Source organism: Apium graveolens, chromosome 9, assembly GCF_009905375.1.
Source record: "Apium graveolens cultivar Ventura chromosome 9, ASM990537v1, whole genome shotgun sequence".
NCBI classification, from domain to species: domain Eukaryota; kingdom Viridiplantae; phylum Streptophyta; class Magnoliopsida; order Apiales; family Apiaceae; genus Apium; species Apium graveolens.
Window position 1 is genome coordinate 182162601 of NC_133655.1, and position 72089 is coordinate 182234689.

The following is a 72089-nucleotide window of genomic DNA, read 5'->3' on the forward strand; positions in this document are numbered from 1 at the left end:
TGGGGTCTTCAGCTTTTGGTGGAACCGGCTTTTCTTCACTTACTTTCTTCTTCTTGGAAGGGTTCCTCTTCCTTTTCTTAGGATTGGAACCTTCACCAATTAGAAGAACAGAACTCTTCTTAGGGGGAAAATTCGATTCCGCAGTCTTCAACATGTTGTGGAGTTCAAGCAGGCTGACATCCAACTTATTCATGTGAAAGTTCACAACAAACTGCGAGAACGAACTCGGAAGCGATTGCAAGACCAAGTCTTGGCTCAGCTCCCCATCCATGGCAAAACCAAGTTGTCCAAGACGTTCAATCAAATTGATCATTTTAAGTACATGGTCATTCACAGATGATCCCTCAGACATCCTACAACCGAACAGTTCCTTCGATATCTCATATCGAGTTGTCCTCCCCTCCACATCATACAACTCTTGTAGATGCATTAGGATAGTGCGAGCATCCATATGCTCATATTGCTTCTGTAGCTCAATGTTCATGGAAGCTAGCATGATGCATTGAGCAATATTTGCATCATCTATCCACTTACGATACACAACATGTTCATCATTATGTGCATCGCTAGCAGGTTCAGTAGGCTTAGGTGAGTCAAGCACATATTCCAGCTTCTCAACCCTGAGAACAATTCTCAAGTTTCGAAGCCAGTCAGCATAATTAGGACCAGTCAACTTGTGAGCATCTAGTATGCTCCTGAGTGATAGTGCAGAAGACATAATATAGTGAATCTGTAAATGATAAACACATAACAACACTTAGCAAATATTCAATTTCATTTCAAAACACTATATGAATCGGGTCTTTATTCATAAGTGGCTCCCACTAGTTTATCTAATTTATTCAACCCCCTACGTGAAAAATTAAGCATTCATAATGCTAGTGGGAATAGGGATCCTACATTCCATCACACAACCTCGGCTGTGGCACGAACTGCCATGTAATGTTCAATAGGCAGACAACTCTTGTCAATTACATCTTATGTTATTCCCTAATCAAACTTTAGCCTCTTGAATACTTGAGTCACGGCTGTGGCACGACAAACTCAATATTCTAAGTCAAGTCTAACCTAACATTCCGTACAATTGAATCAGTCTCCAACGGCCCACGGCTGTGGCACGTACCGACCTTTAGATTCTAATTTAATGTACACATCTCTATGTAATAGACAAGTATTTCTTATTTCGAAATCAAAGCCCTCGGCTGTAGCACGAACCGACAATGATTTAAAAATAAGAACTACTTTCTATCATGTTGGAAGGCTATGACCGACACAAGCCCGTTGTATCATTGGCCAATTACTACTTGATATTATTTAATTTTAGAGGGATTATATTACGTTACAATCATAATCATATTATAAAGAGATTCTTCCTTTTAAATTAAATATTTCAAATCAATAATCAATAATCAGATGATTCCCAGATCGGGTGGAGCATTGTCAAGAGGCGTCACTTAATAACCCTTTCTTACAGATAGAAATCTGTTGTTGACAGAATCATCCTTTCTCTCATATTGAAAATTCATATTCAATTACGTGTTTCATAAACACAAGAATCTCATGATTGTATTCATAATATTATTATTAAGGTTATGAAACAATTTTACTATACTAGGTTGTCTAACAAACGCCTTATGTTCATTTAAGTGCACCTAAATCTATCATCGCATGATAAACTAAGCATATATCACATATATAAACATGAATAAACGTTAAGGTAGGCATGTTACATCATCTAGTATATTGGTCTAAGCATTATACATCTCTATGTATCACATGAAGCATTTAAAAGCAATTAAAAAATAGTCAAAAAAAGCTTTAAAACACTTATGTTAGCTATAAACAGTTCGAAACAATTTCTTAAAATATCATATAATATACCATTAGAAGCGTCTCGAAAAGACGAATCCAACGGCACCAGGCACGCCCAATTCTGAGCTCCCACGCGCCCTCACGCGCCCCGAGAAGGTGACTCACGCGCCTCCACGCGCACACGCGCTGTCAGGCGCGTGTAAGGATCTCGTCCACGCACCCCCACGCGCACACGCGCCCCACGCGCCCAAACCCCTGTGCTGACGCCAGCATGACGTCATCTGATGACGTCAGCATGACGTCAGACCGTTGACCAGCGCGTGTCTGACACGCGCCGCGCGTGGCCCACCAGCGCGTGAGCCCCACGCGCGCATGGCAGACGCGCGGTCCTCCCCTCTTCTGTTTCGAACGTCGCCACTAACTATTCTCGCACGGAATTCCGTGCGCCGTACCTGTCATTTGTTCTTTCATACTTTTCCGTGCCTCCATCATACAACATTCAACACAGCAGATATATATATACATACTAACAATTTATATATATATATATATGATTATTTAATTACGAATTTAATTACAACAACTTCAAAAATTCATAATAAATAATCTATACATCATAAAATTATAAGAAAAATACCCAGACGATCTACAACACTTGTAGAACCCAGATCAACATTCAAAATTCTTCTGAGAAACGATTTCTCATCAGTCATAATTAATCCATAATATAACTTGTAAAAATCATAATTAATTCATACAAGCACATAAAATTCTGAAATTTTTACCACAGATCTATATGCATACGACCTATGCTCTGATACCAATGTTGGATTTTAATCGCAGCGTAAGCATGGTAAAACACTTTTACACATATAAAATCCAAATAAAAGCATATAAATCATGATTAAAACATATGAATCGATTACTAACCTTTAATAGCGATCCAAAAGCAACGATCAGAGATCCTTAACAGCTGCTCCTCAAACGTGAAGTACTCCACCGGTATCCACCAAGAAAACGATGCTAAGGAGGAGGAGGTGGAGAGAATTAGGTTTTTCTAAAAATTTTGGGTTAGAATAAAAATAGGGTTTATAATAGTATATTTATAGGCAAAATTTTCAGCTGAAATTTTCCCATAAAATATTATTATTATTAACCCTTTATTATTCACATTAATAATTAAAACATCTTTTAATTATTAATCCTTTTTCTAAACACTTTAGAAATAATTCTCTCTCTTGATTTAATTTCCAAAAATTAAATTCTTAATTAATAATATTAAGAACTTTTCTTAATTAATTTATAATCAATTAAATCTCATTTAATCAATTATTAAATTTGCCAATTAATTATTTATTTCATAAATAAATAATTATTAGCCATTATTAATTAATTCCTCCACCATTAAATCATTCTCTTTTATGGTGTGACCCTGTAGGTTCAATATTAAGCAGGTAGTATAAATAAATAATAATAAAACTATTTTATCATTATTTATATAAATTCTCTAATTTATTAAATATGATTAATTAATTAATCATATTTATTCTACATCTTGAGGGATACTTCTCGGCATATCGCGACTATCCGGATAATACGAATTCACTGCTTAGAATACCAAGAACCTATTCAGTGAATAGTTACCGTACAATTAACTCCTTCTACCCTCCAATGTCCTGATTAAATACAAGGCATGGATCTTGTGTCAAGACTATCTAATTTAATCATTTGCTTTCCCATTCAATATGCTCAGTTCTATGTAAATTAGAAACTCCTTTCTAATTTCATTCACTCTGGCCAGAGATTCCTGAACTAGCATAAGTGGATCAGCCTTGAACATTCTCTTCCTTCAGTGGAAGGGGTAGATCCTTTATTGATCATACACTATCTTCATGTACAAATTCTTATACCCAGTAGAGCCCTAATAATTATCCCTGGAGACTAAGAACTAAACCAAAGCATAGTTCAGTGTACACAAGATGACTATGATGACCTCAAGTCTAAGGATACTTGTACAACTATCACTATGTGAATAACTGCTGACACGTGAGTGAACTCCATCAGTTGTTCAGCTGTGCGAGTCATGTTCAGTGAACTTATTCTATAATAAGCACCTACATACTAGCTATAGTGTCACCAAACAAATATCTATGAGAACAGACATCCTTCATAATGAAGCAAACATAGTATGTACCGATCTTTGCGGATTATTAATTACCAGTTAGTAATCCTATGACCAAGAACTGTTTAAGTCTAGAGTTATCATCTTTTAGGTCTCACTATTATGATTTCATCATAATCTATAAAAAGCTTTACCCTAAACTATGGTATATCTTATTTAAACACTTAAATAGATAGAACCCGTAATAAAAACAAAACAAGTCTCTTATTAATATCAATGAAATCAAAACAGATTACATATAAAGTTATTCCTAAATCCTCATAAATGATTGGACTTAGGATATATCTCTTTCATATATAATATACTCGGGAACATCTCCTCCCGGTTTAGAAAAATGTTCAACTCTAGGTCCCCTATACTAAAGTATACGCAGCTACTCCTTATCTCTAGCATAGGTATTATGCAGTTTATAAGTATTTGAATTGATAATAAAATATCAAGATTTCACAACATGCATATATATACTATATCAACATGCTCCAATATATCGCAAGATTTACTAATAACAACCATGCACTTATCTCAAGATAATGCATCAATATATTTACATCACAACAATAATATAACGGGTAGAAAACTTTCCTGAGTGTTCTGGGATAGATTTAAGCTTAGAGTGGGTCCGGTAACCTATGAACAACAACATAATCCGGAATTAGATCACGGTCGCTTAAGAAACTAGTCAAAACTCACTCATACCCTAACGGTCGCTTACACGCTTAACGATTTGCGTTAATCGCTCGAGTACCCTCGGCTCCACCAATTTTAATAAATTAACCGTTACGAATTTTAAGGCGACTCTTTCACGAATACTCTACCAACTGCCTAATCCCCCCTTATAATTGTTTCATAATCCAATTAGTCTTTTAAGGGCCTTAAACAAGGTCTCAAAGTAAAGCGAGGGGTACGGTTTGTTCACAAAATGCCATAACTTAAAACGGCTGTTTCTCCTAAATCGTAAATCGGATCTAACTGAACAACATATGAAAACGAAGCTTACGACACGATCTAGCTAAATATGGCAAAGTTATAGATTAGTCAGTTGGCTTTCTGTCCCGAACACTAAAACAAGAAGTTGAATGAAAACGGGCATTACGATGGCTATGTTTACGCGATTACCCATGTTCATACCATTCCAATTAACCACCAACCAACTCATAACCATCAATACAACAAAACTTCACCTAAACCATACCACATCAGTCCATACCCTCCGAGTTTTTCAACTCAAACAACCACAATCAAGACCTATGAACTATAATCAAGCTTCAATTACCAAAACACTTCCAAATCAAACCAAAGTACTAATAATCACAATCCATGCTTCTCATTTCACAAAACCAACCATTAAACTTACTAAAAAATAAAGTAAAGTCTAGGGTTTGAAGTTTATACCTTCCTTGGTAGGTGTTAAGTTGTTAGGAAGCCTTAGGGAGCCTTAATCTAACCTCCTACAAGCTTGATCTTTCCAAAGAAATCAAGAACAAAAATTAGGTTTTGAAGTTTTCAAAAGTCCGATTTAAAAAACTGTACAAATGAGGCTCTTACCATGCTTATTTGAACGAGACTTGTGAACAAGAGTTGTAGACCATCTCAATACCTTTCCAACGAGCTATAGAACACAACATTTGAGTGAGTATTGAAGGAGATATGGCAGTTTGAAGTTGTTGGTATTGTTTTGGCTGAGAGCTTTTGTTCTTGGAAGCAAAAGTCAACTTCTAATTTTTGTGTTTTATGATTTATGTTGGTTTCTTCTCTTTCTTTTAGCTTGGAAAATCCATTAGCTTTTTACCATGGTAAATTTTACATGGCCCATAATCAACCACCAAAACAAAACCCCTTGTCATGCTTATGTCATCATGCTTGTGTCATCTTTTTAACACATGTCTTCTCCTTGTGGTTTGATGACATCATCATCCCCTTACCTCTGTGATTAAACCTTAATTACTTGGCTAATGACTGTTTATCTGTTATACGGTTCTCTTAACTTTCGTTTTCGTTCGTCGTTTGAGGGATCATATCTGGGATCTTATTACTTGGGTTCCCCTAAACCTTTCTCAATATTTTATATTTATTTTATGATCCTTTCTTATAATCCTTGAATTTAAATCCTTTTAATCATGTTGCCTTATACTCAATTCTTTCAGTATCTGGTGAATTTTCGGGAAAAATCAAAGTGTTCGAATTTTGATTATGACGATCTTTACATAAACTCATTTATTTTATGGAATACTAATACGATTTTAGAATTTCCATAACAGTACTCCTATATAGCGTGGTCTGATAATTTTCCTAAATCAGCATAGTCAGCAAAAGTTACTATTCATCAGGGTTTAAAAAATTTCCAAAAATTGGGGTTATTACAGTCTCCCCTCCTTAAAAGGATTCCGTCCCAGAATCAGATAGAAAATGAATAGGGATACTTTCTTAGAATTGCACTTTCTAACTCTCAAGTCAATTTTCCCACATTGTGGTTCTTCCACAAAACCCTGACTAGCATGATAACCCTTCTCCTAAGCACTTGTTCCTTTTCGATCTATAACCCTTCCTGGTTGCTTCATATAGTTTACATCTCGTTGCATGTCTATGCGCTCATATGCCCCTATTTGTCTGGCATGTGGATTATACATCCTTAACATGGATACGTGGAACATATTATGAACTTGCTACAGGTTCGGGGGTAGGGCTAGCTCATATGCTAGCTTTCCAATGTGTCTTAATATCTCCAAGGGTCTAACAAATCGTGGACTTAGCTTTCCTTTATTTTTGAACCTCATCAATCCTTTCCAAGGCTTTCTAAGGGGATACCTTTCATAATACTAGGTCCCCTACTTCATACTCTTTGTCCTTTCATGGTCAAAGCAACATACTTCTTATGTCCATCTTGGGCTACTACCAGCCGTCCTCTGATTAGATCTATTATATCCTTGGTCCTTTGGACCACTGCTGGTCCGAGCGTCTTGCGCTCTAAAACTTCATCCTAACATATGGGAGATCGACATTGTCTTCCCTCAAGGATCTCATAAGGCGACATCTCGATACTGACATACGATCTATTGTCATAAGAAAACTCAATCCGCGTTAAGTGATCATTCCAAATTCTTTCAAGTCTATCGCACAGACTCTCATCATAGCTTCTAGCGCTATAGCTTTTGCTTCTCAATACTTATTCTTTTGCAGTTCGTAATCGATACTACCTTCCGTACCTAATATTATACTGGTTACACTTTTGGTCGTTAGCGTTCTATAACCTTTTAATAACCGCGTCAACCTTAGTATTACGAACGCGTTAGATTCGGAATACCACTGTAGCGATACCACTTCATCTCTAGCCGCTTCCATCTTCGAAAGCTTGGTCCTTCTTATAGAAGTAAAAGAATTTATTGAGAGATCACTATGATCATGAACACTTGTTATATTGCATAGCTAGTACAGAAGGTGGTCAGCCTTTAGTACTGGACAAACAATTAAACAACATGTGGTATCCTACTAGGCTTCTATCATACAGATAGATAGTCATTCGGAAATACCCCCTTCTGGAAGGGTTCTTCTCAGTTTACGCGAAATGAAAAGAAGAAAGAAAAGAACAAATTTAAGAGCATTATAAAAGAAATACTACCACAAAATGTTAGGCTTGGAATCTACCTCTGAACTACAAAGGTTTATCAAAGGAGAATGAAACATATGTACATATATCAACATCAAGTATTATCGCATCTCAATTCACGTGCCTGAATATCTACTATTCCGTCCATCGTTCTATGGACCCATGCTCTTGCTTGAGCTTATAAAAAATCATCTTTGAAACTCCCTCGTTATTGAAAAATCGAATATGGGATTTCATTCTAGACGTCGTTACTAGAATTCTGCATTTTCCCCACAACCTTCCTCGTATAGTAATACGACTCTCTGTCGATAAGAAAGAATAAATATATCATAGGTAAATGATCGCCTTAGTTAGTCTAACGATGATTACTTATACATCACCATGAACCGATTATTGGTACTTAATCTCAACGCTCATTAAAATACAACTCTCACAGTTGTCATTGTCTAAATTCATAGATCGTTGATGCATTACTAAAGTCTACCATGGACCTACGGTAGTCATTTGTTTTCCTTGGAATCTTAATAGCTAATCATACGGAGTCCATACCTGTCGTATCAAATTCTTCTAAGGAGGCAACATAATCACCATTTCCTGATTCATGAAGAACACTCCTGAACTTGGCATACATACGACATGAAGCAGATAAAATTACAGAAGAGTTATAATACCATTTTTTGGTTTGTTTCTCCACTTCATACTTATACTTTTTGAACTTTTCAAAGGCTTCAGACTTGTGTTTCATCAAATATACATATCCGAATCTAGATCTATCATCTATGAAAGTAATGAAGTACGAAAATCCACCCATGGCTTGCGTAGACATTGGTCCACATACATCTGTGTGTACCAATCCTAGCAAATCTGCAGCCCTCTCTCCATGTCCACTAAATGGAGATTTGGTCATTTTACCCAATAGACAAGACTCGCATGTAGGATATGATACAAAATCAAAAGGGGTCAAATAACCCTTCCTTATGCAATGTCCGCAGTCTATTTTCACTAATATGACCAAGTCTACAGTGCCAAAAGAAAGTGAGATTTTCATCATCCCTTTTCTTTTATTAGTTTGTTCAATCTAAAGTAAATTATGTCACATACATACAGACCATTATTTAATGTACCACGTCCATAAAGAATATTATCTCTAAGAATAAAACATTCATTATTCTCAATAATAAACGAAAATTCAGCCAAGTCTAACATGGGAATAATATTCCTCACAATCGAGGGACAAAATAACAATTATTTAAAAAATAATAGTCTTACCCGGAGGCATATGTAAATGAAATGATCATACATCTTCAGCAGCAACTCTTGCTCCATTTCCCATCAGTAGAATCACCTCCTCTTCCTTAAGAGTCCTACTTCTCCTTAGTCCCTGCAACGAATTGCAGATATGAGAACCACAGGCGGTATCTAATACCCAAGTAGAAATTTGATTTAATGACATATTCACTTCTATCATGAACATACCTGAATCAGAAGCGGTAGTCTCACTACCCTTCTTCTTCTTCTTCAATTCTGCAAGGTAAACCTTGCAGTTCCTCTTCTAGTGCCCCACCTTGTTACAGTGAAAGCAAACAACTTTGCTCTTGGGGTCTTCAGCTTTTGGTGGAACCGGCTTTTCTTCACTTACTTTCTTCTTCTTGGAAGGGTTCCTCTTCCTTTTCTTAGGATTGGAACCTTCACCAATTAGAAGAACAGAACTCTTCTTAGGGGGAAAATTCGATTCCGCAGTCTTCAACATGTTGTGGAGTACAAGCAGGCTGACATCCAACTTATTCATGTGAAAGTTCACAACAAACTGCGAGAACGAACTCGGAAGCGATTGCAAGACCAAGTCTTGGCTCAGCTCCCCATCCATGGCAAAACCAAGTTGTCCAAGACGTTCAATCAAATTGATCATTTTAAGTACATGGTCATTCACAGATGATCCCTCAGACATCCTACAACCGAACAGTTCCTTCGATATCTCATATCGAGTTGTCATCCCCTCCACATCATACAACTCTTGTAGATGCATTAGGATAGTGCGAGCATCCATATGCTCATATTGCTTCTGTAGCTCAATGTTCATGGAAGCTAGCATGATGCATTGAGCAATATTTGCATCATCTATCCACTTACGATACACAACATGTTCATCATTATGTGCATCGCTAGCAGGTTCAGTAGGCTTAGGTGAGTCAAGCACATATTCCAGCTTCTCAACCCTGAGAACAATTCTCAAGTTTCGAAGCCAGTCAGCATAATTAGGACCAGTCAACTTGTGAGCATCTAGTATGCTCCTGAGTGATAGTGCAGAAGACATAATATAGTGAATCTGTAAATGATAAACACATAACAACACTTAGCAAATATTCAATTTCATTTCAAAACACTATATGAATCGGGTCTTTATTCATAAGTGGCTCCCACTAGTTTATCTAATTTATTCAACCCCCTACGTGAAAAATTAAGCATTCATAATGCTAGTGGGAATAGGGATCCTACATTCCATCACACAACCTCGGCTGTGGCACGAACTGCCATGTAATGTTCAATAGGCAGACAACTCTTGTCAATTACATCTTATGTTATTCCCTAATCAAACTTTAGCCTCTTGAATACTTGAGTCACGGCTGTGGCATGACAAACTCAATATTCTAAGTCAAGTCTAACCTAACATTCCGTACAATTGAATCAGTCTCCAACGGCCCACGGCTGTGGCACGTACCGACCTTTAGATTCTAATTTAATGTACACATCTCTATGTAATAGACAAGTATTTCTTATTTCAAAATCAAAGCCCTCGGCTGTAGCACGAACCGACAATGATTTAAAAATAAGAACTACTTTCTATCATGTTGGAAGGCTATGACCGACACAAGCCCGTTGTATCATTGGCCAATTACTACTTGATATTATTTAATTTTAGAGGGATTATATTACGTTACAATCATAATCATATTATAAAGAGATTCTTCCTTTTAAATTAAATATTTCAAATCAATAATCAATAATCAGATGATTCCCAGATCGGGTGGAGCATTGTCAAGAGGCGTCACTTAATAACCCTTTCTTACAGATAGAAATCTGTTGTTGACAGAATCATCCTTTCTCTCATATTGAAAATTCATATTCAATTACGTGTTTCATAAACACAAGAATCTCATGATTGTATTCATAATATTATTATTAAGGTTATGAAACAATTTTACTATACTAGGTTGTCTAACAAACGCCTTATGTTCATTTAAGTGCACCTAAATCTATCATCGCATGATAAACTAAGCATATATCACATATATAAACATGAATAAACGTTAAGGTAGGCATGTTACATCATCTAGTATATTGGTCTAAGCATTATACATCTCTATGTATCACATGAAGCATTAAAAAGCAATTAAAAAATAGTCAAAAAAAGCTTTAAAACACTTATGTTAGCTATAAACAGTTCGAAACAATTTCTTAAAATATCATATAATATACCATTAGAAGCGTCTCGAAAAGACGAATCCAACGGCACCAGGCACGCCCAATTCTGAGCTCCCACGCGCCCTCACGCGCCCCGAGAAGGTGACTCACGCGCCTCCACGCGCACACGCGCTGTCAGGCGCGTGTAAGGATCTCGTCCACGCACCCCCACGCGCACACGCACCCCACGAGCCCAAACCCCTGTGCTGACGCCAGCATGACGTCATCTGATGACGTCAGCATGACGTCAGACCGTTGACCAGCGCGTGTCTGACACGCGCCGCGCGTGGCCCACCAGCGCGTGAGCCCCACGCGCGCATGGCAGACGCGCGGTCCTCCCCTCTTCTGTTTCGAACGTCGCCACTAACTATTCTCGCACGGAATTCCGTGCGCCGTACCTGACATTTGTTCTTTCATACTTTTCCGTGCCTCCATCATACAACATTCAACACAGCAGATATATATATACATACTAACAATTTATATATATATATATATGATTATTTAATTACGAATTTAATTGCAACAACTTCAAAAATTCATAATAAATAATCTATACATCATAAAATTATAAGAAAAATACCTAGACGATCTACAACACTTGTAGAACCCAGATCAACATTCAAAATTCTTCTGAGAAACGATTTCTCATCAGTCATAATTAATCCATAATATAACTTGTAAAAATCATAATTAATTCATACAAGCACATAAAATTCTGAAATTTTTACCACAGATCTATATGCATACGACCTATGCTCTGATACCAATGTTGGATTTTAATCGCAGCGTAAGCATGGTAAAACACTTTTACACATATAAAATCCAAATAAAAGCATATAAATCGTGATTAAAACATATGAATCGATTACTAACCTTTAATAGCGATCCAAAAGCAACGATCAGAGATCCTTAACAGCTGCTCCTCAAACGTGAAGCACTCCACCGGTATCCACCAAGAAAACGATGCTAAGGAGGAGGAGGTGGAGAGAATTAGGTTTTTCTAAAAATTTTGGGTTAGAATAAAAATAGGGTTTATAATAGTATATTTATAGGCAAAATTTTCAGCTGAAATTTTCCCATAAAATATTATTATTATTAACCCTTTATTATTCACATTAATAATTAAAACATCTTTTAATTATTAATCCTTTTTCTAAACACTTTAGAAATAATTCTCTCTCTTGATTTAATTTCCAAAAATTAAATTCTTAATTAATAATATTAAGAACTTTTCTTAATTAATTTATAATCAATTAAATCTCATTTAATCAATTATTAAATTTGCCAATTAATTATTTATTTCATAAATAAATAATTATTAGCCATTATTAATTAATTCCTCCACCATTAAATCATTCTCTTTTATGGTGTGACCCTGTAGGTTCAATATTAAGCAGGTAGTATAAATAAATAATAATAAAACTATTTTATCATTATTTATATAAATTCTCTAATTTATTAAATATGATTAATTAATTAATCATATTTATTCTACATCTTGAGGGATACTTCTCGGCATATCGCGACTATCCGGATAATACGAATTCACTGCTTAGAATACCAAGAACCTATTCAGTGAATAGTTACCGTACAATTAACTCCTACCCTCCAATGTCCTGATTAAATACAAGGCATGGATCTTGTGTCAAGACTATCTAATTTAATCATTTGCTTTCCCATTCAATATGCTCAGTTCTATGTAAATTAGAAACTCCTTTCTAATTTCATTCACTCTGGCCAGAGATTCCTGAACTAGCATAAGTGGATCAGCCTTGAACATTCTCTTCCTTCAGTGGAAGGGGTAGATCCTTTATTGATCATACACTATCTTTATGTACAAATTCCTATACCCAGTAGAGCCCTAATAATTATCCCTGGAGACTAAGAACTAAACCAAAGCATAGTTCAGTGTACACAAGATGACTATGATGACCTCAAGTCTAAGGATACTTGTACAACTATCACTATGTGAATAACTGCTGACACGTGAGTGAACTCCATCAGTTGTTCAGCTGTGCGAGTCATGTTCAGTGAACTTATTCTATAATAAGCACCTACATACTAGCTATAGTGTCACCAAACAAATATCTATGAGAACAGACATCCTTCATAATGAAGCAAACATAGTATGTACCGATCTTTGCGGATTATTAATTACCAGTTAGTAATCCTATGACCAAGAACTGTTTAAGTCTAGAGTTATCATCTTTTAGGTCTCACTATTATGATCTCATCATAATCTATAAAAAGCTTTACCCTAAACTATGGTATATCTTATTTAAACACTTAAATAGATAGAACCCGTAATAAAAACAAAACAAGTCTCTTATTAATATCAATGAAATCAAAACAGATTACATATAAAGTTATTCCTAAATCCTCATAAATGATTGGACTTAGGACATATCTCTTTCATATATAATATACTCGGGAACATCTCCTCCCGGTTTAGAAAAATGTTCAACTCTAGGTCCCCTATACTAAAGTATACGCAGCTACTCCTTATCTCTAGCATAGGTATTATGCAGTTTATAAGTATTTGAATTGATAATAAAATATCAAGATTTCACAACATGCATATATATACCATATCAACATGCTCCAATATATCGCAAGATTTACTAATAACAACCATGCACTTATCTCAAGATAATGCATCAATATATTTACATCACAACAATAATATAACGGGTAGAAAACTTTCCTGAGTGTTCCGGGATAGATTTAAGCTTAGAGTGGGTCCGGTAACCTATGAACAACAACATAATCTGGAATTAGATCACGGTCGCTTAAGAAACTAGTCAAAACTCACTCATACCCTAACGGTCGCTTACACGCTTAACGATTTGCGTTAATCGCTCGAGTACCCTCGGCTCCACCAATTTTAATAAATTAACCGTTACGAATTTTAAGGCGACTCTTTCACGAATACTCTACCAACTGCCTAATCCCCCCTTACAATTGTTTCATAATCCAATTAGTCTTTTAAGGGCCTTAAACAAGGTCTCAAAGTAAAGCGAGGGGTACGGTTTGTTCACAAAATGCCATAACTTAAAACGGCTGTTTCTCCTAAATCGTAAATCGGATCTAACTGAACAACATATGAAAACGAAGCTTACGACACGATCTAGCTAAACATGGCAAAGTTATAGATTAGTCAGTTGGCTTTCTGTCCCGAACACTAAAACAAGAAGTTGAATGAAAACGGGCATTACGATGGCTATGTTTACGCGATTACCCATGTTCATACCATTCCAATTAACCACCAACCAACTCATAACCATCAATACAACAAAACTTCACCTAAACCATACCACATCAGTCCATAACCTCCGAGTTTTTCAACTCAAACAACCACAATCAAGACCTATGAACTATAATCAAGCTTCAATTACCAAAACACTTCCAAATCAAACCAAAGTACTAATAATCACAATCCATGCTTCTCATTTCACAAAACCAACCATTAAACTTACTAAAAAATAAAGTAAAGTCTAGGGTTTGAAGTTTATACCTTCCTTGGTAGGTGTTAAGTTGTTAGGAAGCCTTAGGGAGCCTTAATCTAACCTCCTACAAGCTTGATCTTTCCAAAGAAATCAAGAACACAAATTAGGTTTTGAAGTTTTCAAAAGTCCGATTTAAAAAACTGTACAAATGAGGCTCTTACCATGCTTATTTGAACGAGACTTGTGAACAAGAGTTGTAGACCATCTCAATACCTTTCCAACGAGCTATAGAACATAACATTTGAGTGAGTATTGAAGGAGATATGGCAGTTTGAAGTTGTTGGTATTGTTTTGGCTGAGAGCTTTTGTTCTTGGAAGCAAAAGTCAACTTCTAATTTTTGTGTTTTATGATTTATGTTGGTTTCTTCTCTTTCTTTTAGCTTGGAAAATCCATTAGCTTTTTACCATGGTAAATTTTACATGGCCCATAATCAACCACCAAAACAAAACCCATTGTCATGCTTATGTCATCATGCTTGTATCATCTTTTTAACACATGTCTTCTCCTTGTGGTTTGATGACATCATCATCCCCTTACCTCTGTGATTAAACCTTAATTACTTGGCTAATGACTGTTTATCTGTTATACGGTTCTCTTAACTTTCGTTTTCGTTCGTCGTTTGAGGGATCATATCTGGGATCTTATTACTTGGGTTCCCCTAAACCTTTCTCAATATTTTATATTTATTTTATGATCCTTTCTTATAATCCTTGAATTTAAATCCTTTTAATCATGTTGCCTTATACTCAATTCTTTCAGTATCTGGTGAATTTTCGGGAAAAATCAAAGTGTTCGAATTTTGATTATGACGATCTTTACATAAACTCATTTATTTTATGGAATACTAATACGATTTTAGAATTTCCATAACAGTACTCCTATATAGCGTGGTCTGATAATTTTCCTAAATCAGCATAGTCAGCAAAAGTTACTATTCATCAGGGTTTAAAAAATTTCCAAAAATTGGGGTTATTACAGTCTCCCCTCCTTAAAAGGATTCCGTCCCAGAATCAGATAGAAAATGAATAGGGATACTTTCTTAGAATTGCACTTTCTAACTCTCAAGTCAATTTTCCCACATTGTGGTTCTTCCACAAAACCCTGACTAGCATGATAACCCTTCTCCTAAGCACTTGTTCCTTTTCGATCTATAACCCTTCCTGGTTGCTTCATATAGTTTACATCTCGTTGCATGTCTATGCGCTCATATGCCCCTATTTGTCTGGCATGTGGATTATACATCCTTAACATGGATACGTGGAACATATTATGAACTTGCTACAGGTTCGGGGGTAGGGCTAGCTCATATGCTAGCTTTCCAATGTGTCTTAATATCTCCAAGGGTCTAACAAATCGTGGACTTAGCTTTCCTTTATTTTTGAACCTCATCAATCCTTTCCAAGGCTTTCTAAGGGGATACCTTTCATAATACTAGGTCCCCTACTTCATACTCTTTGTCCTTTCATGGTCAAAGCAACATACTTCTTATGTCCATCTTGGGCTACTACCAGCCGTCCTCTGATTAGATCTATTATATCCTTGGTCCTTTGGACCACTGCTGGTCCGAGCGTCTTGCGCTCTAAAACTTCATCCTAACATATGGGAGATCGACATTGTCTTCCCTCAAGGATCTCATAAGGCGACATCACGATACTGACATACGATATATTGTCGTAAGAAAACTCAATCCGCGTTAAGTGATCATTCCAAATTCTTTCAAGTCTATCGCACAGACTCTCATCATAGCTTCTAGCGCTATAGCTTTTGCTTCTCAATACTTATTCTTTTGCAGTTCGTAATCGATACTACCTTCCGTACCTAATATTATACTGGTTACACTTTTGGTCGTTAGCGTTCTATAACCTTTTAATAACCGCGTCAACCTTAGTATTACGAACGCGTTAGATTCGGAATACCACTGTAGCGATACCACTTCATCTCTAGCCGCTTCCATCTTCGAAAGCTTGGTCCTTCTTATAGAAGTAAAAGAATTTATTGAGAGATCACTATGATCATGAACACTTGTTATATTGCATAGCTAGTACAGAAGGTGGTCAGCCTTTAGTACTGGACAAACAATTAAACAACATGTGGTATCCTACTAGGCTTCTATCATACAGATAGATAGTCATTCGGAAATACCCCCTTCTGGAAGGGTTCTTCTCAGTTTACGCGAAATGAAAAGAAGAAAGAAAAGAACGAATTTAAGAGCATTATAAAAGAAATACTACCACAAAATGTTAGGCTTGGAATCTACCTCTGAACTACAAAGGTTTATCAAAGGAGAATGAAACATATGTACATATATCAACATCAAGTATTATCGCATCTCAATTCACGTGCCTGAATATCTACTATTCCGTCCATCGTTCTATGGACCCATGCTCTTGCTTGAGCTTATAAAAAATCATCTTTGAAACTCCCTCGTTATTGAAAAATCGAATATGGGATTTCATTCTAGACGTCGTTACTAGAATTCTGCATTTTCCCCACAACCTTCCTCGTATAGTAATACGACTCTCTGTCGATAAGAAAGAATAAATATATCATAGGTAAATGATCGCCTTAGTTAGTCTAACGATGATTACTTATACATCACCATGAACCGATTATTGGTATTTAATCTCAACGCTCATTAAAATACAACTCTCACAGTTGTCATTGTCTAAATTCATAGATCGTTGATGCATTACTATAGTCTACCATGGACCTACGGTAGTCATTTGTTTTCCTTGGAATCTTAATAGCTAATCATACGGAGTCCATACCTGTCGTATCAAATTCTTCTAAGGAGGCAACATAATCACCATTTCCTGATTCATGAAGAACACTCCTGAACTTGGCATACATACGACATGAAGCAGATAAAATTACAGAAGAGTTTCAATGAAAGCAACGATAGCAGGTTAATACCATTATTAACCATATGTCTTTATTAGGAGACATGAAGCTCAAAGGTTCATTTAGTCCTTTCATAACATGGTCATGGCTTATCTCAAGATAGGACCTTCTAAGATAGATAGCCCACTCACAGAGCTAACATGAATTAAATCTTTACCAAACTACTATTACGATTGAGTATCGTACAATCATCAGAAGAAATGTCAATCTTTCAAAACATAATACAACCTTCATGGCCTTAACCATCATCACTGTATTCCTCTGGCACGAGCGCCTATAATTGTCCTCTTACCCTTAAAGTGTCGGCCACCTCTTTGGCCTTTCCTGATAGTAAAATTTTCTTACAATCAATGTCATTTTAACCACCTCCAACTAAATTTTCTACCTCATTTCAATCATTGCTTATGTGAAAATGCTTTTCTTAAGTCCTGGTGAGAAAAAAAACACCATTTTTCCATAAGTCATTGTCTTAGTCTTTAGATGTGAACATTGTCACGACTGACTCTCTATCATGCTTAGGACGTCTCTTATCTTGGGTCCTTCTTGTTTTCACCAATCTCGACCCTCATTGGGTCGATCTATACTTTCTTATGGTTCAACACGTGCCCCACCTGGCATTATTATAATTACGTCATATTTCCTTTATCAAAATTTCTATTCTTGAGAACTTTGAATATTACCTTTCTCCTTGTAAAACCTCTAAGGTTATCCTTAAATCCTTCATCGGGGACACCCTAGGTACAGGGCATATCAAGATACCATTTACTAATACCAGAATCATTGTCTATATAGTTCTAAAAACTTTTTCCACTGATTTTTAAAGGTTGTTGTTGCCTTAGTCCTTCATTTCGTACTACCCAAACCCATAATGTCCCTATTAAGGGTGAAATGCCAACCTTTATGCATTCTCGCATGGTTCATCTCAAGTTATCGAGGTTTTATCCTTAATTCCACCTTTAAAAGGTACTTACATCCTTCCATGGATAAATCAAGTCATACATCCCTGATAAGGGTATCTTATTCAATCATTCCTACCTCGATAGTCTAAACCTAATTTCACAATAGCATCCTTATTCAAACTGCGGTCAATTCATATAGCCTCCAAAAGATAACAACGGTTATCCGCTTTTCTTGCCTGATTTGGTAATATTAACATGGATGTTCTGGAAGATATTGGTCGTGTTCAACGTGAACTTTTTACTAAATCCTCATTTACTTTTGTTGTTTATCTTAACAGTCATCTCAATATGGAAATATCTTCTATACATGGTGTCTCCCTTTTGGGCATCAAGTCACAGGCCTTACATACACTTCACATTCTTCAAAGTCACTTCATTCATCCCATTTTCCTAATTTCTTGTTATCCTATCTCCTCAGTCCATCCATTTTTCCTTATTAATCCAATAGTCTATCTCAAAGTTTCATCAAATGCTCTCAACTTAAAGGGGATTAATTATATGTATCGCTTACGCCTTCAACCCTTGACTTTATCTCATGATCAGTCTCCATCGCGCTGATGATGACACACTTCTCTATATTTATTCCTAGAGTTTCTTAGGGTTTCACATACCTAACTTCCTTATTGATTCTCAACTCTATTTCCTTTATATCCCTTTATACTCCTTCCCCTTTCAGTCTTTTATTTTCATTTCTGTTACAACAATTTCATGAACCAACACAACATAAGCATTGATTTCAAACATCCCGTCAATCTGGATTCGTGTCCTTCATACGAACCTTGACGACTTTCATAACCTAAATTCATGATTCATCATACTTGTCCTCCTCTGGCTTGGTTTTCAAACTTTTACACTATCTCTCTATCTTCCTCAGCCTTCCACCAGCAGGTGGCCTCTCTCTTAGGAAAGTAAGTGGCAAAAAAGTCTTTTTAGCTTCGTCAATCATTTAGAATCTCAAATGATTCCTCTATTTCCTTTAGCCAGGTTCTTGCCTCGAATGGGTCAACTTGTTCCTTGGAACTCTGAGAGCTTAGCGACTTAAAGGTCCTGAAAGAATTTCCCACCGCATTATTTCCTCAAGGTGGTGGTTGGGGATAAAAGTATAAGTTTTGTTTAGGCAGGTCCATAAATTTCCCGATAGGAGTACCATCCTGGTTCTCCCTATCTTGCTCGACTTCTGTTTTCTCAGGATTAAATGTTTCATCCTTCTCCCATAATTAGGGTTATCTTATACGTTAAAATCCTTGTTTCCCACTTCATTAAGTTATGGGTTCCTTCTTTCCTGATAGCGACCCCTCTGACTATCACATTCAGGGTTTGCCCTAAATCTTATTCCTCGAACTATGGATTTCATCTAAGATCTAGTCCTTAAGCTCTTAAACGTTTGAAACCCAAATTCTGTAGGAATACCTCGTTATTCCCTTATCATCTTTCCCGGTATTAATCTCTTCTCCAGTCATCACTTTTTCCTGGCACCATATGATCTTTTCCAATAATTCGGGTTGCATTACAATCTCAAACAGCTTTTCAGTACCGGCTTTGGTTACCTTCACTTCTATTTCCATTTTCTCAAAATCTCTTATCAACTCTCCCAAAGACATTATCATCTTGAGTCTCTCCTTTTTACTAAGGTGTTAGCCATCATATTGGCTTTCCCTGGATGACAAAGAATCTAATAATCGTAATCCTCGATTAGCTCTAACCACCTCCTCTGGCGCATGTTGAGCTCTTTCTCGTGTAAAAATATACTTGAGCTCTTGGGGTTTGCGTAAACCTCACACTTCTCTCCATAAAAGTAGTACCTCCAATATTTAGGGAAAAACTATTGCCGTGAGCCCAAGATCATGGGTGGGATATCGAATTTCATATTCCCTTAATTGTCTTGACGCGTACACGATTACCTTACCGTGCTGCTTCAGCACGCACCCTAAGCCCCTGTGTGAAGCGTCACTACAAATCACAAAATCCCATTTTTCATCTGGCAACGCCAACCTAGGGGTCGTCACCAATCTTTGCCTCAGTTCTTGAAAGCTATTCTCGCATTTCTCTGTCCACTCGAACTTCTCAGTCTTACGAGTAAGTCGTGTTAAAGGGGCTACTATCTTTGCAAACTTGAACGAACCTCCAGTAGTAACCGTCCAATCCTACCTCTAGTAGTCGCCCTGGCCATGGTGATCAATTCCTCGGTGGTCCTTTCTTCATTCTTGTCAGGATCCTCCACGGGATCCTCCTCAGCAACAATCTTTTCTGGGACAACATCCTCAACCGCTACATCCTCAATATGAACATCATCCGCTCCCTCATTAGGGTACTCCATCGGATCCACGATCTGATCTCCAATATGTAATAAAACAACATCGCGCTGTTTCTCCTCAACCTCAGGGTTCGGTGCCCCGCTACATCGATCTATGTTACTATCATGATATTTATAAGGGTTCCCATAAGGGTTTTAATTGTCAATACTACGTTAGGTAGTCCGACTAAGAACTTGGCAAGAGTTCTTATTATCTTAGTGAATTTATCATTTTAACGACGCATCATCTCTGAGGTTTATAACACTTAGCTCTGATACCATTTCTGTAACACCCCCGAATCCGGGGTCGGGGATCCGGGTTATCACGAGTTCCATTTCCCTTAATAACACATAATCTTAATAAACCACCAACTACTGCGTACTGTGACCCCATAATATACACACACACCACAAGTTATAGTCTCAGAGATGAATACCAAAAATAACACAAGTCATTTTATTCCACAATTATAAGTCATTACCCTCAAAAGGGTTTCTGAATAAATTTACATATTCTTTGCCATTATTACAATTCATAATATACATAAGTCTGGTACGTCAATAGTTGAAAACCTAGCCTATTGGTAGTTCCTACCTCAGCTACAGTGGCATCAACGCCTATAGGAAACTGCGGAACGTTTCCTATCCGCTCGCGAATTGGGAGCTTGATCATGTTCATCTTGTCTATCTGTTGTTGTATGATGAAAGAAGAAAGCAAGGGTGAGCAACAAGCCCACCAAAATAACATGTATAATAATTAATAATATATGAGCATTCTCATAGTACTCATGAAAGTCTTGGTCAAGAGGAAATATACCAAGTTTGATATCTTAATGCGACGAAGTCGCAAAATATTTAGTATATATACACATATATACTTTTCAAAATCTTTGAAATCCTCTGGCATGTATAATATACACAGAGTTCCATTTTATAACTGTATGAAAATATCGTTGCAAGGTGATCTCATATATCTAACCTTGTCTCAACGTTTTTCTGAAAATCTTTGTCATGCATAAGATAATCATTAATTAGATATAAGTTGAAAAGATGAAGTTACGAGATACTCCAATATACTTATATCTTTTTCAAATACTACTTGAACTACCATCGTTCAAGGTATAAATAGTTCATCCCACAGATGAAGTTACAAGACATAACTTGTATATTTCAATCTTTGAAATATCATCAAAAGGAAATGAAGTTACGAGATACTTTATTTGATGAAAACGTCATTTTGAAAACTCGACCCTACCAACAATCAACAATCTCCCAACCGTAGCCTTTCTATCGAAGTGCTCTGGGTAGTGTTGCAGAAACATCCAACTGGATGATGAACTCATTACGGGAGTTTGCCGTGTCAGGAAGACCACTCACGATGATCAGTCACAGTAGTGCAACCCCACCATTTTCTACATGTAGAGGATAACAATCGGATTTACTTGTCAACGGAACGCTGGACTCCTAAGGAATGGACCGTCTTAGCGGAGCTTCCGGGCCATTTGGGCCAATAAATAAGGCTGGGCCGACGCTACTCGGCCACTTACACCACTCCTAGTTCAGATGAAATCCATGACTCTGAAACGTAAAGCTCGTCTCCCCATTCCCCAAGTAGAAAGTTGTTGATACGGCTCCACCAAGAAGTCGTATCTAGTTGGAAAAGAAAACTCACCGATATTTTCCAGGCGATGCATGTTAATGGATAAACTTGTTCCAAGAATTTTACTTCCCGAGGGTTGGGTAAGTAATCAAAAACTCTTTTATCAAAACAACAACCTTGTTGCGAATATAAAAATACATCACGGAGCCGGATCCCTCAGATTTTTGAGAGAGTATTTAAATCCCCTTTGAAAGGAATATCTTAAATTTGAAAACGAGTTTTGGGATCCGCTCTAACCTTCCAACACTAGTTTTGATAAAGTTTGGAAATAATCTCTAGAAATATTTAAAGTAAGAATGATTTGATGGTATCAATTATTTTCCAAATACTTGGAAAATATCTAAACATTATTCTTTAATAAAATAAAAAATATTATTTAATAAAATAAGCGGAGTCATAAGTCTTCGAATGAATATTCAAAATAATATTTGTTGTGGATATGTTGTAAACTTGATGATTTCATTAACAAAACGCCTTAGTAGATTTTACTTAGTGAAAAATGTAGCACTCGACGGATAAGGAATATAGTCCTGACGGATGGCTCTATATAGTCCCAACGGATGATGATTTATTATACATCGAGTGAGTAGCTTGTGTAATAATGAGTCTGTAGCACATTTCTGCATACACCTTATTTAGATTCTGTATTAGCACTCAAGTCATGTTGACTTTAATTAAATATGCAGAATAGATTGATTAATTATACATAGATGATGTCTTGTAATTCTGCATAAATAAAATGAAGTCAAGTGCCAGATAGCTACCCGACAGATAACCAACAATGCCACTCGACGGATGATCAACAAGGCAACCCGACGGATGATCATGTACCCGACGGATAATCAATTCAAACATCTGTTGACCGTGACAACACAGTCACATGAATCGAGTTTATGCAAAAGGAATGTGGAAGCCTATTCAACTGGGTTTTATAGAACAAAGAAGCATTGTCGTTTTCATGCTATTATGAAGATATTCAAAGATGCTGGAATAGAGTAATGAAGCAGCATAGTATTAGACTTGATAGGTTTTGTTTTATTATCTTGTCTTATTACTTTGTAATCTTGGTGATATATATAAACCAAGAAGTAGCAAATAAAAAAAAGAACAAGACTAAGAACATTATCTCAAAGAAACAATTGTAAGCCGCATCCTTAGCATTTCTCTATAAACTTAGTTGTTCATATTTGTAAGCAGCTGTGAGCTAATCTTGATACACACAGTTCTCTTGATATAATATATATCTCTGGTGGATACATTCAAATCCACCAGAAAATTTTTAAAGACTTGTGTTTTTAATTACTTGTGTTTTGATTTTACTAACTTCTTATTTCGCACTTTGCAAATCAAACACTTATGTATTATTAAGATAAAACATTTTATATTGTTTTTGAAAAAGTTTCAAGAATTCCATTCAACCCCCCTTCTGTAATTCTTGTTGCATTGTTAGGGACTAACAATTGGTATCAGAGCAAGCTCTTGAAGAACAAAGAGTTTAAAGATCACAACAAACAGCAAGATGAACAAGAAGGATGTAGGAGTCAAGATTCCTTTTCTGGACAAAGATAATTACCATCACTGGAAGGTAAAAATGCATCTTCACTTACTTTCACAAGATGAGGCTTATGTAGATTGTATAGAGAGAGGCCCTCATGTACCAATGAGAGCTGCAACTGTAAATGAGCCATTAGTTCCCAAGCCAAGGCAAGAATGGTCAGATCCCGATATTGAACAAGTCAGGAAGGATAAGAAGGCCATGAATATTCTATTCAATGGGGTTGATGGTGACATGTTTGACAACATCATCAATTGCAAAACTGCCAAGGAAGTTTGGGATAAAATACAGATTATCTTTGATGGCACTGAACAAGTCAGGGAAAATAAGATGCAGCTGCTAATTCAGAAATATGAGCACTTTCATAGTGAAGATAGTGAGTCTCTCGCTGACATTTTTAGTAGATTTCAAAACTACTAAATGCTCTGAAGTTGCATGGAAGGGTCTATCAGACAAAAGACTCCAATCTTAAGTTCCTTAGATCTCTTCCAAAGGAATGGAAACCTATGATAGTCTCATTGAGAAACTCTCAAGATTACAAGGAGTTTAATTTGGAGAGACTGTATGGCATCCTGAAAACTTATGAGCTTGAAATAGAGCAAGATGAGAGGATGGAGAGAGGAAAGAAGAAAGGAGGATCCATTGCACTAGTTGCTGAGTTAGAGAAAGAGAAGGAGATGAAGATAGAAGCTGTTAAATCAACTTCAAAGGTCTGTGAAAACAAGGGCAAGAGGCTGGTAGCAGAAAATGAAGATTCTTTGAGCCAAGATGATATAGAGGATATTGATTAACATCTTTCATTTTGAAAGGAATATGTCCTAAGTCCAATCATGTATTAGGATTTAGGAATAACTTTTATATAATCTGTTTTGATTTCATTGATATTAATAAAATACTTGTTTTGTTTTTATTACGGGCTCTATCTATTTAAGTGTTAAAATAAGATATACCATAGTTTAGAGTAAAGCTTTTTATGGATTATGATGAGATCATAATAGTGAGATCTAAAAAGATGATAACTCTAAACTTAAATAGTTCCTGGTCATAGGATTACTAACTGGTAATTAATAATCCGCAAAGATCGGTACATACTATGCTTGCTTCATTATGAAGGATGTCTGTTCTCATAGACATTTGTGTGGTGACACTATAGCTAGTATGTAGGTGCTTATTATAGAATAAGTTCACTGAACAAGACTCGCACAGCTGAACAACTGATGGAGTTCACTCACATGTCAGCAGTTGTTCACATAGTGATAGTTGTACAAGTATCCTTAGACTTGAGGTCATCATATTCATCTTGTGTACACTGAACTATGCCTTGGTTTAGTTCTTAGTCTCCAGGGACAATTATTAGGGCTCTTCTGGGTATAGGAATTTGTACACGAAGATAGTGTATGATCAATAAAGGATCTACCCCTTCCAGTGAAGGAAGCGAATGTTCAAGGCTGATCCACTTATGCCAGTTCGGGAATCTCTGGCCAGAGTGAATGAAATTAGAAAGGAGTTTCTAATTTGCATAGAACTACGCATAGTAAATGGTAAGCAAGTGATTGAATTAGATAGGCTTGACACGAGATCCATGCCTTGTATTTAATCGGAACACTGTAGGGTAGAAGGAGTTTATTGTACGGTAACTATTCACTGAATAGGTTCTTGGTATTCTAAGCAGTGAATTCATATTATCCGGATAGTCGCGATATGCTGAGAAGTATCCCTCACGATGTAGAATAAATGTGATTAATTAATTAATCATATTTAATAAATTAGAGAATTTATATAAATAATGATAAAATAGTTTTATTATTATTTGTTTCTACTACCGGCTTAATATTGAACCTACAGGGTCACACCATAAAAAGAGAATGATTTAATGGTGGAGGAATTAATTAATAATGGCTAATAATTATTTATTTATGAAATAAATAATTAATTGGCAAATTTAATAATTGATTAAATGAGATTTAATTGATTATAAATTAATTAAGAAAAGTTCTTAATATTATTAATTAAAGGATTTAATTTTTGGAAATTAAATCAAGAGAGAGAATTATTTCTAAAAGTGTTTAGAAAAAGGATTAATGATTAAAAGGTGTTTTAATTATTAATGAGAATAATAATTGGGATAATAATAATAATATTTATGGAAAAATTTCAGCTGAAAATTTTGCCTATAAATACACTATTATAGACCCTAATTTTATTCCAACCTCGAAACACAAAACCCAAAAAGTTTGGAAAACCCAATTCTCTCCACCTCCTTCCTCCTCCTTAACATCGTTTTCTTGGTGGATACCGGTGGAGTGCTTCACACTTGAGGAGCAACTGTTAAGGATCTCTGATCGTTGTCTTCGAATTATTTTTAAAGGTTAGATTCGATCCCTCAAATTTTTATTCATGATCTGTATGCTTTTATTTGGATTTTATATGTGTAAAAGTGTTTTGCCATGCCCCCGCTGCATTTAAAATCCAACACATTTCTTTCCAAAAGATTTGTCAAGCTCAAGTTCAAGAAGAACTTTGGAGCAGCTAAGCCAAATAGAAACATGGTGGATAAATTAAAATTCAAATGTTTCAAATGTGGCTTAGCAGGGTACTTTCCCAGTGAGTGTAGAAAGTCAGATTCCAGCAAAAAGAAGTTTGAGCCTGTGGATTATAAACAGAAATACTTTGAGTTGCTCAAACAAAAGGAAAGGGCTTTCATTACACAAGAAAATGACTGGGCAGTAGATGGTCTGGATGAGGATGAGGATGTCAGCTATGTCAATCTAGCCCTAATGGCCAAGTCTGATGAAACAGAGACAAGTTCTTCAAGTAATCAGGTAATCACCACTAACCTTGCACATTTATCTAAAGCTGAGTGTAATGATGCAATAAATGACATGTCTATAGAATTATATCATTTGCGTGTTACACTTAAGTCTCTTATTAAGGAAAATGCTAAAATCAAAGAAAATAATTTGTTTTTAAGTGAGAGGAATAATGTGCTAGAGTCTCAGTTCATTGAATTTGAAAAGTTGAGAATTAAGTGTAAAATTGCTAAGGATGAATTAACTGAGTCCTTGAAGAAAGAAGAGATCTTGAAGAAGCAGCTTGAACGAGAACATGAGGTGATTAAGGCATGGAAAACATCTAGAGATGTTCATGCTCAAATCACCAAAGTTCAAGGTATTGAGTCCTTTTGTGATGCAGCCTGGAAGAAGAATAAGGAGAAGCTGGAATCCAATTTGGTTGAAGAATTGCTAACAGATGTAGACTCGACGGATGATGAGGGTCATCCGTCGGATAACAAAAAGGGTTATCCGTCGAGTGATATAAATCATCATCCGTCGACTGTGAGAAAACCTGTAAGTAAAGCCAAACTTTCCAAGTTAAATGAGAAATATGGATCAGTTTCCAAGAATTTTGTTCCAGGAGAATCCAGTCAACTGAAGAAGGAGAAAAAGGCTAATGTTGATCATATGACTGTCAAGCAATTGAGTGACAGACTGGAAAAGATTGAGGTTAAAATAGAGGCTAAAAAGAAAAATAATAGAAATGGTAAAGTAGGAATTAACAAACATAACAACTACACACCTGATAAATATGCTCCTAGAAAAATCTGTCAAGTGTGGTAGTGTAAATCATTTGTCTGTTAATTGCAAAACTGCCATGCCTACTTCCATATATGTGCCACCTCATTTTCCCAACATAAATGTCATGCCTTCTATGCCTATGAATGTTATGTCTACACAGAATATGAATGCACAGTTTGTTAGGTCATACACTGTAATAACCCCAAATTTTGGAATTTATAAAACCCTTATGAATAGTGCTTTTTGCTGATTATGCTGAATAAGAAAACTTTTCATGCCACACTATGTAGGGGTTCTTTTATTGTTATTCTGAGATCGTATTAGTAATGTATATGATAAATAAGTGTATGTAAAGATCGTCAGAATCCAAATCCGAACACTTTGATTTTTCCCGAAAATCCACCAAATACCGAAAGAATTGAGTATAAGGTAACATGATTAAAAGGATTTAAATTCAAGGATTATAAGAGAGGATCATAAAAAGAATATAATGTATTGAGAAAGGTTAAGGGAACCCAAGTAATAAGATCCCGGGCATGATCCCTCAAACGATAAACGAGAACGAAAGTTAAGCGAACCGTATAACAGATCAGCGGTCATTAGCCAAGTAATTAGGGGTTAATCAAATAGGTTAGTGGGTGAAGATGTCATCATACCAATTAGAAGAAAACAAGTATAAAAGGATGACATAATCAAGATGACCTAAGCATGACCTAGTAGATATTTTGAATTGGTCGAATATTAGCCAAGTGTTTTTAACCATGGTAAATTCTAAATATGGTTAATTAAAATAAAAGAGAAGCAACCAAGTAATTCACCACACAATTAGTCAAAGGGCAAAACAAGAAGCATTTCACTTTCTCCCCCTTGAAAGCTTGCTCTCGGCTAAAACCAGAGCAACAACTTTAAACTGCCATATCTCCTTCAATGCTCACTCAAATGATGTGTTCTATAGCTCGTTGGAAAGGTATTGAGATGGCCTACTACTCTTGTTGATACGTATCTTCAAAATAAGCATGTTAAGACCCTCATATTTACAGTTCTTTCAATTTGACTTTTAGAAACTTCAAAACCTAACTTTGTGTTCTTGATTTCTTTGGAAAGATCAAGCTTGTAGGAGGCTCCCTAAGGTTTCCTAGAAACTTAACACCTCCCAAGGAAGGTATAAACTTCAAACCCTAGCTTTGATTTTATGATTCCATTAAGTTTTATTGAAGCATTGTTAGTATTAAGGTTTGATCTTTGATTATAAGTAGTTTTGGTGGATTTGTATTGGTTTTGAATATTGGGTCTTTGTTTGGTTGGATAAATTGGTAAAATTTGGAGTTGGGGACTGAGTTGTAGTATGATGGTTGAATATTGTTGTGTTGGTGGTTGTGAGTGAATTGATGGAAATTTAGAGTGATAATTAAATTGGAAATCGCGTAAACATAACCATCATAATGCCCGATTTTCCTTAACTGTTCTGTTCTGAACTTTAGGACCCGTGAACTCACTTTAAGATTCTAACCTTTGCCATGTTTAGATAGTTCATATTACGAGCTTCGTTTTGATATGTCGTTCGCCTAAATCCGAGTTACGAGCGATGAGAAACGACCGTTTTAAGTAACGGCGTTTGGCGAACAAACCATTACCCCTCCCCTTACTTTGAAACATTGGTTAAGGCCCTTAAATGACTAATTGGATTATGAAAAAATTTTGTAAAGTGGGTTAGACGATTGGTAGGGTATCGCGAAAGAATCGCCTTAAAACTCTTAATGGTTAATTTATTAAAGATGATGGAGCCGAGGGTACTCGAGCGACTTAAGTGAATCGTTAAGCGCGAAAGCGAACGTTACGACTCTAAATGGTTAAAGTCTAGTTTCTTAAGCGACCGGGGTTTAATTCCGACTTATGTTATTGTTCATAGTTTATCGGACCCACTCTAAGCTTAAGTCTATCCGGGAGCACTCAGGCAAGTTTTCTACCCGTTATACTGTTGTTGTGATGTATACATATATATATGCATTATCTTGTGATAGATGCATGATGGTTAATTAGCAAATTCTTGCGATATATTGTAGCATGTGATATGGTATATATGGATGCCTATTTCGTAATCTTGATACATATATCTGTTGATTCAGTTGATAATACATATGCTAGAGATAAGCGGTATTTGCGTATACCCTTAGTATAGGGGACCCAAAGGTGAATATTTTTCTAAAACCGGGAGTCGATGTTCCCGAGTATAATATATATATTTATATATATATATATATGAATAGTTTTCAAAACTATTATTCGAATAAGGTTTATTCGATAACTTTATTTTATTAATGAATATTATTTTGAATATTAATTCGAGGGCTTATGACTCCGTTTATTTTATTAATGAATATTATTTTGAATATTCATTTGAGGGCTTATGACCCCATTTATTTTATTAATGAATATTATTTTGAATATTCATTCGAGGGTTTATGACTCCGTTTATTTTATTAATGAATATTATTTTGAATATTCATTCGAGGGCTTTTATCTCCGTTTATTTTATTATTGAATATTATTTTGAATATTCATTTGAGGGCTTATGACCTCGTTTATTTTATTAATGAATATTATTTTGAATATTCATTCGAGGGCTTATGACTCCGTTTATTTTATTAATGAATATTATTTTGAATATTCATTTGAGGACTTATGACTCCGATTAATTACTAATTATTATTCTTTATTTTATTAAGGAATAATGTGTCGATGATCAAACTCACTTTTGATTATTCAAATAAAGATAGTACTTTCGTATAAGTATATCTTTGGTTATTTAATATTCATTGCAAGTATAAGTTTTAAAACTTCTACTTCAATTATTTTTATAAAGATTATTCTTTATGAGAATATTATTTAAATATTCAGATATTTCCTAAATATTGGGACTGATTTATTTTATTAAATCAGCATCACTCCAAACATTCTTAAAAATGTTTTGCGAGTCTTCAAAATGATTTTAAAAGTTAGAGCGGATCCCAAAACTCATTTTTATATTTAAGATCCTCCTTTCGAAGGAGATTTAAATACTCGCTCAAAACCTGAGGGATCCGGCTCTGTGGTGTATTGTATATTCGCAACAAGGTTGCTATTTCGATAAAAGAATTTTTGATTACTTACCCAACACTCGGGAAGTAAAATTCTTGGAACAAGTTAATTCATTAACAGGCATCGCCTGGGAAATATCGGTGAGTTCTCCTTTCCAACTAGATACGACTTCTTGGTGGAGCCGTATCAACAAGTTTCTACTTGGGGAAAGGGGGAACGAGCTTTACGTTTCAGAGTCATGGATTTCATCTGAACTAGGAGTGGCGTAAGTGGTCGAGTGGCGCCGGCCCAGCCTTATTATATTGGCCCAAATGGCCCGGAAGTTCCGCTAAGACGGTCCATTCCTTAGGAGTCCAGTGTTCGGTTGACAAGTAAATCCGACAGGTTCTCCTCTACATGTAGAAAATGGTGGGGTTGCACTACTACGACTGATCATCGTAAATGGTCTTCCTGGCGCGGCAAACTCCCGTAATGAGTTCATCATCCAATTGGATATTTCTGCAACACTACCCAGAGCACTTCGATAGAAAGGCTACGGTTGGGCGATTGTTGAGTGTTGGCAGGGTCAAGTTTTCAAAATGATGTTTGCATCAAATGAAGTATCTCGTAACTTCATTTTATTTTGATTATATTTTAAAGATTGATTCTAAAAAAGTTTTGTCTTGTAGCTTAATCTATGGGATGAACTATTTATACATTGAACGGTGGTAGTTCAAGTAGTATTCGGAAAAGATATAAGTATATTGGAGTATCTTGTAACTTCATCTTTTAAACTTATATCTAGTTAATGATTGTCTTATGAATGACAAAGATTTTCAGAAAAACGTTGAGACAAGGTTAGATATATGAGATCACCTTGCAACGATATTTTTATACAGTTATAAACTAGAACTCTGTGTATATTATACATGTCAGAAGATTTCAAAGATTGTGAAAAGTATATATATATATATACTGAATATCTTGCGACTTGGTCGCGTTAAGATATCAGCTTGGTTCATTTCTTCTTGACCAAGACTTTCATGAGTACTATGAGAATGCTCATATATTGTTAATTATTATACATATTATTTCGGTGGGCTTGTTGCTCACCCTTGCTTTCTTCTTTCATCACACAACATCAGATAGACAAGATGAACAGGACCAAGCTCCCAATTCGCGAGCGGATAGGAAACGTTGATGTCGCTGTAGCCGAGGTAGTAACTATCAATAGGCTAGGTTTTCAACTGTTGATGTACCAGACTTATGTATCTTTATCAATTGCAATAATGGCAAAGAAATGTAAATTTATTCAGAAACCCTTTTAAGGTGTAATGGCATATAATTTTGGAATAAAATGACTCGTGTTATTTTTGGATATTCATCTCTGAGACTATAACTTGTGGTGTGTGTGTTTATTGTGGGGTCACAGTACAGAGTAGTTGATTGTTTATTAAGATTGGGTGTTATTAAGGGAAATGGAACTCGTGACAACCCGGATCCCCGACCCTGGATTTGGGGGTGTTACAGAAATGGTATGAGAGCCAAGCGTTATAAACCTCAGAGATGATATGACGTTAAAATAATAAGTTCACTAAGATAATAAGAACTCTTTCCAAGTTCATACTCGGGCTACCTAACGTAGTACTGACAGTTAAAACCCTTATGGGAACCCTTATAAATATCGTGATAGAAGCGTAGTTCGTTATCGTAGATGGTAGCGGGACTCCGAACCCTGAGGTTGAGGAGCAACAACACGATGATGTTTTATTAGTTAGTGGAGATCAGATTGTGGATCCAATAGAGCGTCCTAACGCAGGACCGGATGATGTTCATATTGAGGATGTAGTGGTTGAGGATGTTGTCCTAGATGGGATTGTTGCTGAGGAGGATCTCGTGGAGGATCCTAACAAGAATGAATAAAGGACCATTGAGGAATTGATGACCATGGTTAGGGAAACTACCAGAGGTAGGATTGGCCGGTCACTACCGGAGGTTCGTTCAAGTTTGTAAAGATAGTAGCCCCTTTAATGCGGCTTACTCGTAAGACTGAGAAGTTTGAATAGACAGAGAAATACGAGAAAAGCTTTTAACAACTGAAGCAAAGGTTGGTGACGGCCCCTATATTGGCATTTCCGGATGGAAAAAAGAGATTTTGTGATTTGTATTGACGCTTTGCATAAGGAATTAGGGTGCTCTTATACAACACAACAAGGTACTCGTGTACGCGTCAAGAAAATTAAGGGAATATAAAATTCGATATCCCCACCCATGAGCTTGGGCTCGTGGCAATAGTTTTTCCCTAAAGATTGGAGGCACTACTTGTATGGAGAGAAGTGTGAGATTAACCTAAGCCATAAGTGCTCTAGTACATTTCCACACAGAAAGAGCTCAACATGCGCCAAATGAGGTGGTTAGAGCTAATCAAGGATTACGATTATGAGATTCTTTATCATTCGGCGAAAGATAATGTGGTGGCTGATGCCCTTAGTAAAAAGGAGAGACTCAAGATGATAATGTCTTGAAGAGAGTTTATAAGAGGTTTTGACAAAATGAAAATAGAAGTGAAGGTAACCGGAGCCGGTACCGAAAAGCTGTTTGAGATTGCAATATAGCCCGAATTATTGGAAAAGAACAGATTGTGCCAGAAAAAGTGATGAATAAAGGCAGATAGCCAACAAATAGATAAGAGATTAATACCGAGAAAGATGATAAGGGAATAATGAGGTATTCCTACAGAATTTGGGTTCCAAATGTTCAAGAGCTTAAAGATGAGATCTTAGATGAAAGCTAGTTTGAGAAATAAGATTTAGAGCAAACCCTGAACGTGATAGTCAGGGAGGTCGCCATCAAGATAGAAGGAACCCATAACATGATGAAGTGGAAAATGAGGATTTAAAATAAGTAGGATGAACCCGATTATGGGGAGGAGGAGGGAATGTTCAGACTAAGGAAATAGAAGTCAAGTAAGGAAAGGAGACCCGAGACGGTACTCCTATACGAAAATTTATGGACCTTTCTAGACAGAACTTAGACTATTATCCCCAACCACGACCCTGAGGAAACAATACGGTGAGAAATTCTTTCAGCACCTTTAAGTCGCTAAGCTCTCAGAGTTCCAAGGAACAAGCTGACCCAGTCGAGGCAAGAGCCTGGCTAAAGGAAATATAGGAATCATTTGAGATTCTAAATGATTGACGAATCACAAAAGACTGTTTTTATCACTTACCCTCCTAAGAGAGAGGCCACCCGCTGGTGAAAGTTCAAGGAAGGCACGGAGCCAGAGGTTACAATAAACTGATTAAAGTTCAGTCAATTATTTTCAGGAAAGTACTTCCCAAGGTTATGAAGATAGTGTAAAAGCTTTAGAGCCAGAACAAAGGCGGACGAGTATGATGAATTATGAATCTAAGTTGTAAAAGTTGTCAAGATTCGTTCTGAGGACACGAATCCAGAATGACGGGATGTTTGAAATCAATGCTTATGTTGTGTTGGTTCATGAAATAATGATAAGAGAAAGGAAAATAAAAAGAAACTGAAGTGGAAAGGAATATAAAGGCAATAGAGTTTGAGGAATGATAAGGAAGTTGGGTATGAGGAAACCCTAAAGACTCGTAGCAATAGAAATAGAAAAGTATGTAATCGTCAGGATGAGGGTGATTCACCATGAGTTAAATTAATGGTTGAAGGCATAAGAGATACATATATTTTATCCCCTGTAAGTTGGGAGGATTTGAGGAAACCTTGAGATAGTTCGAAGGATAAATATTGAGACGCGGATAGACTGAGGAGACAAGGAAGTAAGAAATTAGGAAAATTGGATGAAGGAAGTGACCTTCAAGAATGTTAAGTGTAAGACCGGTGGCTTGATACCCAGGAAGGGAGACGCCAGGTATGAGAGATATCCCAACATTGAGATGACTGTTGAGATAAACAACAAAAGTAAATACGGAATTATTAAGAAGAAGTTCACATTGAACACGACCAATATCTTCCAGAACATCCTTGTTATCGTTACCAAATCAAGCAAGAAAAGTAGATAACCGTAGTTATCTTTTGGAGGCCATATTGATTGACCTCATTTTGAATACAGATGTTATTGTAAAATTAGGCATATACTATCGAGGTGGGAATGATTGAATAAGACACCCTTATCAGGGATATACGACTTGATTTATCCATGGAAGGATGCATGTACCTTTTTAAAGGTGGAATTAAAGATAGAATATCGGTAACTTAAAATGAATCCTAGGGGAATGCATAAAGGTTGGCATTTCACCCTTAATAGGGATAGTATGAGTTTTGACAGTATGAATTGGAAAGGATTAAGGTAATAACAACCTTTAAGTATCAGTGGGGAAATTTTTCAGAAACATATAGACAATGGTTCTAGTATTAGTAAAGGGTATTTCGATATGCCCTGTATCTAGGGAATACAGGAGGTACGATTCAAGGATAACCTTAGAGGTTTTACAAGGAGAAAGGTAATATTCAAAATTCTCAAGAGTAAAAATGTTAATAAAGGAAATATGACGTAATTATAATGATGCCAAGTGGGGCACGTGTTAAACCACGAGAAAGTATGGATCGAACCAGTAAAGGTCGAAATTGTTCAGGGCAATTAGGGCCTAAGATAAAAGATGTTCTAAGTATGATTGAGAGTCAGTCGTGACAGTGATTAACCTCTAAAGACTGAGGCAATAACTTATGGAAAAATGGTGATATTTTTTTTTTCTCATCTGATTTTAAGGAAAACATCTTCACTCAAGCAGTGATTGGAAATGAGGTAGAAAATTTAGTGAAGGTGGTTAAAATGACATTGATTGTAAGGAAATATTACTATCAGGAAGGGCCAAAGAGGTGGCCGACACTTTAAGTGTAAGAAGATAATTATAGGCGCTTGTGCCAAAAGAATACAGTGATGATGGTTAAAGCTGTGAAGGTTGTATTATGGTTAAGGCCCTTAAATGACTAATTGCATTATGAAAAAATTGTGTAAAGTGGGTTAGACGATTGGTAGGGTACTTGCGAAAGAATCACCTTAAAACTCTTAATGGTTAATTTATTAAAAATGATGGAGCCGAGGGTACTCGAGCGACTTAAGTGAATCGTTAAGCGCGAAAGTGAACGTTAGGACTCTAAATGGTTAAAGTCTATTTTCTTAAGCGACCGGGGTTTAATTCCGACTTATGTTGTTGTTCATAGGTTATCGGACCCACTCTAAGCTTAAGTCTATTCGGGAGCACTCAGGCAAGTTTTCTACCCGTTATACTGTTGTTGTGATGTATACATATGTATATGCATTATCTTGTGATAGATGCATGATGGTTAATTAGCAAATTCTTGCGATATATTGTAGCATGTGATATGGTATATATGCATGCCTGTTTCGTAATCTTGATACATATATCTGTTGATTCAGTTGATAATACATATGCTAGAGATAAGCGGTATTTGCGTATACCCTTAGTATAGGGGACCCAAAGGTGAATATTTTTCTAAAACCGGGAGTCGATGTTCCCGAGTATAATATATATATTTATATATATATATATATATATGAATAGTTTTCAAAACTATTATTCGAATAAGGTTTATTCGATAACTTTATTTTATTAATGAATATTATTTTGAATATTAGTTCGAGGGCTTATGACTCCGTTTATTTTATTAATGAATATTATTTTGAATATTCATTTGAGGGCTTATGACCCCATTTATTTTATTAATGAATATTATTTTGAATATTCATTCGAGGGTTTATGACTCCGTTTATTTTATTAATGAATATTATTTTGAATATTCATTCGAGGGCTTTTATCTCCGTTTATTTTATTATTAAATATTATTTTGAATATTCATTTGAGGGCTTATGACCCCGTTTATTTTATTAATGAATATTATTTTGAATATTCATTCAAGGGCTTATGACTCCGTTTATTTTATTAATGAATATTATTTTGAATATTCATTCGAGGACTTATGACTCCGATTAATTACTAATTATTATTCTTTATTTTATTAAGGAATAATGTGTCGATGATCAAACTCACTTTTGATTATTCAAATAAAGATAGTACTTTCGTATAAGTATATCTTTGGTTATTTAATATTCATTGCAAGTATAAGTTTTAAAACTTCTACTTCAATTATTTTTATAAAGATTATGCTTTATGAGAATATTATTTAAATATTCAGATATTTCCTAAATATTGGGACTGATTTATTTTATTAAATCAGCATCACTCCAAACATTCTTAAAAATATTTTGCGAGTCTTCAAAATGATTTTAAAAGTTAGAGCGGATCCCAAAACTCATTTTTATATTTAAGATCCTCCTTTCGAAGGAGATTTAAATACTCGCTCAAAACCTGAGGGATCCGGCTCTGTGGTGTATTGTATATTCGCAACAAGGTTGCTATTTCGATAAAAGAATTTTTGATTACTTACCCAACACTCGGGAAGTAAAATTCTTGGAACAAGTTAATTCATTAACAGGCATCGCCTGGGAAATATCGGTGAGTTCTCCTTTCCAACTAGATACGACTTCTTGGTGGAGCCGTATCAACAAGTTTCTACTTGGGGAAAGGGGGAACGAGCTTTACGTTTCAGAGTCATGGATTTCATCTGAACTAGGAGTGGCGTAAGTGGTCGAGTGGCGCCGGCCCAGCCTTATTATATTGGCCCAAATGGCCCGGAAGTTCCGCTAAGACGGTCCATTCCTTAGGAGTCCAGTGTTCGGTTGACAAGTAAATCCGACAGGTTCTCCTCTACATGTAGAAAATGGTGGGGTTGCACTACTACGACTGATCATCGTAAATGGTCTTCCTGGCGCGGCAAACTCCCGTAATGAGTTCATCATCCAATTGGATATTTCTGCAACACTACCCAGAGCACTTCGATAGAAAGGCTACGGTTGGGCGATTGTTGAGTGTTGGCAGGGTCAAGTTTTCAAAATGATGTTTGCATCAAATGAAGTATCTCGTAACTTCATTTTATTTTGATTATATTTTAAAGATTGATTCTAAAAAAGTTTTGTCTTGTAGCTTAATCTATGGGATGAACTATTTATACATTGAACGGTGGTAGTTCAAGTAGTATTCGGAAAAGATATAAGTATATTGGAGTATCTTGTAACTTCATCTTTTAAACTTATATCTAGTTAATGACTGTCTTATGAATGACAAAGATTTTCAGAAAAACGTTGAGACAAGGTTAGATATATGAGATCACCTTGCAACGATATTTTTATACAGTTATAAACTGGAACTCTGTGTATATTATACATGTCAGAAGATTTCAAAGATTGTGAAAAGTATATATGTATATATATACTGAATATTTTGCGACTTGGTCGCGTTAAGATATCAGCTTGGTTCATTTCTTCTTGACCAAGACTTTCATGAGTACTATGAGAATGCTCATATATTGTTAATTATTATACATATTATTTCGGTGGGCTTGTTGCGCACCCTTGCTTTCTTCTTTCATCACACAACATCAGATAGACAAGATGAACAGGACCAAGCTCCCAATTCGCGAGCGGATAGGAAACGTTGATGTCGCTGTAGCCGAGGTAGTAACTATCAATAGGCTAGGTTTTCAACTGTTGATGTACCAGACTTATGTATCTTTATCAATTGTAATAATGGCAAAGAAATGTAAATTTATTCAGAAACCCTTTTAAGGTGTAATGGCATATAATTTTGGAATAAAATGACTCGTGTTATTTTTGGATATTCATCTCTGAGACTATAACTTGTGGTGTGTGTATTTATTGTGGGGTCACAGTACAGAGTAGTTGATTGTTTATTAAGATTGGGTGTTATTAAGGGAAATGGAACTCGTGACAACCCGGATCCCCGACCCCGGATTTGGGAGTGTTACACACACACTGTAGAGGGGGTGAATACAGTGTAAAGTACAATCAAATCGAACTTTAATATCTCAAGTAACATAAAACAAACTTTATTGAAATAATAAACTCTGTTGCAGTATGGAACTGTTACCTCTCAGTGATGAACAAATATCACGAGAGCTGCTAGGGTTACAATAAACAATCTTCTCGAATATGATAACACTTATAGTGTAAACCCTATGTCTGTGTTTATATACTACACAGTTACAAGATAATCGCTAATTGATATGGAATATAATTCTGCTTCCTAAAATATATCAATCAGATATCTTTTCTTCCAAGTATTCTATTCTTCATAGAATTCCTTCTTCATGCATATCTCTTCTTATGTTTATCTTGATCTTCTTTCCTTTAATCAGCTACTGTCCTTATCTGAACATCCTTCAGCACTTAAGTTCTGATATCCATCTTCTGATGATTATCTTCTGATAATATAAGTACTGATATCCTTAAGTCCTGACTTCCAGTAAGTATTGATTTATCCTGTTTAAGTAAGATCTGAAAACTAAACATAAATCATATTAACCATGACATTATCAAATATATCTAACATAGTTTGCTAATATGCCATTTGCACCTAATCCTTATTATGCTGCATTTAGTATGCCACAAATTCCATTTAGCATGCCTTACTGGAATAACATGTTTACTAGTAGCATGCCATTTCATGTTAATCAAGATATGCATGATAATTCTGCTGTAATGAATGGCTTCAAAGGTCCAACTCAAATGACTAAGGATGAATCTGATATCCCCAAGTCAAATAAGATTAAACCTAAGAAATAGAAAAAGAAAGCTAACAAGGCAGGACCCAAGGAAACTTGGGTACCAAAATCAACTTGATTTGATTTTGATGTGTGCAGGGAAATAGAAAGAATCTATGGTACTTGGATAGTGGTTGTTCAAGACACATGACTGGTGATTCTACCCTGCTCACAGAGCTCAAGGAGAGAGTTGGCTCAAGTATTACTTTTGGAGATGACAGCAAGGGTTAGACTGTGGGATATGGCTTGATTTCAAAAGACAATGTCATCATTGAGGAGGTTGCCTTAGTGGATGGTCTCAAGCATAATTTGTTGAGTATCTGCCAACTATGTGATAAAGGCAATTCAGTAAACTTCAACTCTGAAGCCTGTGTTGTGATAAACAAAAGGAGCAACAAAGTGGTTCTCACTGGAGTGAGAAAAGGAAATGTGTACCTAGCTGACTTCAACTCATCAAATGCAGAATATGTTACTTGTCTTCTCAGCACAGCAAGTCAGGATGAAAATTGGTTATGGCACAAGAAGATATCTCATTTAAACTTCAAGACCATGAATGAACTTGTAAAGAAAGAACTGGTTAGAGGTATTCCTCAAGTGGAGTTTTCTAAGGATGGATTGTGTGATGCCTGCCAAAAAGGAAAGCAGATCAAAGCATCATTCAGAAAGAAGCTTGATTCAACAATTGAAGAACCTTTGCAACTACTACACATGGATTTGTTTGGACCAGTCAATGTGTTGTCCATCTCAAGGAAAAGATTTTTCCTAGTAATAGTAGATGATTTCTCAAAGTTCTCTTGGACATATTTCCCAAAGTCTAAAGATGAGGCTAGTGAAATCATCATCAATCACATAAGGCAAGTCAATAATCATCCTGATTTCAAAGTTAGAAGAATCAGGAGTGACAATGAAACTGAGTTCAAGAATTCTGTCATGAGAGCATTTTATGAAGAAAATGGGATTTTGCATGAGTTTTCAGCAGCATGAACTCCACAACAAAATGGAGTAGTAGAAAGAAAGAACATATCACTTATTTAAGCTGCAAGGACAATGCTTGAAGAGTCTAAGTTACCAACATATTTCTGGGCTGAAGCTGTAAATACTGCATGCTACACTCAGAATATTTCTCTGGTTAATCAAGCAAAATGCATGACTCCCTATCAATTGTTCAAGAACAAGAAGCCAACTCTAAATTTTTTTCATGTCTTTGGCTGCAAATGTTGTATCTTGAGAAATCAAACTGATCATAATGAGAAGTTTGATGCTAAAGCAGATGAAGGAATTTTTGTTGGATATGCTGTTGGTAAAGCATATAGAGTCTACAATCTAAGAACCAACATTGTTGTGGAATCAATACATGTTGTGTTTGATGATAAAAATATTGAAGGACTGCAAGATGGAGATTACCATGAGAACCTCAAATTTGACAATGTGGAGATGGTTAGTGATGACAGTGATGATGAAAGTGATCAAGAAACAGTATCAAAGGATAATGCAGAAAAATCCACTACCAATGAAGCACAAAATTCAACATCTGTCGAGTTGCATAATACTTCATCCGTCGGGAGGAAATCTGTTTTATCCGTCGGGAGACAACCAGCTTCATCTGTCGGTACTCAAAATTCACCATCCGTCGGGTCATCAAAAGAAGCTGGAGGTCAGAATAGATCACTTACTGAAAGTTCTCCTTTCTTAAATCAAAGATCCATTAACTCAGGGGAAGTTTCTAATAATCTAAACTCAATCACACATCAAGACAACAATGAGGCCTCTTCATCTAGAGCTAATCAACCTCAACAACGGAAATGGACAAAGGATCATCCCTTTGAGCTTATCATTGGTGATGTATCTTCTAGAGTTCAAACAAGGAGAGCAACTCAAGAATAATTTCTATACAGCAGCTTTCTTTCCAAGGAAGAACCAAAGAAGGTAGAAGAAGCTTTGTTGGATCCTGATTAGATTTTAGCTATGCAGGAGGAGCTAAACTAATTTGAGAGGAATAAGGTATGGAAGTTGGTGCCCAAGCCTAAAGGAAAGAATCCAATAGACACCAAATGGGTATTCAGAAACAAGATGGATGAAAATGGCATAGTAGTCAGGAACAAAGCTAGATTGGTTGCTAAGGGCTATTGTCAACAAGAAGGAATAGATTTTGATGAAACATTTACTCCTGTTGCAAGACTTGAAGCCATCAGATTCTTCTTAGCCTATGCAGCCCATGCCAATTTCAAATTCAATCAAATGGATGTCAAAAGTGCCTTTCTGAATGGAGATTTGGAGGACAAAGTCTATGTCAGTCAGCCTCCTGGTTTTGAAGATCAAAATTTTCCAAAATATGTTTACTATCTTTTGAAAGCACTTTATGGACTGAAGCAAGCAACTAGAGCCTGGTATGACACCTTGTCAAAGTTTCTTTTAGAGAATCACTTCACTAGAGGTACTGTAGATAAAACTCTTTTCTTTAGAAATGTTAATGGCTCTAGTATACTTGTTCAAATTTATGTAGATGACATTATTTTTGGCTCTATAGATGAAAAACTTTGCAAAAAGTTTGCCAAATTGATGCAAAGTAAGTTTGAAATGAGTATGATGGGAGAACTAACTTACTTTCTTGGTTTTCAAGTTAAGCAAGTTAGTGATGGAATATTCATTAGTCAAACTAAATACATTTATGATCTATTAAAGAAGTTTGATCTAATAGATTGTACATCTGTAAAAACTCCCATGGCCACTACAACTAAGCTTGAATTAAACACTACTGAAAAGTCTGTAGATATTTCAAGTTATAGGGGCATGGTTGGCTCACTTCTATACTTAACAGCTAGTAGGCCAGATATAATGTTTGCTACATGTTTGTGTGCTAGATTTCAGGCCGATCCTAGAGAATCTCACTTAGTAGCTATTAAGAGAATTTTCAGATATCTCAAGGGAACACCAAAACTTGGCATTTGGTACCCTAGAGATTCTGGTTTTGATCTAACTGGTTATTCAGATGCAGATTATGCAGGTTGTAGAATTGATAGAAAAAGTACAACAGGAACCTGTCAATTTCTAGGAAACAAGCTTGTGTCATGGTTCAGTAAAAAGTAAAATTCAGTTTCTACTTCTACAGCTGAAGCTGAATATATTGATGCTGGCAGTTGCTGTGCACAGATTTTGTGGATGAAAAATCAATTGCTAGACTATGGTTTGCAAGTTGAAAGGATTCCCATTTTCTGTGATAACACAAGTGCAATTTCCATCACTGAAAATCCAGTATAGTATTCAAGGACAAAGCACATAGACATCAAGTACCACTTCATAAGGGAACATGTAATGAATGGTACCGTGGAACTACATTTTGTTCCAAGTGAAAAGCAGCTTGCAGATATATTTACCAAGCCACTGGATGAATCCACCTTTTCAAGGTTGGTAAGTGAGTTAGGTATGCTAAATTACTCTTGAATCTTTATAGATTGTTTGCAAGTTGTAATACAACCAGAATTTTAATTGATTTTTCAGTCATGGATGAAATTTTGGCTAAGTCAAAATTTACATCTCGACGGATGATCACTATCCATCCAGTTTGATCAGCCGTCGGTAACTATTTGTTAATAAAATCAATTATTTTTCTGGAATATTTTATGACTCGATGGATAACTGATTTATCCTCATCCGTCGAATTGTCTTATTCTTAGTCGTTGATTCTCTGAACATTATCCATCGAGTATACTTACAGTTTGTAAGCATAACATGACGGATAATTGATGGAATTTTTTACAGTTTATTTTAAAAAAACGGCTACTTTGAGCAATTCTTATTGGTTACTTTATTTTATTATTTTTGACAGTTATTTTTGAGATAGTATAAAAGCTTAATTCATTTTCATTACTTTTCTTTTATCATTCTCAAATCATCGGCTCTAATTTCTTTTTTTCTCAAAAGCACTTACTCTCTCTCTGCAAATTTTTTTACTCTCTAACAATGGCACTTGTCGTCAAGATAATGTCTCAAATTGGATTTATTTATGAGAAGAACAACTTCACTGCTCTTATGAACAAGGGGATTCACCAGTCTGGTGACTACCACAAGATGATGGATTTTTTGAAGAACTGCAAACTTAACTATGCCATGCTAGAATCACCCACCATCTATTGTGAGGTTGTTGAAGAGATGTGGACAACTGCTACATACAACTCAGCTGATAAGACTATCACTTTCACTATTAAAGGTAAGGAATTATGTGTTAATAGTGACATTGTTAAAGCATGTCTCAAGATTCCTGATAATAATGTAACTTCACCACACACAGACACTGACATTATTAACATGCTTAACTCCATGAACTATGCACTTTCTACTTCTAAATTAAGTGAAATTAGGAGGTTGGGTCTTAGAAAGGAATGGACTTATCTGTGTGATGTAGTTACCAAGGTCTTTTATGGTAAAATCAGTAATTTTGATTCTATCAATATCTCTATGCTTAACATGCTTTACATGCTTGTTACTGATAAATTTTTCAACTTTAGTGATCTTATCATAATTGAGTTGGGGTTTACGTTAGGGAAGTTAAATAAGAGGGGTAAAAATATTTATTATGCTAGATTTTTAATGATGATTGCTAACCACCTCTCTGAGGATATTGTGCTTGAGAACCCAACTAACAAATTAGATTGTTGGGTTCAAGAAAGAAGGATTATTGCAGATTTGAACAGGGAAAACCATCACAAAGAGGTGTCACTCTTCTATTTTCCTGTTATGGAGGCACCTCAGGTAAGTGAGGTAAGTTTAGCTGTCCCTACTCTTCCAGCCTCGCAAATTTCTTTGCCTTATGGTGTAGCTCTGGAAACTGTGTCAATGACCCAACAGTTGCCTACCCAAGCTACCAAACCATTAAAAATTTCTAAATCCAAGTCAAAGAAAGCCCCCTCTGGCATCTCTCAAAAGATGCCAGTTGCAAAATCCACCAAACCAAAAGAGGGGAGTGTGAAGGTGGGTAAGAAAGGTGAGGGACAGGGTGAACATCAAAGAAACCCTAAGGATAAGGTTGGAGAGGTGAGTGTTTCCCAGCCTAGCCACACTGCAGTTTCCCAACAAACTGCAATGCTTAATAAGGACATAAACTCATTGCTAGTTGCATCCTCTCAAAAGGATGTGACTATTTAACAAAGCTCTCAGCCAAGAGCACAGGCCAAAAGGGTAAGGGACACAAGCTCACCCCAAACCTATACTAGAAAGAAGAAACCAAAAACCCTTGGGGATGCACAGGGTTCACACACTGTGCAAACTGGTGCTGAAGACACAGTCACTGCACCTTTTTAAAGTAAGTTTGATGTGGCTCCAATAAATATGGAGTCACAGCCAAAATCTTTAGTTACAGAAGCACCTCAAACACCAAATTCTCCCACAAAATCTCTGGATGTGGATATGATCAACACATCAATTCCTGATTCCCCTTCTTTAACTCTGTTGGAGAAGCCTCATCTTTTGGATGATTTGTTGGCTCACTTGCCAATTCTTTCAGGAACTGTTGAGATATTTATGCCAAAATTCTCATTAATCTGCACAGAGTCCACAATAGTTTCCATTCCAAACACATTTATTTCTACTCACTCGATGGATACTGCTCATCCATCGAGTAGTGATTGTATCCCGACGGATAAGCTTAACAGCAGTTATCCGTCAGATAGTCAAACTGCTAACCCGATGGATATCCCTTATCTGTCGAGTGTCTCTGCACAGCTTCAAATTTCATCAATTATCTCAAGTGCAGAAGACTTAGTGGTAGTACAATCACTCCTAGGATTGAGGGAAGGGAGTGAACTGAGTGAGAGTCTGGGTTGCTCCCAGGAAAAAGGAGAGGAAAAGATTGAAAATATGCAATCCAGTTCTTCAGAATTGGCAAAAGAGAGTGTGAGGAGTCCCACCTTAGATGGTGAAGGTGAGGGTGTGAGGGTGGTGAGCCAAGGTGAGACCTTGATGCAAGAAAAGAGAGAAAATGAGAGAAAAGCAGGGACTGAAGATATAAGGGTGGATGTTATTGTAAGTGAGTTAATGAATGTCCAGGATGTAGACAGGGAGGGACTATCTCAGCAAACTCAAGCTGTTATAGATTCCACCTCCTTAGATGCTGAGACATTTACTCACCCTGTTCCAGCCTACCAACTTCTAGCTGGATAGGGCAATGACAATACAGAAAGGATGTTAAACTTGGTACACACCACACAGTCCATGCAAAGAGCTAAGGATGCCATCACAACTTTGCCTTCTATAGCTGGTGATGTTGATTATGAGACTGGTGGTTCAGAAGAATTCTTTGGAGGTGAAGGTGGAGATAGTAAAGAAGAGCCATTGGACATAGGGGGAGAAGTAGGCTCTAGTTCAAGATCAGGCATGCCATCTTAGGCATTTTCAAACCAATGTGATCAACAATACTTCAATACAACCCTGATTCAACTCATAAATCAGAAAAATTCTGCTCTTCAAACCACCACAAATGCCAGCACCAAAAATCTCCTTCAAGCACATCTTGCTTCTCTGCAACTATAACAAATCCAAGATTTTCAACATGCTCAAGATGTCAACACTATCAAAGGTGATATTGATGAGATGAAAAAGGCCATTTCTGACAAGATGGACTCTAAACTTCCAGAAGCTACAATGCTTGACATTAAGAGACAACTCAGGAAAATTCTGATCTTGCCACAAAGATAGATGCCTTGGATACAAGAATGACAGAAATGGAAGAATCTCTTACAGCAATTCATCTACACCAAGCTCAACAAACAGACTTGCTTCAGAAACTGGTGGCTGCACAAACCTCCTCCTCTACTCAGCTTGATGATAACAAAAAGGGGGAGAAAGAGAGTTCTAGGAGTGAGGGGGAGCAAAAAGTGCTCAACATTCAAGTTAGCAAAGTAATTGTGCCTACAATTACTATCTCAAAGCCACCAGCTAAGGACAGTATTGATCTGATAAAGGAAGCAGTAGCTACTTTGAAAGCAGCTGAAAAGGAGCAATTGAATCCAATCAACTTGGAGAAAATTGATGAGGATATTCAAAAGAAGTTTGGGCTAGCAAAGAAGCCAAAAAAGTCAGTCATTCATCACTCTCAAGTCAGGCAAATCTCTGTGAATGAAATGAGCATGAACTATCTGGAAAGAGGACAGCCATCCTGCATCAAATCTCCAAAGGCTGAAGTACTTTTGAAGACAAGGGTGAACTATCCAAAATCATCACTAAAGAACCCTTTGGATATAGTGTATGAGACCCCAAAGCCTGATGAGAAGAAACTGTTGTCAAGATCCATTTCCTTCTACAAGGATCCAGTTGATTCAGCTTTGAAAAGGAGAATTGCTAAAGTTTTCAGGAATGGTAAAGAAATTTGTGTGGTGGCTGGACATCCTCAATTTGCTGAAGCAAAGAGAGAAGAAAAGGCAAGATTGAAGCAAGAAAAGAAGCAAGCTGCTCTAGATGCTAAAAAGGTTAAACAAAAGAAAGAGCAAGTTGCTATCTTGGCCAAGCTACAAGCTGTGAAACCAACACAACAAATTCCTGCTCATCCATCCGAAATCACTGAATTTCAAGATCCAAAGAAGCAAATTGAAACACAATAGAAGAAATCTCACAGATACAAGGAATTGGCCAAAAGAAACAAAAGGAAATTGAACTTTGTTGGTAAGGAATTGGAGGATCAGTTTCCCAAGGAATCCATTACAACTACAACTCAAGCATCAAAACCCTCAGTGGTATTTGAAGACATTAAGGTGGTGGATCCTTACAGGAACATTCATGGTGAACCTATTGTACCTAAGGATGTACCAACAGACTGGGAAAGTCTACCAATTCCTGACTTCAATTTGCCAATCCTTAACAATCCAAAGAGAACAAAGTCAAGAGCAGTCAAGAAAGTGAAGCTGTCACCTCTCAAATCCAAATCTCTAACCAAAGCTCAATCCAAAGTCAACAAGGGAGATTACATGTACTTATGTGACATCAAGGAATTCTCTGATCTAAACCTCTGTCTAGATGAACTGGAAGAAGTTAGAGGGATTAATGCCTACAGGAATCTACCTGAAAGGTTAGTTTTCAAGTACAAGAGAGGAAAGAAGATTCAATGGCCACTTCACAGGATCCTTCAAGAAAGCCAATATGTGCTGATAAAGGTTTATTCATCATTCAAGAAGAACTTTGGATTCAATGTAACTGCAAGAAGACTTGTTCTAAAGAAGATTGAAGAACTGAGGAGTATTAAAGCTAAAGATGCACTCCCAAAGACTCTAACTATTCCTTTCACAGGGAGTAGAGTACACCTAAGGCCCTATTGGCTGATGGAGTTCATGGATGATAAAGGAGTTAGAAGATTTTTCAGATTAAAAGACCAATTGAGCATCTCTAGCAATGAGACTCTTTTGGAAATGCAAGAAAAACTAAATCTCTCAGAATCTGATGAACTGGAATTCCACAGACAGCTCCAAAATCAGATAGAAGAAAACAACAGAAAGCTTGGAAAGAGATCCAGATCTTTAAGGAATTAGATTAATCTGCTCAGGCTATAGGAGCACCTTGAAAATGACTGTGAGTTAATCTTTGTGCATTTTGTTATTTGAAGCACTTTACAGTTTCATCTACGTACTTTTAAAGTTGTATTTTTAGGGTGTTTTGTTATCATCAAGTTTCTCTTAATTTATGGCTACAATTCCAGTAGACATAAATTGGGGGAGATTGTTGTGGTGTTGTGAACATGATGATTTCATTAACAAAACACCTTAGTAGATTTTACTTAGTGAAAAATGTAGCACTCGACGGATAAGGAATATAGTCCCGACGGATGACTCAATATAGTCCCGACGGATGATGATTTATTATCCATCGAGTGAGTAGCTTGTGTAATAATAAGTCTGTAGCACATTTCTGTATACACCTTGTTTAGATTATGTAGTAGCACTCAAGTCATATTGACTTTAATTAGATATGCAGAATAGGTTGATTAATTATACATAGATGATGTCTTCTAATTCTGCATAAATGAAATGAAGTCAAGTGCCAGATAGCTACCCTACGGATAACCAACAATGCCACTCGATGGATGATCAACAAGGCAACCCGACGGATGATCATATACCCGACGAATAATCAATTCAAACATCTGTTGACAGTGACAACACAGTCACATGCGTCGAGTGTATGCAAAGGGAATGTGGAAGCCTATTCAACTGGGTTTTAGAGAACAAAGAAGCATTTCCATTTCCACGCTATTATGAAGATATTCAAAGATGCTGGAATAGAGTAATGAAGCAGCATAGTATTAGACTTGATAGGTTTTGTTTTATTATCTTGTCTTATTACTTTGTAATCTTGGTGATATATATAAACCAAGAAGTAGCAAATAAAAAAAAGAACAAGACTAAGAACATTATCCCAGAGAAATAATTGTAAGCTGCATCCTTAGCATTTCTCTGTAAACTTAATTGTTCATATTTGTAAGCAGCTGTGAGCTAATCTTGCTACACAGAGTTCTCTTGATATAATATATATCTCTGGTAGATACATTCAAATCCACCAGAAAGTTTTTAAAGACTTGTGTTTTTAATTACTTGTGTTTTGATTTTACTAACTTCTTATTCCGCACTTTGCAAATCAAACACTTATATATTATTAAGATAGAACATTTTATATTGTTTTTGAAAAAGTTTCAAGAATTCCATTCAACCCCCCTTCTGTAATTCTTGTTGCATTGTTAGGGACTAACAATATTCATTAAATAAAATAAGCGGAGTCATAAATTCTCGAATGAATATTCAAATTAATGTCGAGTGTATGCAAAGGGAATGTGGAAGCCTATTCAACTGGGTTTTAGAGAACAAAGAAGCATTTCCATTTCCACACTATTATGAAGATATTCAAAGATGCTGGAATAGAGTAATGAAGCAGCATAGTATTAGACTTGATAGGTTTTGTTTTATTATCTTGTCTTATTACTTTGTAATCTTGGTGATATATATAAACCAAGAAGTAGCAAATAAAAAAAAGAACAAGACTAAGAACATTATCCTAGAGAAATAATTGTAAGCTGCATCCTTAGCATTTCTCTGTAAACTTAATTGTTCATATTTGTAAGCAGCTGTGAGCTAATCTTGCTACACAGAGTTCTCTTGATATAATATATATCTCTGGTAGATACATTCAAATCCACCAGAAAGTTTTTAAAGACTTGTGTTTTTAATTACTTGTGTTTTGATTTTACTAACTTCTTATTCCGCACTTTGCAAATCAAACACTTATATATTATTAAGATAGAACATTTTATATTGTTTTTGAAAAAGTTTCAAGAATTCCATTCAACCCCCCTTCTGTAATTCTTGTTGCATTGTTAGGGACTAACAATATTCATTAAATAAAATAAGCGGAGTCATAAATTCTCGAATGAATATTCAAAATAATATTCATTAAATAAAATAAGCGGAGTCATAAGTACTCGAATGAATATTCAAAATAATATTCATTTATAATATAAAACTATTGAATAAACATTATTCGATTAATAGTTTTGAAAACTATATATATATATATAATATACTCGGGAACATCGCCTCCCGGTATAGAAAAATGTTCAACTTTGGGTCCCCTGTACTAAGGGTATACGCAACTACTGCTTATCTCTAGCATAGGTATTATGCAGTTTATAAGCATTTGAATTTATTATAAAATATCAAGATTTCACAACATGCATATATATACTACATCAACATGCTCCAATATATCACAATATTTGCTAACAACCATGCACTTATCTCAAGATAATGCATCAATATATTTACATCACAACAACAGTATAACGGGTAGAAAACTTGCCTGAGTGTTCTGGGATAGAATTAAGCTTAGAGTGGGTCCGGTAACCTATGAACAATAACATAATCCGAAATTAGTTCACGGTCGCTTAAGAAACTAGTCAAAACTCACTCATACCCTAACGGTCACTTACGGTCGCTTACACGCTTAACGATTTGCGTAAATCGCTCGAGTACCCTCGGCCTCACCAATTTTAATAAATTAACCGTTACGAATTTTAAGGCGACACTTTCGCGAATACTCTACCAACTGCCTAACCCCCCTTACAATTGTTTCATAATCCAGTTAGTCTTTTGAGGGCTTTAAATAAGGTTTCAAAGTAAAGCGAGGGGTAAAGGCTTGTTCGCAAAACGTCGTAACTTAAAACGGCCGTTTCTCCTAAATCGTAAATCGGATCTAAGTGAACGATATATCAAAACGAAGCTTACGACACGATCTAGCTAAACATGGCACAGTTACAGATTAGTCAGTTGGCTTTCTGTCCCAAACACTAAAACAAGCAGTTGAATGAAAATGGGCATTACGACGGCTATGTTTACGCGATTACCCATGTTCATACCACTCCAATTAACCACCAACCAACTGATAACCATCAATACAACAAAACTTCATCTAAAAAATACCACATCAGTCCATAACCTCCGAGTTTTTCAACTCAAACAGCCACAATCAAGACCTATGAACTATAATCAAGTTTCAATTACCAAAACACTTCCAAATTAAACCAAAGTACTAATAATCACAATCCATGCTTCTCATTTCACAAAACCAACCATTAAACTAACTAACAAATAAAGTAAAGTTTAGGATTCGAAGTTTATACCTTCCTTGGTGTGGTTAAGTTGTTAGAAAGCCTTAGGGAGCCTTAATCTAACCTCCTACAAGCTTGATCTTTCCAAAGAAATCAAGAACACAAATTAGGTTTTGAAGTTTTTAAAAGTCCAATTTAAAAAAACTGTACAAATGAGGGTCTTACCATGCTTATTTGGACGAGACTTGTGAACAAGAGTTGTAGGCCATCTCAATAATTCCAACGAGCTATAGAACACAACATGTGAGTGAGTATTGAAGGAGATATGGAAGTTTGAAGTTGCTGGTATTATTTTGGCTGAGAGCTTTTGTTCTTGGAAGCAAAAGTCAACTTCTAATTTTTGTGTTTTATGATTTATGTTGGTTGCTTCTCTTTTTTTTAGCTTGGCAAATCCTTTAGCTTTTTACCATGGTAAATTTTACATGGCCCATAATCAACCAACAAAACAAAACCCCTTGTCATGCTTATGTCATCATGCTTATGTCATCATGCTTGTGTCATCTTTTTAATAAATGTCTTCTCCTTATGGTGTGATGACATCATCATCCACTAACCTCTTTGATTAAACCTTAATTACTTGGCTAATGACCGTTTATCTGTTATACGGTTCGCTTAACTTTCGTTTTTGTTCGTCGTTTGAGGGATCATATCCGGGATCTTATTACTTGGGTTCCCCTAAACCTTTCTCAATATTTTATATTCCTTTTATGATCCTCTCTTATAATCCTTGAATTTAAATCCTTTTAATCATGTTGCCTTATACTCAATTCTTTCAGTATCTGGTGGATTTTCGGGAAAAATCAAAGTGTACGAATTTTGATTATGACGATCTTTACAAACACTCATTTATTTTATGGAATACTAATACGATTTTAGAATTTCCATAACAGTAGTCCTATATAGCATGGTCTGATAATTTTCCTAAATCAGCATAGTCAGCAAAAGTTACTATTCATCAGGGTTTCAAAAAATTCCAAAAATTGGGGTTATTACACCTAAAATGCATGGTGGGCATAAACTAATATTATGGAGTCACTGGTTACCCCTTGTTGAGCTCTAGTATAATACTTGTCACCACTCAGCTGCAGGTATGACATCATTCAAAGCTTTGTATGGCCAAGACCATCATTCACTAAACTATCAGCTAGTCAAAGCTATGACCCCTACAATCAAGAAATTTGCTCGGGACAGAACTCAGATCCAACAATTACTCAAAGAAACTCTGTTAAAAGCTCAAGAACGGATGACATGGTATGCTAACAAAAAAAAGGCCAAAAAGATCATTTAATGAAGGTGTGAAATGTTTTTAAAATTGCAACCATACTGGCAGTCATCAGAGGTCATGAGGAAGAACCAGAAATTCTCAGCAAAGTTTTATGGTCCCTACAAAGTATTGAAGAGAATTGGAAATGTTCCTCATCAAATTGAATTACCTGTTGGCTCGAGAATCCATGATGTATTCCATGTCTCTTAGTTGAAGAAGGTGGGAAGTAAGAAAGTAGTGCAAACTCAACTACTAGGAATTACTGAGGAAAGAGAATTTAAGGTGGAACCCTATGCAATTCTCAACAGGAGGCTGGTGAAAAGAGGAAACACCTAGCTACCATGGTCCTCGTCAAGTGGAATAGTGGAAATGAATTATGGGATGTGATCAGTGAGCAATTTTTGAATTTTAATCAATGAAGACAAGGAATTTTTCAAGAAAAAGGGAATTTGTTATGAATTTGATCAATTAGGTTAAGGCGGGAGAGTTGATTTACCAAGTGACCTCGTATTAGTAGATATTAGGCTATGACTTGTCCTTTAGTTTATCCTAGTTATTAGGCTTTTGATGTGTTTGGGCTTAAATGTTATATTGGGTCGTTTAGTCTTGGTATTATCATGTGACCACTATATATATACCCATTTCCATTTGTGGAGAGGCATGCGTGGTTTGATAATGAAAGTTATTTTGTTATCTTTACTCTTTTGCTTGCTCTTTATTTTACCAGCCTTAGTTGTAATTTTCTGTTAGTTGTCTCGTATTAGTGGCAAAGTTGTGTTTATTTATCACTTTCCATATGAGACAAACAAGTGTATGGAGCTCTCAAAACTCATCTGATTTAATTTAATATCACTTTTTCTTTTAATCATTAATTAATAGCTTAATTAAGCATTAAGCACCATTAAATATGTCAACATTAAAAACTTTTAAATAAATATCATAAAAAAATTGATAAATATCTAAAAATTATAAAATGATGTCGTGAAATTTTGGTCAACTTTGGTCAATGGTAACTAGGTCAAACGTGGGACCAATTACCTCGATTTTTGTGCCCGGACAAAAATTCTTGGAAAATTATGAAACTTTTATCATGCATATGAAATACCATTTTAATGATCTATACCAAATTTCAAGTCATTTTAGCATGTGAAAGTATTTTATCTAGATTTAAAACGATTGTGTCTGCTTTAACTTCCGAGTAAAATACCATCGGTCATAAAATGAAACAGATGGATCTTTTGACCAAGATTTTGACTTAAATAAATACTTCATATATATTTCCTAATATGTAAAATCCATTTGGATGGCTGGAAATATTTTGAGTATTTTTTAATAATTTTCTCAGAGAAATGTTAATTTTATGAAACGAGAGAAAATTACTTCAAGTGTACATGAAATGGGTTATAAAAAATGGATATTAATATTCTGATCATGAATAATAATAAACTTGAATCAAAATTCTTTTGATTATTGTAAAAATATTTTAGAGCGAAGAGTAGAATATTTATGATATAGCACAAGACCTCTAAAAAATATTTCTATAATATTCCTTTTTCGAGTTTATTGCCTTTTTGATGTTGCAACTGAGATCTAAAATATATCACGTCTTGATATTTCTTCTTTAATCATATTGCCTTTGTAGAGATATATTTATAAAAGAAATAATTTTGATATTTCAGGATAATAGAATATCTTTTAATATTTATATTTGAAATATAAATATATCTAAAAATAATTTTGCTAGTTTGACCATTTAACTTTGATTACATTCATGTGCTAATGGAGAGGATTTATGTGTATTTAAATTTTATGTTTAATCGTACAAATATCAAAATAAATAATATATCGAAGACTTTCTTTTATTTTTTTATTTGGAGTACGTTTTAATCATTTTCGAAGTCATTATAATTTCATTTCTAAATAGCCTATCATTTTGTAAAGATCGTTATGTTATCTACAACTTCCGTTATTTACAATTTTTCAAAAAAATATCATGTAGATAGTCAAAAAATTAAATAAAAGTTCAACTGTATAATTTTATACTGGAGGGACAAAAATATAAAAAAAATCATTAAAAGGTTTTAACAAAAATATGTTAAACCTGAAGGGTCAATCTGTAATTAAATATTATGAAATTACTATATTGCCCCTGACCTATTTAACGGTAACGACAGAAACAGACAGAAGGGATGCACCATGTAAACAAGTATGGGATGCAAAATTCAATTAATAAAATTATTGGTACCAAACTTACAATGCAAAAAAACAAAAGAAATGCACATTCCAATTTATCTTATTAAATATATAGGAAATTAAATCTTTTTATCTACACTTAGAGCATCTACAATGCTAAAAAGATCCTTAGGTAAATAATTTAGGTGGAATATAGGTGTCAAGTATGTGGCAATTTTAGAAAGAATATGTAATTGCACTCCAACATTTTATCCCCTTAACAAAAAATATAGACAATCATTTTCAGTTGGCTATATTTGTCCAACCAAAAATACATAGTTATAATTTACATTATCAAAATGATAGATAATATCATTGGATAATACCAATGGAGTATAAATCGAACCCGTTAGGTATTTTTTTTTAAAAATGATGATAGTCAATCATTATAGCCAATCATTTTTATATTTTAACAATGGAGATGCTCTTAATTTTTTGTAGTTTAAGAGTATGACCAACAAGCTCCAAAATGCACTATAAGTCAAATACTGAGAATGGTGTGTTAAAACTTAACTCCGGTGGTCTCCAAAGTGTAATATTCAATAACAGAATAATAGAAAAAAATACTAAAATTAGATAAGGACTAAGATTTAAAATTAGATTGGACTAATGTGCCTAAAATTTGGATCAGATTCTAATATGGATAACTTGTAGGTTAAGATATAGGGTTTTGTACTGTTATAAATACATCATATTCGTCCTCCTCATTTTAATCATTAAAATTCGTAGGCCTTTATTCATAAAAAATCAGCAGTCTTGTAAAATCCGTAGAAAATTCATCGTAAGTCGGAATTCAGTGCACCTGGACTTTTCGAAAAGGTCTTTTCGTTCTCTACAACTTTCGTGTTTTCCAAGAAAACGTCGTTTAGAAGGTTAAAAAAAGGTAAATTAAGATCTGATCAAGTTTTGAGGTAAGTTTTCGATCGATCTTACTAGTGTTTTCAAAATTGTGTATTATGCGTGTATATTTGATTATCAAAACATGGGCTAAGTGATGATATATTTGAAAGTATTATGTGTTATAGTATATGTATTGTCATATATGTGTTGTGAGCCAACACTAATTTTGGATCTCTGATTTATGCCATGGTTTGTGAAAATATTGAATAAGAATTTTGGACCGCAGTCACCGGATTGTAGTGACAGTTTTCAGAAAATTTAGGACCGTTATCACCGGGTTGTAGTGGTCGTGGCATGAATTATAGGTTTTGAATTATTGTTGTTTATGTGTTATGTGTATTTTGTGTATCGAATAAGAATAAGAATGTGTATCGAAAGTATTTGTTTCGTATATTGTATTGTATAGATTGTTGTATTTTATTATATGTGTACATGTTACTTGGCCTGCTAGTTGGATCGATTATTTTCTTGTTGGGCTGTATAGCTCATTACTTACAACTTCAGGTTTCGTCTAAGAGTTCGAGTTGGATAGCATTAGAGTTTCGAGGACTTAGATTTGGAGTTGATTGACTTTTGGGCTTCCATTAGCTGCGCTTTTGTAATAGTCACCATTGTAATAGAATTTTGGATTAATAGATTGTATTTTCTTTTAGTTTCGGTTTAGAATTAATAGTCCGGAAGTGCGGGCTGTTACAGTTGGTATCAGAGCAGGCTGTCCTTCGGAATGTGTTAGGTATGGGACTAGTACATTCCCTAGGATTCGATCTTGTGGACCATAGTTTAAGTTAGACCTATAGATATTATACGACGTAGACGTGTATAGGATTGTTGTGAATTTGGGGACCAAATTCTTTTTAAGAGGGTAGTATGTAATATCCCGTAATTTTTAGAATTCGATCAATAATAGAATAATAGAAAAAAATACTAAAATTAGATAAGGACTAAGATTTAAAATTAGATTAGACTAATGTGCCTAAAATTTGGATCAGATTCTAATATGGATAACTTGTAGGTTAAGATATAGGGTTTTGTATCGTTATAAATACATCATATTCATCCTCCTCGTTTTAATCATTAAAATTCGTAAGCCTTTATTCATAAAAAATCAGCAGTCTTGTAAAATCCGTAGAAAATTCATCGTAAGTCGGAATTCAGTGCACCTGGACTTTTCTAAAAGGTCTTTTCGTTCTCTACAACTTTCGTGTTTCATTTTTTCCAAAAAAACGTCGTTTAGAAGGTCAAAAGGGTAAATTAAGATCTGATCAAGTTTTGAGGTAAGTTTTCGATCGATCTTACTAGTGTTTTCAAAATTGTGTATTATGCGTGTATATTTGATTATCAAAACTTGGGTTGAGTGATGATATATTTGAAAGTATTATGTGTTATAGTATATGTATTGTCGTATATGTGTTGTGAGCCAACACTAATTTTGAATCTCTGATTTATGCCATGGTTTGTGAAAATATTGAATAAGAATTTTGGACCGCAGGCACCGGATTGTAGTGACAGTTTTCAGAAAATTTAGGACCGTTATCACCGGGTTGTAGTGGTCGTGGCATAAATTATAGGTTTTGAATTATTGTTGTTTATGTGTTATGTGTATTGTGTGTATCGAATAAGAATAAGAATGTGTATCGAAAGTGTTTGTTTCGTATACTGTATCGTATAGATTGTTGTATTTTGTTATATGTGTACATGTTACTTGGCCTGCTAGTTGGATTGATTGTTTTCTTGCTGGGCTGTATAGCTCATTATTTATAATTTCAGGTTTCGTCTAAGAGTTCGAGTTGGATAGCATTGGAGTTTCGAGGACTTAGATTTGGAGTTGATTGACTTTTGGGCTTCCGTTAGCTGCGCTTTTGTAATAGTCACCATTGTAATAGAATTTTGGATTTATAGATTGTATTTTCTTTTAGTTTCGGTTTAGAATTAATAGTCCGGAAGTGCGGGCTGTTACAAAAGTCTCCCTCAAATCTTTGGAATCATTAAAATCTTCATCATATTTAAGAATCTCTCTCATCTTCTTACTTCATTCTTATTAAAATATATCACACTTTTTAATTTTATTCAAATGTCACATTTCTTTGTTCAAATCTTCCAAGTATATTTACTAATAAAATATAATTTAAGAGGCATGAACAAGAAGATTATTGGAGATGAACAATATTATAGTATCTTAAATAGTTAGGATCTAATCATTTATATTATTTTTGGAGAGCATTTTAGGTGATTGTTGGAGATGATCTAAACTAATGTAGTGGATGATGACCATTTTAATTATCAATTTTTTTAACAGTGCCTAATGACAAAATTAATGCATTTTGGTGGAATCACGACAGTACGGGGAAAGGATTCAAGTGGCTATTGTGGGACAGAAAGTGCGACGCCAATGAAGGGGGAGGCTTGGGGTTTGAAAAGCCTCATATGTTTATTGTGTCAAGTTGAAGAAACAAGGTTGGCGCCTTATTAATAATTGTAATCCTCTAGTAACACAGTTGATGAAAGCAAAATACTTTCCAGATAAGGATTTTTTGAATGCTGAGCTAGGAAACAATCTTAACTATGTCTGGAGGAGCATCTTTGAAGCCCAAAATGTATTGGTCAGGGATGTCGTCGAAAAATCAGAATGGGAGAAGTACATGAGTGTGGCAAATCCCGTGGTTGCCATATTTGGAGAATGGGTATGTTACAAAAATAATGCCGGAGGAATTGAAAGACATCCATGTGCATGGTTTTATGAATGAGAGTCGAATATGTGGGGATGTGGATGTGGTATAGGACATTTGTAATCAGTGGCAGATCCAGTTTTGAAAATAAGGGGGTCAAAAAAATTTATAACGCACTCAAGTCGAGCATTTGGCAGGTTCTAGCTCGAGTTTGGCTCGAAATAGGCTCGAGCTCGGCTCAAAAAAAAATCAAAAATACAATTTTATATATTGGATTATTGCAAATATTTTTGGCTAAAAATACTCTCTTAATTGTTTCATTTTCAATCATTAGAATCACCAAAAATTTTCCAAAAAATAAATTCAAGGATATTCAATATCTTTATGTTTTTCAACCATATTTTGAACGAGGTCAAGAAGATACCCTTCAAATTTTAAAAATCAGCTTTGATTCTCATGTCAACTGTATATTTAGAAAGTTGAACTGCAAGTGATTAGAAGACGGATTTGATCAAATCTCGAAGAATAGAATTTTACAAGTTTGACTAATTTTAGCTTATCAAAATCTGATAAAGAATTATGTGGATTAAGGCATGATAGGCATGAAATCAACTTCAGATTAACTCTATCAAAATCAAAACTAATGGAATCAAGTGGTTTAACTAGAAATGCTAGTTCAATATTTATTCCTATTTTTTTCATTTATTCCAAACTTCTATTTCATTTGTAACTCATAATTTTTCAAAATATAAAGTATAATTTTTATTCATAAATTTTTTCCCCAATGAAAAAATTTAAGTAGCGGCAATCTTTTTACAAAAATTTAGGAGGGTCATTTTTAATTTTTATATAATTTGAATATACATATTTAACTAAATTAAAAATTTAAGGGGGGCCACCCCCTGCTCCTTAGAGGATACGCCTCTGTTTGTAAACTTATTCTAGAAAATTCTTATTCCGATGTTAGAGAAAGAAGATTCATGATTTTGATTACTTGAAACTAATGGTGATTTTTTTGTCAGGACTTAATATAAGAAGCTAAAAGTGAGGCGAGACTATACAGAAGAGAGATTCTGGAAGATGTTATAGTCAGTCAAATTATTGGGTAAAGTTTTAGATTTTCTATGACGAGTTAGTCGTAGTATGTTATCCATAGCAAGATTTAGTCAGAAGGCATGTCAATTTGAGTGTAACGTGATGCTTGTACCAAATGTATGTTGAAGATGCACCTCATCTTGTTTGGGTGTTGTTTTGCCCAAACATTATGGGCTAATCTAGGACTGCAACAACTAGTAACAATATAATCTGGTGATGCAGTTTTTGATGTATTGAAGTGAATATTTAACTGGGAGTACAGTACAGTTTGTGATAGTGGGACTTGTTTTATTGAAGTTTGTAGATTAGGAGAAACATGTGGATATGGCATCGAGTTAATATATCTATTTTGGGACTAAGGCTGTTGGAATCGAGGTTCTTCCTTCCATGCATAAGTGTTATTTCCAGTATTTTACCAGTGCCCCCTTCTTTTTGGCCAAAGTGTGATGTTTTTATACTCTTGTAATTGGATCTTTCCCGGGCCTTTATGTCTAAGGGCTTTCCTTGTAAGCCCAGAATATTAAGGCCCAACATTTATCCCCCAAATCAGTTAGAAGTCCTTGAGGTCTTCTTAGAGCATGGTTTTTGAATTTGATCAAACCCATAGAAGGAAGCATGTGAAATTTTGTTAGATTTCATGTTTCCTTGATTAGAAGTAGAATGAAATATATGTGCAATTAAAGATAATTTATCAAGAAATGAACCAAGTTCTTAAATTTCAGTGCCCTCAAAATAGAGCTGGATTAGTGTTTATACATGTGATTTTCCGAGGTCTTTGTCCCCTGCACTTCAAAGGTTTCCTTTAGTTTCCCAGTAAATCAAAGTGTTTTATTTAATTATAGCTCACATATCTAGAGATATTGAGAACGAAAAGAAAACTCGGGATTGCAGACTCGCGATCCTTTGGGGAAGGATGAGGTCAAGTGTAGAGGTATATGTTGGTGGAAGCCTGCTAACGACGGGAAATGAATATAATACCATTAGATAGACCGAAGTTTAATATGTTTTTGATATGAAAACGAACACCATGAGAGAGGCTATTTATTTGTCTCATGATCTAGGGGGCTTCATTATCCTTCAATCATGCAATTTAATTTATGTTTAGATATTTTTACCTCAGAAGGCAGAAGGCTCAGTCCTTGCACTGTGAAGTTTAAAGAGTAACTCCAATTTTTTTATTATAGCTTAAGAGCGAGAAGATTAAGTCTGTGCGCACATATGAGCTCACGTGCAGTTCAACCGGGAGATTGAGAACTCTATCTCTTCTGCAAATTTTGATATAAATATTTCTAAAAGACATCCCTTTGCCATAATGGTCTCATATAAGCTCATTCACACAAGTAAGTATCAATTGTTGAAGCTCTTTGACATTAACTTAATGCAACTCTAGTCAAATTCCTCTCAAAAATTTTGACTTAATTGGATGCCTTATCATGAACATATGCAATTTTCACTTGACATGGATACATAAAATATCGTGTAAGAAATTGAGGTCAATAAGAAGGGTTTTCCAAAACTTCATCCTTAAACTCTTCATTATATGGTGGGGATCATAGTACATTCTATCTTTAAAATTATATGAGCAAATTTATATTAGCAATATACCCTTTATGATATGATTCACCTAAAAATTTGCAGAGATTGACCACTGAATTTTGGGCTTCAATGTCTTACTTGACAGTTGTGTAGAAACGTTTAGAGTTTGAGCTTGATTTTGGAGATTCTGTGTAACACCCCCAAATCCGGGGTCGGGGATTCGGGTTGTCACGAGTTCCATTTCCCTTATCAATACTTAATCTTAACAGTCAACCAACTACTGAGTATTGTGACCCCACAATATACACAAACACACACCACAAGTTATAGTCTCAGAGATGAATACCAAAAATAACACAAGTCATTTTATTCCACAATTATAAACCGTTACACCTTAAAAGGGTTTCTGAATAAATTTACATTTCTTTGCCATTATTACAATTCATATAGATACATAAGTCTGGTACATCAGAAGTTGAAAGTCTAGCCTATTGGTAATTTCTACCTCAGCTATAGCGGCATCAACGCTTCCAGAAAACTGCGGAACGTTTCCTAACCGCTTGCGAATTGGAAGCTTGGTCTTGTTCATCTTTTCTATCTGTTATTGTGTGATGAAAGAAGAAAGCAAGGGTGAGCAACAAGCCCACCAAAGTAATATGTATAATAATTAACAATATATGAGCATTCTCATAGTACTCATGAAAGTCTTGGTCAAGAAGAAATGAACCAAGCTGATATCTTAACGCGACCAAGTCGCAAAATATTCAGTATATATATACATATATACTTTTCACAATCTTTGCAATCCTCTGACATGTATAATGTACACAGAGTTCCAGTTTATAAATGTATAAAAATATCATTGCAAGGTGATCTCATATATCTAACCTTGTCTTAACATTTTTCTGAAAATCTTTGACATGCACAAGATAATCATTTACTAGATATAAGTTTAAAAGATAAAGTTACAAGATACTCCAATATCCTTATATCTTTTCCGAATACTACTTGAACTACCACAGTTCAATGTATAAATAGTTCATCCCATAGATTAAGCTACAAGACAAAATTTGTATAGAATCAATCTTTAAAATATCATCAAAATAAAATGAAGTTACGAGATACTTCATTTGAAGCAAACATCATTTTGAAAACTCGACCCTGCCAACACTCAACAATCGCCCAACCATAGCCTTTCTATCGAAGTGCCCTGGGTAGTTTTGCAGAAATATCCAATTGGATGATGAACTCATTACGGGAGTTTGCCGCGCCAGGAAGACCACTTACGATGATCAGTCATAGTAGTGCAACCCCACCATTTTCTACATGTAGAGGAGAACCTGTCGGATTTACTTGTCAACCGAACACTGGACTCCTAAGGAATGGACTGTCTTAACGGAACTTCCAGGCCATTTGGGCCAATATAATAAGGTCGGGTCGGCGCCACTCGACCACTTATGCCACTCCTAGTTCAGATGAAATCCATGACTCTGAAACGTAAAGCTTGTCCCCCCTTTCCCCAAGTAGAAACTTGTTGATACGACTCCACCAAGAAGTCGTATCTAGTTGGAAAGGAAAACTCACCGATATTTCCCAGGCGGTGCCTATTAATGGAAAACTCACTGATATTCTACTCCAAACCAACCACAATTCAACCATACAACCAAACTCCATCCATACATCACTACAACAGCCCCAACACCTCAAGTTTTCCAATTTATATTAATCTCAAACATGAACTAAAACTGTTCTTAAGTTCATTAACTAATAACCAAGATTTACAACTCCAAAAACATCACAAAACCAACTAATCTCTAAATATTCAATCACCATGCTTCTCATGAACTATCCTACTCATAATAAGCTCTTAATATTCAATAACAATGCTAGGTTAAGAGATTATACCTTCCTTGGTGAGTGAGAGTAACTAAGGAGCTTGGAATCACCCTTGAAAGTCCTTACCAAAGCTTAATCTAACCAAAAACACAAGATCAAACAATTTAAATTTCTTGAAAACACTATTCTCTCTCTTCTTAAATGATTTATTGAAAGAGATTGTGAAGGAATTTGGAGCTTAAACTCCTAGGATAGCCATAACTAATCATAAGGAACCTTAGATAATTACCTTGCAATTTAACAATGGTTGGATCTTGGATTTTGAAATTTTCCTCTTTGAAAAAGAAGAAAAGCCGAGAGCTTTGTTGCTTGAAATGAAGTCAAGATGTGTTTTTGTGTTTTTGATTTGTTTTGCTTGGTTGCTAGGTTTTTGTTTTGCTTAATTACCCTTTTAACCATGTAAAATTGTGTGGTTAATAATCAACCACATTTCCTTCCTTTTTGGTCATGCTTAGGTCATCAATCTTATGTCATCTTCCCATGCTTGTCCTCTTCTTATTGGTTTGATGACATCATCCTCACTAACCTCTTTGATTAGCTTCTAATTACTTGGCTAATGACCGCTGATCTGTTATACGGTTCGCTTAACTTTCGTTCTCGTTTATCATTTGAGGGATCATACCCGGGATCTCATTACTTGGGTTCCCTTAACCTTTCTCAATACATTATATTCCTTTTATGATCCTCTCTTATAATCCTTGAATTTAAATCCTTTTTATCATGTTCCCTTATACTCAATTCTTTCGGTATCTGGTGGATTTTCAGGAAAAATCAAAGTGTTCGAATTTGGATTCTGACGATCTTTACATACACTTATATCCCATATAAAGTACTAATAAGATCTCAGAATAACAATAGAAGAACCCCTACATAGTGTGGCATGGAAAGTTTTCTTATTCAGCATAATCAGCAAAACACTATTCATAAGGGTTATTAAAAGTTCAAAAATTTTGGGTTATTACAGTCTCCCCTCCTTAAAAGGATTCTGTCCCGGAATCAGGAAAAATGAATAGGGATACTTTCTTAGCACTGCACTTTCTAACTCTCAAGTCAATCTTCCCACATTGTGGTTCTACCATCAAACTCTGACTAGTTTGATAGCCCTTCTCCCAAGCACTTGTCCCTTTTCAATCTATAACCCTTCGTGGTTGCTCCATATAAGTTACGTTTGGTTACATGTCTATGCGCTCATATGCCCCTATTTGTCTGGCATCCGAATTATACTTCCTTAACATTGATACGCGGAACACATTATGAATTTGCTACAGGTTCGGGGGTAGGGCTAGCTCGTATGCTAACTTCCCAATACGTCTTAATATATCCAAGGGTCCAACAAATTGTAGACTTAGCTTTCCTTTCTTTCCGAACCTCATCAATCATTTCCAAGGGATACCTTTAACATCACTAGGTCCCCTATTTCATAATACTCTTTGTCCTTTCGAGTTAAATCAGCATACTTCTTATGTCCATGTTGGGCTACTACCGGCCGTCCTCTGATTAGATCTATTATATCCTTGGTCCTTTGATCTACTGTGGGTCCGAGCATCTTGTGCTCTACAACTTCATCCTATCATAAGGGAGATCGACATTGTCTTCCCTCAAGGATCTCATAAGGCGATACCTCGATACTGACATACGATCGATTATCGTGAGATAACTTAATCCGCGTTAAGTGATCATTCCAAATTCTTTCAAGTCTATTGCACCGGCTCTCATCATAGCTTCTAGCATTATAGCTTTTGCTACTCACTACCCATTCTTTTCCAGTTCGTAGTCGTTACTATCTTCCTTACATAATACTATACTGGTTACACTTTTGCTCGTTAGCGTTCTATAACCTTTTAATAACCACGTCAACCTTAGTATCACGAACGTGTTAGAATCAGAATACCCCCGCACTGATACTACTCCTTTCTAGCTGCTTCTATCTTCGAAAGTTTGATCCATCATATAGAAGTAAAGGAATTTGTTGAGAGATCACTATGATCATGAACACTTGTTCTATTGCATAGTTAGTATAGAAGGTGGCCAGCCTTTAGTACTTGACAAGCAATTAAACAACATGTGGTATCCTACTAGGCTTCTATCACACAGATAGATAGTCATTCGGCAATACCTCCCCTTCTGGAAGGGTTGTTCTTCTCAGCTTATATGAAATGAAAAGGAGAGAAAAGAACGAATTGAAGATAATTGTATATATATAAAATATACTGCCATAAAATATCTGGCTTGGAATCTACCCCTGAACTATAGAGGTTTATCATAGGAGAACAAAACATATACGTATATATATATCAATATCAAGTATTATAGCATCGTATTTCACATGCCTAAATATTTTTGCTATTCCGTCCATCATTCTATGGACCCATGCTCTTCCTCGAGCTTATACACAATCACCTTTGAAACTCCCTCGACATCGAAAATCGAATCTGGGATCTCATTCTAGACATCATTATTACTAGAATTCTATGCTTGCACCGCAACCTTCCTCGTATAATAATACGACTCTCTATTGATAAGAAAGAATAAATATTCAATAGGTAAATAATCGACCTAGTTTTTCTATCAAAGATAACTTATACGTCCACACGACCCGATTACTATTGGAGATTTGTACTCACTTCTAGAAAGGTTAAACTCGGTTTTAGAGATTTGGAGCTCTCCTTATGTAACATCCCATATCGATAAGAATAAGAGTGTTTGGGGACTTTATATATACAAGTCAACGACTAATGTGTACCAAATCGCTAGCTTTTTCATACTGACCTGTGCTGGGTTGTTGGGTCCGGTACACATTCGGTTATGGGCTTGGGTGTTATAAATGGTATTATTCTATTATTAATCTAATTTTAAAAATTACGGGATAGTTAACCTTGCCTTATAATCTTGGAGATCTCTTTACAATCGATAGCGCATGTCATGTCAATCCAACCAACATAAATACTTTAAGTTGGTGCTTTTTTAGTTGGATTGTGACTATATCAAATAATGAACCAATCGAAACTATTGAAGGAGAGCTTCAATCTTGTAGTGAGCATAATCCTGAAATGTATGGTATCAGATAATGTAACTAATACCTTCATTTAGTTGGAATAATATCATTTGAGCATCACAGACACCTCTTGTTCATTTATTAAATGTTTCAACATTGGAGATGTGAACTGATCCAGACTTTTTCTTGGCAATCAAATTTCATAGGAGATTCGTCAAGCATATAAACATTTATGCTTAACTTTTGAGATCATTGTCGTAGAGCTTTTGACCTTTCTGATGAGCTTTGATCTCGTTTTAGGTTTTTGTATTCAGATTCACTTTTGGAGAACTTTTCCAGGTGTATTTGTTGCATTTTATGGCCTTTTAAGCTCATTTTACCGAGCTTTTGCAGACCTTTCAGCTCGTATTCATAAACCTTCACACTCAAAATTGTCTCAGGATTTTCTTTTTGGTTTTTTTTCATTGTAGCTCAAAGGCCATTTCTATAAGCAGAGATTAAAGCCAAACAAGAAACAACACAACGATGTTTAGAAGATGACCTTTAAATGGATCAACTGCGTACTCTGATAATTATTATGAATGAATACATATGATACTTATAATAGGCTAGAGATTATAACAGACCAGAAGATCAGGAACTAACTGCTGATTTTCCTCCGTCAATCTACTAACAGACTCCTAAAATAAAGCCATACCATGTCTTGTATACTTAGACAGCATACAAACAATTATTTAAAACAAAACAAATAGCAAATAAATAATTATATTAGATTATTAATCCAACATATTACCCCCTAATCCAACATAATTAAACTGATCGACCTCCAGCAGTTTCTACAACACCAAGTAGCTTCCTCATCTTCTCAAATTTCATTGCAGAGAGAGCCTTTGTTAAAATGTCAGCACGTTGTTCTCCTGTGCTAATGTGTTTAATCACTATCAACCCCTGTTCTACACACTCTCTAATGAAATGATACCGGACGTCTATGTGCTTGCTTCTTCCATGGAATACGGGATTTTTAGCTAGCTCAACAGCAGACCTATTAACAATGTACAAGGTAACAGGTCCAACTTTCACATCAGAAATTTGATTCAGAACTCTTTGTAACCATATCGCTTGACATGCTGCAGCTGTGGCTGCCATGAACTCGGCTTCACAGGATGATAGAGCAACATAACGTTGCTTCTGGGAAATCCATGTAATCAAACTTTCATCAAAATAAAATACCATTCCGCCCGTGCTTCTTCGATCTTCAATACTTCCAGCTAGGTCGCTGTCTGAAAAACCTGCTAGCAAGTAGTTTCCTCGTCCCTTTATGTAAACTAGACCAAAGTTTATCGTTCCCTTCACATAACGAAGGATCCTCTTTGCTGCATTAAAATGAAGTTTAGTTGGACGTTCCATGTATCTGCTTACAACTCCAACGGTATAGGCGATGTCAGGCCTAGTGTGTACTAAATAACGGAGACCTCCTACCATCGACTTAAACTGTGTTGGATCAACTGGTTCACCTCCCTCATCCTTAGTCAACTGAATCTTATGTTCCATAGGGTATTTAACAGGGTTGCATTCACTCATTCCTGCTTTCTCGAGAACCTTTTTTGCATAGGCAGTCTGTTTCAATTCGATCGATCCCTCTCTTTGTTCAACTTCCAAACCGAGATAGTAAGACAGTGTGCCTAGATTAGTCATGTCAAATTCCCTGGCCATCTATCTTTTGAACCTTTCAATGTTAACAACATTGGTTCCAGTGATCAAAAGATCATCTACATAGACTCCAAGTATCAGGGACTCAGAACCTTCCCTCCTAGTGTAAACGGCATGTTCATAAGGACATTTTACAAAACCTAAACGTAACAAACACTTGTTCAATTGTGCGTACTAGGCTCTAGGAGCTTGACGTAATCCGTATAGGGCCTTGAGCAGTATGTACACTTTGGTCTCGTGACCAGCCTTTACATACCCCTTAGGTTGAGACACGTATACTTCCTCCTCTAATTCGCCGTTCAAGAAGGCTGACTTAACATCGAGGTGATGCACCTCCCAATCATTTTTTGCAGCCAAAGCGAGTAGTAAACGAACAGTCTCCATTCTTGTGACTGGAGCAAAAACTTCCTCATAATCGATCCCGTACTTCTGAATGTATCCCTTTGCTACAAGACGAGCTTTGTGTTTTACAATGTCCTCATTCGTGTCCTTCTTTACTTTAAAAACCCACTTTAAGTCAATAGCTTTGTGTCCCTTTGGCAAAGAAGGCAATACCCATGTTTTATTTTTTTCTATTGCTTCAATTTCACTGTTCATCGCTTTCTTCCATACATTGTCTTTAGTTGCTTGCTCATATGTCACTAGATCATCAATTCCCAACAAGAGCATTTCATCAGCTAGCTCAATTGCTTCTGTGTTGTTATAGATATCACTAAGAGTTCTGAAATGCTTTGGCTCGCTACTTGAACTAGCACCTAAACTGCCAAGCTCGTCAGACCCATCTTCTACTATTTCTCTGCTGTGAGCTACGGTTTCGGGAGTGTATGGACTTGAGTTTGCTCTGGCACTTGAGTTGTCAGATAAGTGCCTTTGTGACTGTGGTGTAGACACATTTGAGTCCTCCGTTTCCTCTTCATTCTGCACATTATTTTCTTCATTCTGCATATTTAATTCGAAACTAGCCAATTCAAAAGAGCCAGTAACATAGTGTTTTTCAAAATCTGTTGTCTTTCATGGCCATCATTGCGATTCGTCAAAAGTAACATCACGACTTACATGAATTGTTCCGGTGATTGGATCATAGAGCCGATAGGCCTTGGTTCCAGGTTCTTTTCCAAGATGGACTACTTTCTTGCTTCTGTCATCTAATTTCTTGACGTGTACACTGGGTATCTTCATGTGAGAAATACAACCAAAGATTCTTAAGTAGTCTACAAAAGGTTTCTTTCCAAACCAAGCTTCGTACGGGGTCATTCCCATTAGACTTTGTGTGGGTAGTCTGTTTAAAACGTACACAGCATGTCGAATTACTTCCCCCCATATGACAGATGGAACTTTCATTTCTTTCAACATACTTCTGCCCATTGCTGCTACTGTTCTGTTACAGCGTTCAACAACGCCGTTTTGTTGAGGTGAGTATGGAGCAGTAAAGTGTCGAAGTATCCCTGCTTCTTCGCAGAATTTTGTAAATTCATGTGAGCAAAACTCACCCCCACGATCAGTCCTGAAAATTTGTATTCCTGGTTTTTCATCTTTTTCAACCAGTGCTTTAAAACATTTAAATATCATCAAGGCCTTATCTTTAGATTTTAACATATAAACCCACATCATACGAGTAAAGTTATCAACCAATAACATAAAATATTTATTTCCAGCAGGTGTGTGAGGAGATATGGGACCACATAGATCCCCATGTACCAATGTTAAAGGAGTTTTTGCAGAAAAGTTAGACTTAGTAGGAAAGGGCTTACGAGTTTGCTTTGATAAGAGACATCCGTCACACAGTTCTTTTGGTTGACTTAATGCAGGCATTCCATTCACCATGTGATGCTTTGACATTTCTTGCATTGCTTGATAATTTACATGCCCCAACCGTAGATGCCACAGTCGGCTTGTTTCTTCTGCTTTGGCTAACAAACACGTTCCCATGTTCTCCTGAATGCTTAGTTTATACAACCGGTTTAATGACCTTTGGACTCGCATAAGTAATTTTCCACTTGTGTCATATACCCACAGTTGATCCCCATCGAGAATAACTATGTTGCCTTCCTCGGATAGTTGCCCCAAACTAATTATGTTGCTTTTAAGAGTGGGAATAAAGAATACATATTTGAGTTCCCTCTCCTCACCGTTCTTGCACAATAATTTTATTGACCCCCTTCCTCTTATAAGTACCACAGAACCATCTCCAAACTTGACTTGACCAGCAACACTTTCATCGAGTTTTGTAAATTTTTCACGGTGTCCAGTCATATGATTGCTGGCACCATTATCTAAGTACCAGATATTCTCTTCAATTTTACTTTCAATTTCATTTCCTATGTTGGTCGTTGCCTTAATTGTACAAGTGTTGTGTAGCATCATCCTTACGTCCGTTATGTTTGTGTAATTCTTGAGTTCTGCCACCAACAAGGCGGGCTCTTCATCATTAATTTGAGTTATGTTTGCCTCAGCTCTCTGTTCTCGTCTTGGTTTTCGACATTCTCTAGCGTAATGACCTTGGTTTTGACAATTGAAGCATCGTACCCTGCTTCGATCGCCTCTGAACCCACGGTTGTCTTTTCCAGAATCCCCTCCTCTAGTCGTCTTCTTAATCCATTCCTCTCGTGTGAGCAGGAGCTTTTTCTCACTTCCTTCCCATTTCGACCATTCTTCTTCAGTCAACAGGAGTTGTCCACCAATATTTTCATCTTGACCTTTGAGCCTTTCTTCATGTGCCTTGAGAGATCCAACTATCTCCTCAACTGACATGGTTTCAGGATTGCCAAATTGTTCAATTGCTGACGCAATTTGCAAGAATTTGGCAGGTACTGCTCTTAACAACTTTTTGACCACGTACGCTTCCTCAACTGTCTTGCCTAGAGCCCGAATGTTTGTCACTAGGCTGTTCAACCTCATACAAAAGTCATCTATAGGATCTGTTTCCTTCATACGGATTGATTTAAACTCAGCTTTAAGTGTCTGGGCACGTGCTTTCTTCACTTTGTCAGCACCCAGATGTACCGTTTTGATTGCTTCCCATGCTTCTCTTGAATTCTTTTTGTCTACAATTGATAACAATAAATCCTCCCCGATTCCTTGATAGATGATGGCCAATGCCCGTTTGTCCATCTTATCCTCAATGACCGCCTTTGGATCTTTAGGTTCTATAGCCTCCCAGACACCATGAGCTTGCATAAAGACCTGCATCTTCATTGCCCATGCCGTGTAATTAGTCTTTGTCAACATGGGATAACTCATACCAAAAGAACTCTCTTTACCCTTGGCAGTGTCCATTGTTGGTGGGTGTATGTGGATCGCTCTGATACCAAATATAAGCAGAGATTAAAGCCAAACAAGAAATAATACAACGATGTTTAGAAGATGACCTTTAAATGGATCAACTGCGTACTCTGATAATTATGATGAATGAATACATATGATACTTATAATAGGCTAGAGATTATAACAGACCAGAAGATCAGGAACTAACTGCTGATTTTCCTCCGTCAATCTACTAACAGACTCCTAAAATAAAGCCTTACCATGTCTTGTATACTTAGACAGCATACAAACAATTATTTAAAACAAAACAAATAGCAAATAAATAATTATGTTAGATTATTAATCCAACAATTTCCTCCGTCCAAGGTGTTCTATATTTAACACTTTCCCAAATGTACCAACACTGTAGCAGATTTGGAGATAAGTTTGTTGAACTCAAAATTAACTTTAAATTTGTACATGTTGAGTATTGATCCACGACCCATGTCAATCTTAGTCATACTTTTCAATTGTTGCTTTTCGTGAGGTATTCGGATTCACTCATGGAGAGTTTTTAGAGTTTTCTCTTTTTCAGTTTCAAGCTCATCTATCAAATTTAGAGCTCTCTTGTCGATATTGATGCAGATTTTTTTTGATCGGCAAGATGCAAAAATAGTTTTATAGGAGTAGAAGCTTCTTCTTTATTGACGAATGAAAAATATATCATGAAATTCACAAGTTTGGTAACGAGGACCACCGCTAAATCTTGAAATTATAGCTTGGTTTTCAGTTGTACTCTAATGGTAAAGCGGTAGACCTTTCACCAATTAAACAACTGGGTCATCAACTCGTATTCAAGCTTCTTAAAGTTGGGAAATTTTAGTATGATCTGTTGAAGGGTGAAAATATTTATCTATTTTAGCGCCCTCTCAGTCTTCTAGGAGGTATTTAGGCAAATTTAGAGGAGTTTTGTCCAACATTATTTCTCAACCATGAGAAGCTGTTATCGCTAGCAATTAATTTTCAGATGATTCAGCTAGAATTTTCTTGTGCCTTCGAAGTTCTTTCTCTATAAAATTACACCACTGCTTCATGAAAATTTATGTAGTCATGGGCTTATCCCTCACCATAATTGATGTTGATATCTCATTTTTTTGCTCCTAATTTTGATAAATACTATAAAAGGCACTATTTTTTATCTTCATAAAGTTTTAGCTCAGGTTTGAGAAGAATAAGTGCTCGAGAAATTCTAAAATTATTTTGAAATTGATGTATCTTCGTCTCAATTGCAAGCTTCATTAAGGGATGTGGAAATGCCTCTCTAACTCATGTAGAATTTATGATCTTGAAGGAGTCTTGTTTGCCACAAGAGCTTATTCGAAGATTCTATTGATGATGGAGTTCCAGAGATGTAACTCAATAACAGGAGGTTTCTCGTAATTTCTGACATCAAGAAATGCACCAGCATAGAAAAAATTGTTGGCAAAACACGGAAAATTCTTGTCTTACGACATCTTTCAACCCATGCTAAAGATTTTGTGAGGTCTAACAGCTTTTGTAGATCTTTTTATTGATCTCATTCTTGACAATTTTGACTGGCTCTTGGAAATTTGTTTGTGGCTGAATATTTGTCAAGTTTTTGAGTCATTTCTGTCGAGCTTT